The sequence below is a fragment of the Enoplosus armatus genome, chromosome 12, assembly GCF_043641665.1.
Source record: "Enoplosus armatus isolate fEnoArm2 chromosome 12, fEnoArm2.hap1, whole genome shotgun sequence".
NCBI classification, from domain to species: Eukaryota; Metazoa; Chordata; class Actinopteri; order Centrarchiformes; family Enoplosidae; genus Enoplosus; species Enoplosus armatus.
Genome location: NC_092191.1, coordinates 24,356,142 through 24,420,597, shown reverse-complemented (window position 1 = coordinate 24,420,597; position 64,456 = coordinate 24,356,142). Strand labels below are relative to the sequence as shown.

General features: G+C 40.9%; 1 protein-coding gene across 1 annotated transcript; it reads left to right on the top strand.

The window, feature by feature from the left end:
• The first annotated feature begins 5,345 nt into the window (after nucleotides 1-5,345).
• Nucleotides 5,346-31,925, top strand: slc2a15a (solute carrier family 2 member 15a). The gene is made up of 12 exons (XM_070915939.1): nucleotides 5,346-5,390; nucleotides 9,200-9,298; nucleotides 14,022-14,182; nucleotides 16,287-16,411; nucleotides 17,569-17,714; nucleotides 18,523-18,655; nucleotides 19,112-19,299; nucleotides 26,622-26,732; nucleotides 27,910-28,011; nucleotides 28,805-28,880; nucleotides 30,818-30,945; nucleotides 31,671-31,925. Exons 1-12 carry the CDS (start codon nucleotides 5,346-5,348, stop codon nucleotides 31,923-31,925), a joined length of 1,569 nt encoding a protein of 522 aa, XP_070772040.1.
• The last annotated feature ends 32,531 nt before the right edge of the window (nucleotides 31,926-64,456 follow it).

The following is a 64,456-nucleotide window of genomic DNA, read 5'->3' as shown; positions in this document are numbered from 1 at the left end:
TTGTGTGGTGTATGTGTGTGTGTGTGTGTGTGTGTGTGTGTGTGTTTGGTGAGTGTGGGCCCATTGAATTTGGTGAGAAAAAGAGGTAACCTTATTTTTCGTTGGATTGTGTTGTTACCACTTGAAGGGAATTATTGCTGTAACTCTCAAGTTATAGAGGGGAAAGGAAAAGTGAAATTTCAAAGAGGATAAATATTATTTCATTTTGTTTATTTTAAAATGTGCAAAGGGTCTGTCTATCTGTCTCTCCCCTTCCCTCTTTCTCCCTCTCTCTCTCTCTCTCTCTCTCTCTCTCTCTCTCTCTCCAACCCAACCGGTCAAAGCAGATGACCGCCCACTTAGAGTCTGGTTCTGCTCGAGGTTTCTGCCTAAAAGGAAATTTTTCCTTGCCACTGTCGCCAAAGTGCTTGCTCATGGTGGGAACTGTTGGGTCTCTGTAATAACATTAAAAAGAGTCGGTCTACACCTGCTCTATTTGTAAAGTGTCATGAGATGACTTTTTGTTGTGATTTGGCGCTATATGAATAAAATTGAATTGAATTAAACCGACTCAAGTGTGATGTTCGGTTATTCCTTTTGCTAGAGGTGTTTAGGCATAAGAGATAAATATTACTGATCGTTTGTTGAAGAAGCGATACAGTTATTTCATTGCATTATGCTAATTGCTGAAATGTAACTTACAGTGTATATATTTCGTAGGGTTAAGTAAAACATAATAGTAGTGGTGTTACAGTTCATTAGAGGTGAATGAAGAGACTCAAGACAATTGAAAGTGTATATAGGTAAAAGAAAAACAGGACAACATTACTGTAAGTGTGCCATATTGTAAATTAAGTTAACTGAATTAAAGAACTCAGGGCCCTTCCCTGACTAAACTAGGGATAGTTGGGCTACAAACATAAATGTAATGAATTAACACAGTTGGAAGTTAACCTGTGCCTGAAAAACACTTCATGAATGGTCAGGCTTTACAGTTGAGCTGGCGGTTCTGGGTTTCCACGGTTAACACCAGTTAACGCCTTGAATAACCAGTGGTGTGGCGTAGCTTTTCCACTAGGTGGGGCTAATATCTCTTGAGGCTGTCCATCATAATAAAGAGTAAACGTTTGTACCAAAATAGTCATATAATATAAAACTATGCTGAGAGAAAAAAGAGCTGAAAACCTATTCTGAGAAAGAATTTGAGAAAATTAATTGTAAATGTAAAAGCAAACAGAGGACAGGGAGTTCTGTTTTGTGATGTGATCAATTTGAATTGGATCTTGACATTTAAATAATTGTAAAATCACCACAAAATGCAGCTGCACTGTTTGTTTTTTAGTGTATCGACAGTGGAGACTAATCATATAAACACCATCTCCAGCCTCCACCTTCTCTGCTCAGAGTTGCGGGTAGAGGGGGGTATGAGGAATAGACGGGAGGATGGAGGAATTTTATTCCCCAAACGGGACATCCTTGCTCACTCCAGCATTGTTTTTGAGGAGATGGCAACTACTCATGAAGTGCAGCATCTCAACTGTCAAATGTGTAGAAATAATTCAGAGACATTGTTCAGGACAACAGTTTAAAAGAAAAAACACCTTATCACTGTTGTTCCAGAACTGATTCTAGATATAGGTGGCAGGGTGTCATAGAATGTAACAGATAGAAATAACACCGGCAGACAATTAAAATATGTTTATTACTATTACAAAACGTGAGACAGAGTAAGAAATACAGCTACAAATGTCCCAGCCTGAACAAAATCTTTACCCTAATTAGTTTGTGACAGACCACAGTACAGTAAATGTTTATCTGACAGTCAATGTCATTTATTTTTTAACAATGACCACGATTGTTCTGTAACCTTCACCATGTGGTTATTACTGTAACCATGATAACGAAGGCCCCCTAACGTTAACATGGTTTCCCTGTAGGTCTCATGGCCTTGTGTTCACAAAGATGAATCCACATGTCACATGACAAAATCAGAATGTGATCTAACTTCCTGCCTGAAAGTGCTTGTATTGGCTGGTGACATACACTATTTAAGGTCTCAGGCCCACTGGTGGATTTTACACATTTCTAGTTTCTGTAATAATAACTGAGTTTAGTGAATGAATTGTAGGCTAATACAGAGAATGCTGTTGCCAAAGGGCAGGAATTTCTGAACAAAAGCAGCCTTTCATGCAGCGGCAGTGGAGGTAAAGTCATAGGATTAAGAAATGTGTAATGCTGGGCGGGTGATTGTTACCCAATGATCAGTCACAGAAAACATTGCCCTGCTTCTGTCAAATACAACCACAATTAGTAGCACATGATAACTGTGTGATTGCTCGGGGACGGTTCGATTGTGAGAGTCTGCGTGCTAAACTGCATTTGACAATCAATAATCTCTGTGCAATGTGGAAGAAGTGTTGTGATCCTTTACTTCAGTACAAATAACAAGGGTACTTGTAAAGAAGTAGTAGTAGTAGTACAAAGTCTTGCAATCAAAACTTTACTGAATGTATTATTGCTATAATTTTTTTAGCATTATTAGGCTATTATTTCACTATTATGAATTATTTCACTATTGTGAAATAATAGCAAAGGATTATCTTAATTCATCTAAATGATTATCTTAACTTATCTAAATGCCATTGTGTGCAAGTTGCCACTCCGCACAAATGAGCTACACACAAAAAAACAATGTTACCATGCAGCAGACACAATAAGCATGAAAATAAAGCAGTCTACTCACCCTCTGTGCCGTTTCTTGACCATAATAGAGCTGGATGCAGTGTTTCCCTGTGGAATTGAATGTCCTCAGCAAATAGTCTTTCCACTCCCCATTTAATTTCTTAGACAGATCCTTTTCAAAACTTAGTTGAATCAGGTGAGCTTTGCGCCGGTAAAGCATACTCCTCCTGTGATCGCTGAAGATGCTTTTCAAAGCAGAAAAGGAGTTCTCACAAGTGGGAGTAGAAGCCCCAAATGTTAAAGCAGACTTAATTGCTGTTAAGACACTTGGCATTGCCTCCAGGATCGTGTGGCTGGTGGTGAGAATTGTCTTTAAAGTCCATTTCCCATCCTGCTAGGGCAGATAAGACCCTTCCATGTGTGAGCGAATGAACTATTGGGCAACATTGCATTCAGCATCTATGAGCTTGGTTCTAGTCAACTCCAAGAGAGGTTTCACTTTGTCACAGTCCAAAAACATAGAACTCCCTGGGTCAACTGAAGCAAATGATTCCAGTAGCGTGCTGTCTCTCTACAAAGCGTCTCACATACGAGGTGGTCTTTTGAAGTGGTATGTCTGTGCAATCCTTTATTTGTTTCTAAGGCGTGCTTCCACTCATGAAAACCTTTGACAGCAAATGCTGAATCTGATTAAGTATTACTTCCAAATTTCCAGCATGGAAAACAAAAGGGCCTGTTATGGTGCCATGCATTTGCAAAACACTCATCAGAAATCATGTGAGCTGGAAATGTGTCCAGTTTTACCTGGTTGGGCATGTTATCACCAAGGTCATCCACTTTGCGAGGGTGCTTGCCTAGAACAGCTAGCAGTCGGAACGAGTGTTGAAGCTGGGCCCGTGAGTTCTGGCGTTGAGCCTGTCAGAAAGGCTGACGTCTCTGGCTGTGCTGAGGGTGGCGTAGGGTCAAGGGAGGAGGGCTCACAGAATGATGCTGGCACGCAAAGCGACAACGCTTGTGTGCCCGTTGAGGAGGACGGCTTATTTTCGCTTAACCATTTTCTGATGTCCATTTTTTGTTGTTGGGGACGACTATCAAGTTTGCTAGTGGGCTAGCAACTGGTGAATTGGCGGACCAGACAACTGTCTTGTGTTTCTATAGGCTACTAACTCTCCACCTATCAACTTAAAGCTGGGGTAGGCAGTTTTCTGGAAAAGACAAAAAGACCACCAGAATTTGTAAATACAGCTCTCTCCTCTCTGTTGTACACCCCGCCCATCAGACGTGCACTGACACGTCCACGCGCTTCACACAAGCTTGATCTTGACTACAGGCAACCGCCAGCCAGCCAGCCCAGGAGTTTGTCGGGTCAACCGGTTGCCTTTTACATAGCTATAAAGTTACTTTCAATTGCCATGCCAACTTTTCCTGCTCTATTTTCTGCCATTGTATCAGACTCTCGTTCTGAACGGCCATGCACACGTATCTGCATTCGTAGAGGTAGGGTTAACAGCCAATTGGGACACTCTCTCTCTGAAACGACCTGTGATTGGCCAAAATCTCCCGTCACGTGCTAGATTTTCTGAAGCCTGAAAACAGAGCCATGAGGAGGATTAGAAGTCTAGTTTCCTCTCAGAGGGGGGACGGCAACATCAGTGGAAGCCCTGAGAGAGAACACTGACATCAATTCGATCAGATGGATCAACAAATTGGTGGAGGAAGTCTGTGCTGCCCTGCCACAACCCCTAAGAGCATTTGCAGAAAACCGTACTCTGTGTAACCAGTGGAGTGAAGAGTGCGAGTAGAGTTTCCCCTGTCTGTGTATTACCCCTGCTGTGGGAGAGTGGCAGGAAGGTGGAGGTCAGCTGCTGTCTTTCACAACCCTCCACTTTGACAAGTTTCAGGCTGCAGGAAAAAAAGCAGTCTACCAAGTCTACGTTGAGGTTCCGAACCTGCGCTCTCTGGCAGGGATGAAAGAGTCAAGGTGGACTGAATTTTTCTGTAACGAGTTTTCCCCAAAAGGCAGGCGGTGAACAGCGGGCTGCAGACCTTCAGTGGAGGGTCGTACTCAGGGCCATATCTATAAACAGATACAGGGCGCATCTGAATCCAGAGCTGGGGGGAGGAGTGTATTTTCTGTTCTCAGATTGAGACTCTGCTGATTGTACATTTTTGGTCACAGAAACACATTTCTGTGTTTGGTTGACAGGTTTTGTTGTGTTTTATGTTTGCTTTTCTTTTCTTTTTTTGCCCTCAAGTAATGACATAACAGCGATCTGGTATCTCCTTGCAATGTTTCAATAAAGGGACTTTGAAAACCTGAACAAGGAGAGGAGAGAAAGTTTCCTTCTCTTCTCTCCTCTCTTCTCCTCTCTTCTTGTTTCCTCCCCTCTTTCTTTGTAAATTCACTTAGAGTTAATTGCTTCCAGCAGGCTTTTCTCTCAGTCCGTCACGTTGCTCTCCGTCATGTGATGACATTGTGTGGGCTTGTTATCAGGGGCATGTGGACTGCTGCTCGGTGGAGGAGAGGCCTGGCACACGGCACATGAACTGGCCCGAACACTTTAACCTGCAGTTCCCTGGACCCTGTGTGACCACACCTGCAACCACAGCCATGAGATCCTCTTCAGCATAAAGAGAAACTCTTCTGTTGTTTTCTGTTTAGGACTGGGTGACGGATATCTTAAATGGCTGAGGAGGTTTTAATTCCATCGTCGGGGAAAATCACATCGGTAAGTTCAGACTGACTGCATGAATCAGGTCAGATCCAGAGCCAGGATCGTCAGCCGACTGATCCCTTATTGTTTAAGACATAGAGTCTCAGCAGCTAATAGCATTTACTACCAACTTTCAAACTTGTAGCCCTGTACTTTGGACAAAGTAGCTCAGTGGCTGCACTAAATAAGATTGTATGAGATATTTGAAGTATGCAGCGGGGGAAGAAGTATTGAGATCCTTTACTGACGCAAAAGTAGCAGTATTACACTGTGACAGTACAAGTAAATGTCCTGTAAGGTTTTGACCCTACTTAAGTAAAAGTAAAAGTACTCATTCTGCAGTAAAATGGTCCCTGTCAGTGTGTTCCTATTATATATGATGTTTCTGGATTAATATTACTGCTGCATTAATGTGTGTGTTGCATTTTACTGCTGTAGATGTTTAAGGTTGAGCTCATTCGAACTACCTTGTATACTGTTGGGTAGTTGAATCTACAGCAACAGGACAGGAAGGGCATGAAAAATTATAATCTGAAAAATAACTAGGAACTAAACCTGTCAGATAAATGTAGCGGAGTAAAAAGTACAATAATTTCCTCTGAGATGTAGTGGAGTAGAAGTAGAACGTTTAATAAAATGTAAATTATAAATCAAGTACCTTGGATTTGTACTGAAGTACTCGAGTAGAATGTACTTAGATACATTCTACCACTGGAGTTGGGTGAACTTATTGCTATTTTGAGTAGGGCAAAGTGAATAATATACAGTACACTGTCTTTGAGTACAGCCTATGTGAAAAACCACAACATATGAATTGACTTGATTCAATTTAGAAACTTGTTATGAAAGTGTCATCAACTGTAACAGTCAATTTTCAATATTTTTACCAACTCTGTGTATTTAATAATTATTTAGCATTGACACAATTCACATTTTAACAAATAAGATTAAATTTTTCTGCCCCCGTCATGTCGAAGTGTCCTTGAGCAAGACACTGAACCCAAAGCTGCTCCCGATGGAGACCAGCACCTTGCATGGCAGCTTGGTCGCCATTGGTGTGTGAATGTGTGAGTGAATGGGTGAATGAGACTTAGCTGTAAAGCGCTTTGGGAACCGTGAGGGTTGAAAAGCGCTATATAAGTGAGATCATTTACCATTTACCATTTAGGGGAAGGACCATAATGCAGACAGTCAAGAAAATAGTTTACAGGCAGACCGGCAGGCAAGTTCAGATCCAGGTTAAGGTTAGGGTTAGGGTGACAGAAGCTCGAAATGTCAATGGCACTGTCACTTCCTGCTGCCTCAATATAGCAATGTGCCAACAATGCTCCTGTCCACACCCCATTTTAAGACCGACAATGACTGAAAATGACAACTGTGTCGGTTGGAAACTAGGAATGACACTAGGAATAACACAGGTGTAAGTTAGGGCCCATTGTTTTGTATTTTTTACTGCCAAGCATAGAGAGTACCTTCATATAATGTATGCTAACATTATAGCAGAGCTGGCTTTTCCCTTACAGTTTATACCTTGACATTTCAAAGTTTAGCTGGATATTTCTTTCTTTACCAGATACTGGTCACACTGTGGGAAACATGTTTCTGTCTTTGCCTTTCAGCTCCTTCAGAATTGGCAGCCAGGCATGCCCTTTGGTTTGGTTGCAGTGAGGAATGTGAACAATGCAAACAAGATATTTTAGACAAGCAAATTAAGAGCTTCATTCCAAATTAAGACCTCCACTGAACAACTGATATTTTCTCTTAAAAGATATTTATAAGCACAGAGTTTAAACAAACATGATCTTATAATAGCTTATAATAGAAACGTAAGGGCCTCAGTGTGCTTCAAACGAAGTGCTTGTAGCATCTGAAACCCCCTTTCTGATTTTTGATCATGGGGTCTGTGTCTAACAATTTTTGTAGCTTTTAGAAACAGACAATCTGGGAACACCCACTCCATGCTGTGATTGGCCAGGTGTGAGGAGAAGTGAAAGTAGGCTGGGTTTGAACTTCAATTCTCTCAGTCTGTTTTTAAGTTTTTTACACAACTGCTTTTGTCACTTTTCATGTGAACACGATCGCAACACACTGAAGGTGTGTGCCTCTCTATGAAGACCTTCTGGTATGGTCAACACCTAGAAACACTTTAGTCTTAAGATGAGGTCGAACAGCACAACAATGACTATTTAAGTGCCACGTCTTGCATATATTGTGCAATACTGCACACTAAGCGGTGATGCAAACATGGCTGTGTCTTCATTGAAAATTTAATTTATCTTCTCTTCCACTGTCCAACTCACCTTTCAGCCACATCTGCTGCTAAATTATGTTGGCTAGCTTTAAGTGGGAAATTATTTATTTCTGTTCAGTCAAAGACGCTTATGCAATGTTCACACTGTACACCTACATGTATATGATTAGATGATTGATAGATGACAGCCGAGAATGAGCCAAGTGAAGCTTATCGCAAACAGCTGATGCCAATCAACCAATACAAGCACGGCTTCAGTGCTCTTCCTGAGCTAACACTATGCTTCATCAATGTCACCCACTGTTGAGAAGTGTGCAGTACCATTATGAACGTGTGTTATAAGTATTGCTCCACCAACAGTAAGTGTAGACAAATGAATGAATGAATGAATGATAAAATAAACCACCAAGCTGTGTGAATGTAACTTGTTTTCCATAACTTCACACAGAGTAGTGGGAAATGTATGGATCTGCACATTATTCAAGGAGCTGTATACAAGTAATCCAACTTTAAATGTATTACTGCTGAAATTATTGGTTGATTATTATTGAGACAAATCATCACTGTTTCAAAGCTATTTTCCCTGTCACTGTGTGGTTTTGAGGACCTTGGTTTATGTGGAAAGATCACTTTTTCATCCTGCACAATGTCTGACCAAAATGATTTAAACAAAACAGTGTCTTTTATTTTATTTAGTTTAGTTTAGTTTATTGTGCTCGATGAACTTTTCCCCCCACAGAATGTGCGTTTATGTCTCCACCTGAAAGCCATCTCCTGGAAAGTCCTAACTGGTTAGGACACCTCTGGAGCTCTCCTAAATATCAGCACAGATTGGATTGATTTCCAAATGTAGAAAAGCTGATAAAATGAATTTACTCCTAGTCCTAGTAGGATGAAATTTGCGTAATTGTGAGAAGATTTGACTAGTTACTACTATTCTGAGACACATGATAAATATGGGCTCAGATTGACACAAACCAGAGGGAGGGCACTCATTTATAGCATGTTATGGTGAAAGACATTAATGGCAATGCATATCACTTTCAGCAAGGTTATCATATTTATTTAAGAGGACAAGATTTTGCTTGTTTTGGAGAAACATTAACACTTACAATATCAGAATCAGAATTACTTTATTGATCCCCGTGGGGGAATTGTACAGTACTGGTGCTCCCATTCAAGAGTAGAAAGTTGCAAAAATTTAGAACTAAAAGTATGTACAAAATACAAAAATAAGAAATAAAAAATAAAAAATATACACATTTACAACATTTAAGTAAAATTTAAAGTAAAAAAATATATATAATAACAATGTATATGTATGTATATATATGTATTGCACTGGTGAATTATTGTACAGATTATTGTAATTTTTTACTTTTTTAAGTCAGTAACAGCCAGTAGTGCACAGTTACTGACTTAAAAATTACAATAATCTGTACAATACAACTGGTGTGAAGTGATCTCATTTGTTTTAGTTATAACAAGGAATCACTTCCCCACCATTCTCTGGATGAAGCCTACATTCATTATTCTGCTGTTCCTAATACATTGTTCTCTCCCTCTGCAACAGCAACTGACCGGCTCTTTGTTGGCGGTGGCATTCCTTACCTCCTTTGGGAGCTCCATGCTTTATGGCTACAATCTGGCTGTGGTCAACTCCCCTGCTGTGGTAAGGCACACACACTGCTGCATAGTCAAACGTCTGCAAAAGTCAAGTGATTTTTGGTAATTTAATTAATTGCATTTGAACTAATGCAGGCCCTGCAGTTTTTGCTAATTTTGTTGACCTGTGCTCACATGGTACATACTCCTAAACAAACTGGTGTTAAATCAAATCAATTATGGCATTCTATACCAACACACATTTTTCTGCCAAAGTTACAACAAAGGTGATGTCACATAATCCCAATTGCAACTTCTGAATCAAAATGAGAGTGGGAACAATTGTGGGAAATTTGTGTATGTTGCCAGATCCCTGTTTCACTGTATTGCATTTTTTTTTTTTTAAATGGTAAGACACATTTCTCTAGACTGAGATCATTTTACCTTTACCAACATGCAACTCAGCACAGCAGTTCATCTAATGTACAAATTGCAGTAATGCAACCAAAACACTTCATACACATCTCAGGATCAACTCTTTACCAGAACACTGACAACATTTGTCTCCCATCAGAACTCAGACCTCAGTGACCTAAAACATAAAAGAACTGCTGACATTACATTTTGTACTATTATTGTCTTTAATGCAGCTTTTTTTTTTTATTAATTAATAAGGTATAAACCAAGATTCCATTACAACAAAAAGAAGGTCACTTCTTTACATGCTGCCTCACAGTTTATGTCACAGAAATTAACCAGCCACGCTGCAATATGCTTCAATAGGTTTTATTTGTTTGCCATTTTTCCAGACAGTAATTCCAAGTGCATAACATAAAACTAAAGTTATTCTAATAATGCAACACTGAACTCTACATATTCACTGCAGAGACGTGTATAGGAGAGCTACAGATATAGAAATACGACAGTGTTGGTTGACCCTGTCTTCTGCATTTGACCACAAGTTCTCCTCCACATCACACCTTCTGTCCTCTGCTGTAATGTCTGATCCATCCTGACAGTCTGCTGCAGATTTGTCTAGGCATCCAACATTCATTATGTCACAGAGGGACATCTGATCATAAACTGTCCACCTCCATGAGGAGAAAATTTCCTCTATGGCGTACAGGACCCTCTATGGAGTCTCTCTGTCTCGCTGGGTCCATGTTCCATGTTGAGAAAAACTTGTTCCAGATTTGCTCTTTTACAGTCAGCTGGTTGTTCTCTATTTTTGATGTCTTTTTAGATGTACATGTAGCAAAATGGAGCAAACTTCAGTCTAATTTACAGTCTTTTTGTGCTCTTTGGTTTTGAACGTAAATATAACACTTTTTACAATAGTTTTTAAATATGTGCAAAATGGACCATAAATACACAGAGGTTTGGTGGTGGTTGAGTTTAAGTGAATACTTGAGGTTATGAATTTTGAAAGATGTGGTTATTTATTTATTTTTGTGTCAAAGCAATGAAAAGTGATCCACAGTCTGACTGTGTGAAGTGAACTCGGTATTGAGAAATTAGCAATTATAAAAAAAATTGGAAGAATTAAAATCTTAAAGATTATCATACCTATAATAAGGGTGTCAAAGCTTGATTGTTGCTTTTTTAGCCATGTAGTCATGAATATGGAATATCAAAGAAAAATACCTAAGATGTTAAATCAGGTTTTCAGGAGCTTTCTAGGCAGCATGCATGCAAACAAAGTCAATGGAATGACCCAAAGACAACAAGCAGAAGCAGCTAGCTGCTGTGACTGGAAAGAAAAGCAAGATTGAAATTCATATAAGTTAATTATTATAGTTCAGTTTATTATATTGTGCCATACAATTTTGCAAGACACCAATTAATGTCAATGGAGAAGAAAATCCTCTCCATGCATGTGATTGTTTGGTGATAGATGGAAGTTTCTGCTTATTGTGTGTCTGTTGTCTATTATGTATATACTTTATATCTGACAGTGTGGTTGTATGTGTTTTCTGGACACAGAAAGGGTAAATGGTAAATGCGCTCCTCAACCATAACGGTTCCCAAAACACTTTACAGATCTGGTCTCATTCACACACCGATGGTGCCATGCAAGGTGCTGGCCTCCATCAGGAGCAACTTAGGGTTCAGTGTCTTCCTCAAGGACACATCGACATGTGGTCACGGAGAGCCAGGGATCAAACCCCCAACCCACTTTACCCTGCTCTACCGCTCATGTGATAGTGCTAACCACTGCACCACCATGCCACCCATAGGGTTGTATGAGTAGTTGATAGAGAGAGTAAATGTGTGTATGTGTGTGTGTGTGTGTGTGTGAAGGGCTGCTTGTTGTAACAAATGTGAACTGCATGACATACAGGACTTTATTAGAAGGAATGCAGCTGCTTCTCAGGCAGTGAGGATGAGTGTACAGTGGAGGCCATTCCGTTCAACACCACATAGAGAGAGAACTGAAGTATCCACCTGAAGTTATAATACTGATACTGGAATTTTACTTAAGCAGACACTCAACTAAACTTTGCTTTTAACTTTGTTTAAAATATACAGAAATTCATTCCTGTTCAGCGTGAAAGAACAGGAGAACGGAATTCAAATCAGTATCACACATTTTATGTTACACAACTGTTCTATTTGATCCAGAACTAAAAGAATAAGAACATTTTGGTCTCCACTGTGAAAATGAAAGGTTTTGCAGGCGGTTTACTATCCATTTTCTAAGATACCACTTGCTATTAAAATTTGAACCCTTCATAATTTTATTATAAGTTAAACAATGATTAATTTATTAGCATAATAAAATATAGTTCCCCTGACGTTTTAGTAGCATACGTCATTGTAACTGTTGGTTTCTTCCTTATCCATATCAACCCACACGCTCATTTAATGCCATATTTCTGATATTTTAGGTGTAATCTCTGCTGCCTGAATACGTCTATAATGTAAAGCCCTCCCTGTCCTGCTATAGTTACAGTCATGTCTGAATTACTTACTCAACTGTCCTCCTGTGTCAAGCTGGTGAAGTTTAACCCACATGGGTCTTGGGCTTGTGGGAAATAGTGCTTGATGAAAGTGCTAAAGCAGACATATTAATCTAAGATATTAAATGTTTTTTAATTTTTTTTTTAAATCACAATAATCTGTCTATAATGATCATTGTCTCAGGATGGAGGTACAGGGTACCGCCTTTGCAGACTACCCATGCCCAGAGAACCTTCATACCTTCCAGTATAGCTCCATTGAACAAATCCTTGTGATAGGAGGGGTGTGTCACTCAAATTTTGTTGTACTTCATTCTTAATTATTGTTGATGCTGTTGTAGAGGACTCTGATGTTAAATGTCTGTCTTTAACTGTAATGTATATTGTTGTGGTTGTATTTGTCTGACAGTTGTCACAGACAAAAAGGGAACTTCTGAAAGGATAACAAACAAAACTAACGAACTAACTCCTGAGATCTTTGTCGTCGGCATCTGTCTGCCAGTCTTCCTCCTGCAGTTGGGGGAATTGATGCTGGTCCAACAACTCGTGCCATCACATGGTAGACTGATTAGGAGGCTGAGGTAAAAAAAAAAGACTCGGGCTTTGATTAGACAGAGAGCTGAAATGTCAGAGTGAAAAAAGAGAAGGAGAGAGTGTGTTGGTATTGGTCTCGTGAAACCAGGATATTTTGGCCACATGACCTAAAGACAGGGTGTCCTCTTATCAAGAAGGAATGCTCTCAGATTGGCTCGAGCAGGTGGGATTGACCAAATGCTCTCTATTGGTCCAATACAGTCTCTGATCTGTGAAGATTAAGGCCAAATTCACTTTAACAGTAGCAGGTGAGGAAATGAGCTAACCAGCATTACAGACATTTTCCAATTTAATCTTTGGATTGGAACAAGCAACCTTCAGTCTATTAAGCTGATTTCAACCAGGGTTAATATCCTCAATAAAAACTATGACGAAAAAGTATTCATTGACGACCTTTTTGCATAATGTAGATTTAGTAAAACTAAATAAAAAGTAACCACTGAAAAACTTTTGTACATTTTGTAACTGGTGTTGGGAGGCACTGACAAACGATCCTGCTGACAGGATCACCAGATATGAAAATGCTAACATGGTCATTTTTTAAAGTAATGAGAAAGGATGTATTTTGGAGTTTGGTCAACATGTTGATTCTTATTCGCTCACATTTCCTCCACATATTTCTCATATTTCCAGACCCTCTTGAAAACATAGCTCATTTTCAGCTCGAACACAGTCTTTTCTTTATTTCATGCCACCCACAGTGAATATGCATCTTTTCCCCTTCATTCACACATTTCCATTTAATCTCTGTGCATTCTTGCAGCCTCTAAATTTAGCTTTGCTTATATCTAATTCCGTTTTGCTGTATAATTGCTGCAGAGTCTTTTTCCTGAAAGAGAGACTTTTTGCCCCGAGCATACAGCATGTTGACATATGACAACTGTCGATCAATCCCAGTCCAGTCAAAACAAGCAGGCCCTGGTCCACCTCAAAATGGTGTTCTGGGGTTTGTCCCAAGCCAACTACTAACAAAATAACCTGGAACCATGTGGATTTTCACATCTGGCCACACCTGACTACACAAGATGGCTTTCACTATTTCAGAAAGTTACAAAAATAGTAGGACAGGACATCACCTTAACCCACAGACTGAAGTCAAAGCTTTCATATATCTGTAATTATTGAATTCTCTTTCATTCAGACATCATCATTGTTCAGTGTTTCTGCCACCTCCCATACCATCTTCCTCCTCTGATCTTTCCTACATCCTGTTTCTACTATCTCTTAACCTCTTAGTACATAAAGGACTTCTACAACAAGACAGTGGTGAGTCGTAATGGAACAGGACTCAGTGGGGAGACCTTGACCCTCATGTACTCTCTCACTGTGTCTGTCTTTGCTATCGGAGGTCTGCTGGGCTCCTTCATCGTGGGCATGCTGGTCACTCGCTTTGGCAGGTAAAACATTTGCTTTTGCTGATTGTTCAGGAGAGGAGTCTAGAATCTAGACCAGTTCTACATCAGTCAATGCTGATTTGTTTTAATCATGACCACTATCTTTCCCTAACTCTCAAGTAGGTTTAAGGCCCTGATATACTCAAAAACAAAGCAGACAGATGAGCCACACACAAACTACACTGGGTGGACATGTTCACACCTCCAGTTGGCATGTACAGTCTGTGCAGTCGTAGGTTACGGGCTGCTGAAGCCCACACACACCCTTGCGGTTATACTGTGTAACTGTAGTATAATTTGAGCTTGAGTTGCCTAAAACTTAACCAAACCATAATGGTTTCAGCCAGTACCCTGACTTCAAACAGAAAGGTTGGCGTCCCCAGTGAATTATTCTGTGGAAAAATTATGTCGAGCCCAAATTTTCATAATTTGTATATATGTAGTGCAGTGACATCTGGACTGGTATTTGTAAGCAGCAACACATAAAAACACAAAACACATAGAAATTAGACATGATGTCAGCAACGATAGCTTAACAATAGTAAATGTGGATCTTAATGCTAGTTTTGACACTGATGATGTTGAATATACGTATTCAGGTGCACGACGTGATGGACTGCAGCCTTTTAATTTTGAGCCTGCTCTGTGTCCAACAGACCACAGACAGGGATTAGGAGAAATCATGGCCATCAACAAACAAGCACTGAGTCACCTAAATGCTGTTTGTGTCACATTTATTACCTCATATTAGGCAGTACCAGAACTAGTACTGATTGATAACCATACTAGCAAGAGTATTGACACTTACAACAGAAACTAATGCGCAAGGATCCGTTTGCAAGGTCATATCCCACAGTGCCAGACATAACGTTTAAGATAAAATTGAGCGAGAGAGAGAGAGAGAGAGAGAGAGAGAGAGAGTGGGAGTTTCCTGAGCGCTGCACATGACCATGTTACAGATGCAGCAGTAAAGTCCCATGCCTTCACCTGTTCAAAACCATACACACACGAAAGCCATTTCAGTCTGTTGACTCGATGCTATGGAATTTGTGCACAAACACGACAATTCGCCATGAAGCCACATTGAATTGCAAACTAAAACTAGTTAAAATAAGTCAACTATACAACAACTACCCAGACTCACTACCACCTGCTAGCCCATGGTGCCCTTTCTTGTGACGCAAAGTTAAAAAACAAAAGAGGTTTTTCAGGGCTTGTAAACACTTTCTAATCGCTTTCTTGAAACCTAAACCTTGAAAGTCCTAAATCTAACCTACAGGTTGGTCCATAAGTGTCTGATTCAATCTCTGGAGAGAAAAAGTGGGATGGAAGATCACAATGATACTTTTATGGAACAAGTAGAGTTTGAAATCAAGGGACTATTTGTCCTCAGCAGCCCTCAGAGCTGTATTTGGACATTGGCCCGCTCTGTCCTGACACCTTAACCAATGACCCCCTCGACCAACCATGAGAATGGATTGAGGCCAGTTGGCAATGGCAGCCTGAGAGACACTCAGCAGCATCTGGTGCTGCCACCAACATGAACACCTGAACACACACCGCTAACACAGTCACACCAAGGATACACTTTCTGAAAGTCCTATCCTGTATATTCAGAGCTGCTGCTTCAACCCCCCCCGTGCCTTGTCAACCTTCAAAGTGCACCAGCATCCCCTCGTCCCCTCTGCCCTTCAAGTGTACTAGTCCTCAAAGGGCAGAGGAAACTTCTTTTGTATTCAGTGCCAAAGCTCCATTCATCTCCACCATTTCATAGAACTTCAGTGGACAATGAAATGCAAATGAAAAGCAGGCAATTTATAATACCATTTACAGGCAGATCACTTTCTTCACACAGCAGTGTTTTATGGCTAATACAGCCTATGACCAACCTTGTGAGCCGTGTTAGCGTTTTATGGCTAGTCAGGACTTATACAGGCATACATTTGTCTATTATTATGACTGTGTGTATATCAGGGGATGGGGTTACTACTTATTGACCATATACTGCTGCTGTCCTTACTGTTCCATAAACCTCTGGGTCATATGCTTTTATGCATATTCCTAGTGTCTGCCTGCTGCTTGTATGTCTGTGTGTGTGTACTTTCAGGAAAGGCACCGTGGTAAACACAACAGTGCTGGTGTTTATTGCTGGCTCATTTATGGGCTTTAGCAGGATTTGTGGTTCACCTGAGATGGTCATCTTCGGCCGCTTCATCACAGGAATTCACTCAGGTACACACACACATATACACACACCTCTGCATCCAATGCACACTGATTTGCATTTACAGCTGTATTCACTGGGACATGTACACTGTATGGCCAAATGTATGCGGACACCACTGTTCCCGTTTAGGGAAGACCCTGTCCTGTTTCAACATGGCAATGTCTCTGTTCGCAAAGCAGCTCCATAAAGAAATGTTTTTCCCAGTTTGGTGAAGTAGAACTTGCCCTGCACAGAACCCCATCAGACATTTTTGGGATGAACTGGAACGTTGACTGTGAGCCAGACCTGATCACCCAGCATCAGTGTTGGACCTCACTAATTCTCTGGGGACTGAATTGGAGCAAATCCCTGCAGCAGGTTCAACATCTGCTGGAGAGCTTGAAACCAGAAGACTGAAGTCTGTCACAGCAGCACATTAAGTTAAACAGTGACAATGAGCACTTGAAGTCTTGGCACAGGCAAACAGAAGGCCGCAACTAACAATCAATTAACATGTCTTCAAATGGCTTGCTTTGTTCAACCAATGGTCCAAAACCCAAACAGCAAATCCTTACATTTAAGAAGATGAAACCAGCAAATGTTCATTTTTGATGAATAGATGACTTAAACGAATCATTATTTGTCAATTAATTAACTAATCATTTCAGAACACAACATGTTGCACTAAAACCTATAGTGATGCCGTTGAACTGAATCAATCAATCTGTGACTGCTCAGTAGGTTGGATGGGCTGCTAGATCTTGTGCCACTGTTACATTCTTTTGACTTTTAACGAGGTACCCAGAGCAGCTTTAATTTATAAACTTAAATTTGAAAAAATACATCTTCTCCCTCTATTTTCATCTGAGAGTACACAAGAAATCACATGTTGAAGTTTCAACAGTTCACAAGTTCAGTGTCAGAATTGTAACCCTTTTTCATCCCACTTGTGTTTGCAGGCCTGCGTTCAACAATCACATGTTGGTAAAACATTTATGCATCCACAGGTTTTGTTCAAGTGTCCTCATACTTTTGTCCATATTGTGTATTTCTCTCTGATGGCTCTGTTTGCTCAGATACTTTTTACACTATAGTTGTTTATACTGTGAAATCTTTATACAACATTTTATCAAAGTAAATCAGTGCATTGTTACATAAATCTTTTCTGCTTTTGTTACTGCAGGCATCTCTCTAAGTGTAGTACCAATGTACCTGGGTGAGATAGCACCTAAGAACCTGCGAGGCTTCCTGGGTCTCGTGCCGAGTATCTTCATTGGCACCGGAGTCTTCGCCGCCCAAATCCTTGGCTTACATGAGCTTCTAGGAAAGGTAGTCAACACTGCTTTCTAACAACACCCAGTGTGAGGAGAGGATTGCAGCAGAATTTTTGTCACCGTGGGGTTTTGGTGTGGAGCAAAAGCTTGGCTCTACATCAGCTCATGAGTTCTTTGCTCCCACAAGTCATTAATAAACCTCAAAACTCTTTTGCAACTTGTACATTTTATGTGTATCATTTTTGACACCAACTACTAGTTGACCTCAGCCTGACCTGGGATGTCCTGATGATTTCCACAAATCAAATTAGAATTTATTTAGATGAAGTGCTTCCCATAGACAACCAATATAGTATTTAATGGTACAATAAAAATGTAATCAACCAAAATACATGATTTCCATCGTATAACTTTTGTATCAGTGACTGGCAGTTGCACTTTCGTAATTAAGTGTTTGTTTTGCAGCTGACGTTTCCTCAGAACTCTGACTGACTTGTGTTGATCATTAAGAAGCTCTGGTAGCTCTGAGTAACTGGATCACTTCGCATGACAGAACAGAGTATACAGCTCTTTATTTTCCTGCTTTCCTACAGAGCAGGATTAAATGTTCATACCATTTATTATTTTTTGAGACATAGGACAAGGTCTGAGTGACTGTAACTTCCTCGTCTTGTTTTCACTTTGATTTACCCATTTCATTTTGTATTTTTAACACTGGTCTGACACTCCAGGCCAATCAGCTGACCGAGCCCCAGGGAATTCTCCCTGTGCTACCGATGGCTGCTCCGGGCCTCACAATGACCCGAAGAGAGTAACATTCTCAGCATGTGTCTGCATGTATAACTGTGTTGTGACTGTTACAGGAGGAGCACTGGCCCCTCTTTCTTTCAGTGGTGGTGGTACCCACCTTCATCCAGTTGATGCTGTTGCCATGGTTCCCAGAGAGCCCCAGGTACCTGCTGATTGAGAAGCACAATGTCCACGCCACCATCACAGGTCAGTGTTGTGGCATTGTTGCACATCAAAAAGGAGAAACTTTAGAAGAAGAAGGAAATATTGGGATTAACATTTTGGGAAGGAAGACCAATTACATTAGAGTAATTGTGAGTGAATTGTGTAATTGTAATCACTAAAGCAATGATCAGAGATATCAAAGCTACAAATTATGTGGCAGAGGAGCAGCATGTTCACAGAGAACAAGATGGGACCAAGTATTAACCAATCAATTGGTGGACAGACTGACATCACCATACCATACCATTAACAGGGAGAAAAATCTATACCCACACTACTGTTACTGTGGTCATCTAGTCAGCATGGAAAGCTGTTTCCAAATGTTAAGCTATAAAAACCCACCTAAACTGGTGTAGCTGTAATGACTTGTGTTTCAGATGTGCTGTGTTTTTCCATGATGAGGTATAACCATGCTGCTTCCTGTCCCCTGTCTCTCAGCCCTGAAGTGGTACAGAGCCAAGTGTAACATCCAGGCTGAGATTGAAGAGATGCAGGAGGAGCAGCGCTCCCTGTCATCAGTGGAGACCCTGTCAGTATGGAAACTGTTGCTGGATGACACAGTCCGTTGGCAGGTGCTCAGTGTGGTGGTCATCAACATCGGCATGCAGCTGTCTGGCATCGATGCTGTAAGGAAACTGAGTAATGTATATATAGAAAGGGGGTCTGCATGTCTTTTTTGACACTAGGGCTCTACCCTACTCAGAATTTTGTCAGTTGAATGGAGTTGGCTGTTCAATATGAAGATTCGGCTATTCGTTCCTTTTCTTTTCAGTTAGACTATCTGGCAATAAGAAAATCCGTTGGCATGAGTTTCAGTGATGGTTTCAACCACATTAACACAGTCAAAAGCAACAGAGTCATGGGAACATATTGAGCATTTAAAAATCAATAAAAGACAGCTGCATATGATGCAAAAGATTTGAATTGGCGACATATATGTTGGGCTACCATATGTATTTGTCATAATAATGAGATAGGTAGCACACATGTATTTCTGTTTAAATCAGGCTCTTATTGTAAAATAATTTTTATTTTATTTAACTCGCAAATGAAACGGCATTGCCCGCCGTGAAGTAACTGACATCTCTTCTTCAGCAGCATAGGGCAACTTCTTTATTTCTCTTTAAACATAAAAACTAATAAATGAATCTAAACAAGAATAAATTAACAAATTCAACAATTTTAGATTGGAATTATTTTTAGATGAAAATAAAAACAGTACGGTGGATCTACTTCGGTCTAGTGAAATATGACAGCTACAGTAGCTTAGAAGTAGCAACATGGGGCACTGAATTTGATAAATGTACTGTTTATCAGACCACAAATGAGACATGAATTAGCTAGCTAGCGTGCTATTTCCTAAATGTATGTTCAGTAGGTGTCTGGTGTTGAATAACGGGAATCGTTCATCCTGATGGACTATGAGTTAACAGTCTGAGTCAAGCATAGAAGCTGTATTACGTGTAGCTCTGGTTCTGTCTTTTTTTTTTTATACCTACAATGGCCCTAATACACCATCGTACATTTCCCTAAAAAGGGCAATGCATTGTATTAGCCAAGTACTGCTTTTGTCCGGAGGGCATTCCAAGGTTTAGCAGGTGTTTGCTTTAGCAACAAACAAGTTTTGTCTCTATATGCCTGCTTCACTTACTTACCATCAGCTGTTGGCAGCCAAATGATGTCTGGTAAATGGAGTCTTTAGGCTACAGTGACGAGCAGCACAGACTGGCACAAACTCCTCTTGAAACATCAGAAAATTTTAGTCAGCTCTGGCTCTTTTCACTTACACTTTATCTCCCTCAGTTAACATTCATGCTCACACTTAACTGAATAGAAGCAGAATTTACATCAATAAGAATAGAAATGTATCTATACATGATTGTACATCATAACAGAATCAGAATCAGAAATACTTTATTGATCCCCGGGGGGAAATTTTACAATGATATAAAACTATACAGACGTGCACCCATACATTCATACTCATACATATAAATGTACAAGTACAGCCGTACACGTACAAGCCACACACTTACATACAACCATGCAACCATTTTAAAATACCATAAAAACAATAGAAATATACAAACACAAACAAAAAACAAACTGCCTTTTTGTTCTGCACTGGACAAGTGTTGTTGCAGCTCTGTTGCAGTCAGTTTGTGTTGTCTGCTCTTGTCTGTGAGAGCAGGTCATGGACTGGATCATGTCTTTGAGATGATCTTGAGGGCCCTTTTTTGCACCCCTTCCAGCAGTGCGGCCTGGCTTCCAGAAGGACGTAGGGGTACAATAAAAGCCAGACATGGCCTGACCACAGCAGTGTAGACAGAGACAAGGTCCTCGCAGGGTGGGAGGTGTCTGGATAGAACAGTCAGAAGCAGAGCCGTTTAGAGGTTTTCCTCACTACCTATTCAATGTGAGTGTCCCCGCTGAGGTGAGAGTCCAGGTGAAAGCCTAGGTACTTCGTGGGTTTCTGGAGAAGCATCAGTTCCACTGACTTTTCTCCATTGAGCATCATTTTGTTTGATACAGCCCATTTATCCAGCTGCTGGGATTCAGCGCCATTGAAGTGTCACGATGAACATTGGTTAAGGGAACGGCCCAAGACAGTACTATGTCATCATCATACCCAATGTCCAATGTGTTGTCAAAGACAGTCGTTCGAGTGGACAGTGTAGGAGGACGAGGTATGGTGAGACCACACCTCCTTGGGGAACCCCAGATGTAACCTCTGACCACAGACTGCAAGTGCCATTTGCCATCACCCTCGGCTTGTCATGTAGCTGTGTACCCAGGATAAAGGTCTCAGGTCCATCACTATGGTAAATGGTAAATGGTAAATGATCACACTTATATAGCGCCTTTCAACCTTCACGGTTCCCAAAGCGCTTTACAGCAAAGTCTCATTCGCCCATTCACTCACACATTCACACACACACCAATGGCGACCGAGCTTCCATGCAAGGTGCCGGTCTCCATCGGGAGCAACTTAGGGTTCAGTGTCTTGCTCAAGGACACTTCGACATGACGGGGGCAGCCGGGGATCAAACCCCCAACCCGCTCTAACCAGCTTTACCTCCCGTGCGACAGTGCTAACCACTGCGCCACCATGCCGCACTATGTTGGCCAGATGTTGCAACAGCTGGGCATGGCCCATCCTATCAAAAGCCTTGGACATGTCAGCCAGCAGCAACCTCACTATTTTAAGTCTAAGAAATGTTCACAATCTGAGTGAGGACAGGGGCCAGATCTTCAGCATGGTCCTTCATGATGGTATGCCATCAGACCTACAGGCCTTTCGTGGGTTAAGCCCTGTAAGGTCATGAGACCTATACTCCAGTAGGCAGTAGTAATGGGAAGATTGATGGGAGAGAGGGGGTGTTACTAGTCCAGGCCTCTGCAAAGTAGCTGCTGAGAATGTTGGCTACCTTGTCTTCTTCCACACCATTAAACTGTATTTTCCTTCCGTCCCAGACCTTTATTGATGAAGTCCCATCACTCCTTTGAGTTTCCCTTTATCAGATGCTGAATATTATTTTTAGAATAGTCTTTCTTTTTCTTTGCAGCGTTTGCACTTTATTTCTTTTGTTCCTCCATTTCAGTGTCTTACCCCATCTGTTGAAGGCTTTTTATCATTTTCTGATGGTGATCTTCGTTTGTTTTCTCATTGCTTGTTGAGTGAACTTGTCTTCCTCCTCTTAAAGGGCACACAGACATCTAGGGCAAATCTTCACCTTGGTGCCAATATTCTCTGCCTCATAGACAGATGTCCAGTCTGTCCTCGCCTCTTTTTTCATGCTCCTTCAGTCCCCCAACTTTCCATTTCAAGTGTTGGGGGCAGAGCAGTGGGGGGCTTATAAAAGCTGGAAGATAGTTGTGATCAAGGCCAGGATGGAATTTCTGGAATTTCTTGGACCCATTTGAGGGGTAACAGATCTGACCATATCCAGTGTGTTGATGAGACAGTCAACTGTCTTCTGCTGCAGTGCTTTCTCATTTGCCCAAGGAGGATGCCCAAGTGTCCTCACAACCAAAGTAGACATAAAGCTGGGAAGTGTGGTTGTACAGAGCTGTAGCCAGATACATTTAACTTCCAATCGTTCTCTGTTTGCTTTTTTACTCACTTTGTCTTCCTCTGCCACTCCCCCTATTTCTACAGCTCCCTCATCTGATTGATCTAGCTTATTAGACACTGAGATGAAAATAGGTCTTAAGGATCCCTCATTGTTTTATAAGCCTTGCGTGGTCATGAATAAAGCCAAAAGCTGGTGTCATCATTTTTTCTGCCGATACGATTAGCCAAATTCCCCCTCTGAATTATGCCTCGGAGATTCATTAATTATTCAAATGATTACCAGGGCGCCCGGGCCAGAAAGTGCACACTGTAAGCACTGGAGCTGAACTCATTAGCACTCCCTTCTCCGGGCTGTATTTTTAGCTGCTAATTAGCTCTGCCTAAACAAAGTGGAGCAGTGCTGAAACATGCACATACTGAGAGCAGCACTGACGATGAGGAGGATTATGGTGATCTTGCTGGTAGTGGTGGTGATGACGAAAACAGCAAAACTAGAATGAGAAGGATAATATATTATCATATATATAATGAAATCAATGAAATTAAAATGAATCAATCAATATAATCATCGATGATGATGATGACAGTGAAGAGGATGAAGGGGAGATGTTGGGTAATTATGATCACTAAGATGATTAATATACTTGACAACAACAATGATGATGATTTTATTGGTGATGATGGTGAGGAAAACAGCAATACTTGAGAGAACGTGATGATACTTGATAGAGAATGAGATGATAAAATATGTGTATATAGTTATAATAATTATAGTAATTTAATGATGATGACCAAAATGATGAAGATGGCCGTGATAACAGAGATGGTGGTTATATTTGATGATGATGCTGACAAACATGATCACAATCGTTCCTGATGATACCGATTATGGTGAAGATGACAATATTGGTCACAGTGATGACAATGATGAAAGTGATGATGACAAACAATAATCGTGATTGTGCTGATGATGTTCTTGAGTATACTGAATGAAGATGATAGTAATGCTTGAGTTCATGCGACAGCTGGCAAGCCTTGGTACAGTTCCTGGCACAGGACTGTGTATGTGTGTGTGTATGAGTTAATGCCAGCTGTGTGCGTTTGTCTACTTATCTGCCTAGTTCTCTAACTGCCACATGTCTGCTGTCTCCACTTAATACACCTCCTGTCCTGTCCTGGTCTCCCTAAAGCCAATTGAATTGAATGTGAGTAAATGTCTGCTGTCTCTCTGTGGCGATGCAATACCACCTGTGCAGCCAGCAAGTTCTAATTGTCTGCCTCCTCATTTAGATTTTTACACCTTTCTTTGTTCTCGAGGCATATGTCACATTCTGGGGAGAAATGTCTTGCCTTTGCTTCTCAGCCAAACTGTTCACAGATGACTTGTAACGTATTAGCTACTGTACAGCATTGCAGTGTGTCTCAATTCCATACATACTAGTCTTGAAAGTGTGCTATTTCAGTCAACAGAAAACGCTAATAGGGAAGCTAGTCATCAATCTACCTGTGGCTTTGTGACACAGCTGCCAAATTTCATTCCACATTCCACATTTCAAACTGTCAAGACTTTCTCTCACAGAACAGATACGCTTTCATTTTATTTCATGTAACAATCCACACTGACTTTCAGAGATGGTGTACAGTACACAATTGGAACACTGTGGACTTTGTTAGAAGGATGTGTGGGTTTGTCAATAGAAGTGGGTGCTCCCTCTGTTTTTACTTTGATTGGCTGGTTATAGGTAGATACGGGTTAATGGTAAAGGTATGGTTAAAGGTCCCATGAAATGGTATCATTGCTTACTTAATGTTATATCTTTCTCATTGAAACAGGTCAGTGAGGGGTCAATCTTTTTAAAGATGTGTTTTTTGGGCATTTTGCCTGTATTTGAAAGTGACAGCTTGGAGAGAGACAGGGGATAACATGCAGCAAAGGGCCCGGGCCGGAATCGAACCCAGACTGCTGCAGGAAGGCCTCAGCCTAATGCGGTATGCACTTTACCCAGTGAGCTATTGGTTAGGTAACTGCTGCTGCACGAGGTCATCACTCAAGGCAGTAGTAATAGTAGTTTGCAGGACCATTTGCAGGAAATGGTGTTTCCTTGGCTGGTGGACAGAGATTACACGGTGTGGGTGAGCAACAAGCTCGACTTTGTCTAATGTTTTATTAATTAAACTTGAGAATAACTTCATATGTTTCATTCATACTTATTCTGTTTTATTCTTAGATAATTCTTAGTTAGATGTGTAAGATGCAGAGCTCTATTCTGTTGTGGGCGCTGGATTGGTTTCTGGCCATACGCCCCAGTAGGAGGAGAGGCGTATTAAAGGGTGTGGCGATGCCTATGAAGTGGCGCACTGCAATGTTGATGCCAAGAATGAATGCGTCTCCTGTAGTCCCCTGCCCCGTTATTCATGTTTTGCTCATCTTTCCACTTTCCTTCCTCGTTTTTTTTTTCAAACTGCTGACATGTGATGACAAAGACAAAATACTGTGTTATTCCGATAACAGCATCAATGCCAAACAGACAGAATAAAGATTAAAGAGTGATTCTTACCATCTCATACCAGTCATCTACGGCTGTGTTTTTCACACACTCCCATGAAAAATCATAAGTCACCTGAAACTTCTCTCTCAGCTAATATCTCCCTCCATTCCTGCCAGTCCTCCCCCGGTGTCTCTGTCCAAATCACCAGGTAACCTCTTTCTTTTTAATCAGTCCGGCCAAAGTCTCACCAAGAGCGCTGCATTTTCAATCACAATACAGGTTTGTCAGGCTGTAGTCTTGCTCACCGGATGTAGGCTGTTGGTATGAGTCTTTCTTTCTCCTCCCCTTCCACTATCTGCGTGTTACCGTTTTGCAATGGCACCGTCGCTGCATCCTGGGCTTAGCGCTGCCCAAAACGATTGTGATTGGTTTAAAGAAATCAAAACAAGCCAGAGCGATTTTTTTCCCCCTATCTCAGAATAATAATGGGTTGAGCCAGACCTTTCTCCAGTGCTAAAAGCAAGTGTGGAGATAGGTCTGGCTATGCGAAACTAGTAAGGCTGTGATGACCAACACATGATGGTTTTGAACATTTTTTCAAAAAGGTTGTTCAGGTTAAATTCTATAGTGGTTCCCCAGAAACAGCGTTATTTTTAAAATCCTCATTTATTTGTGGATCATTACAAGGATCACGTTTATGTCACAATATAAATATAAATATGAAGATTAAACAGCTACTACTTCGTTCCCAGATTGTCAGCAATTTGTCAATCTGTCAAATCTAACTGAATTAAACTAATAGAATATTTGAAAAAATACAATGTGAAAAAATTAGACTGCATTTTTAATTCTACTTGCATTTTATAAATGGCAATACAGTGGTATTTAAGTGCAGATGGTTATTACATGGATAATTGTGATGACAAATAAACAATAATAACATGATTACCGTAGCATCTTCAGCATGTCCAGAAAGGTGAATTCCACTTAAAAAGAGATATCCTCTGCTCCTGGCTGTGTATTTGAGCTGCTGTATTAATATGTGACTGACACTCGGGACAACAGGATTCACAGACTGTCATGACGGGCAGAGCCCTGTATTAAAGGGGATGAGAGTAATGAATGTGATTGGCCATGATTGTCACAGCCTCTAACACGCCCTATAAGATATGATAATGCATTCTTTCTGATCCCACCCAGCATCCAAGTGCACCACAGGTGCTGAGTCTAGCCTTCAAAATAAAAGCCCCCAAACAACTGGGCAGAGCGCACTTGTTTCACGAAAATAGAGACCACAGTAGCTACAAAATGAGGTACTGGTCTTTAACATGTCAGACCAGATGGATTTCACCTCACTGATCTTGTGCTTATTTACCCACCACAGATCTGGTTCTATACCAATGACATCTTTGAGAATGCAGGTATCCCAGCACCAGAAATCCAGTACACCACAGCAGGAACAGGAATTATAGAGATCATCGCTGGACTTATTGGGGTAATCTTACAAATTATAATGTAGCTGTAACCGTTATCTTTTATATTGGTGTTGTGTCCAGAAGGCATTTTATCATTGATTGATTTGGGATAAAATAAGAAGATGGATGTCAATCCCAGGTCTGTGTGTTACAGAGCTGATGCTCAGCTAAATTTAGTGAAACTGCTTTTGGACATTTTCACTGCATTTTCAGATAAAGTGGCAGATAAATGAACTCAATTCCCACCCATATCAGAGAATGCACAGGCTTCAGTGTCTTTAAAACAACACTTAAAACATTGCTCAAGACAAACCGATCATGTGATCACTTGAGTAAAACTTTGTATGGAACCAACTGTTTGCATGTAATGTATATTTTGTATGATGTTGTTTTATATGCTATATATCGTTTGTAAATTTTGCTAATTGAATTGCTTTTAATTGTTAGTATGTACTATTGTAGCTATATTCCTAACTCTGGCTCAACAGTTGTGTTGTGCATGGCCCTTGTTAAATAAAATAAACAAAACAAAACAAAAAACAGAAAACCACACTGGTCTGAGGTATACATGAGGCACACATTGACATTCTGTTTCATGAATACAAGTTTATGTGTAGCAAGTGTCACAGTAAGATTGTCAGGTTTGGTACTGTCGTGCCAAAATCTAAACCTGTGCTGTCTGCACTATAGCCAGACACACTGCACAGAAGTGTTGGGTGGATGGATACAGTGACATTTCTTTTTGTTAAACAAACAAGACACAACATGTTAATTAGTGAGCTTTAGAGGTGTTGGTAGGTATACATTTGAACATTGGACAGAGCCAGGCTATTTGTTTCCCCCTACTTCCAGTCGTTATGCTAAGCTAGGCTAACCACATCCTGACTCCAGCTTTGTATTTAACACACAGGCAGAGATTGATGTCCATCTTCTTGAAAGAAAGAAAGCAAATAAGTGTGTTTCCCAATTGTTGAGTGATTCCTTTAGATACATTAAAGTTCACTGAAATATATTCAATTCAATTCAATTCAATTTTATTTATATAGCGCCAAATCACAACAAAAGTCATCTCATGACACTTTACAAAATAGAGCAGGTCTAGACCGACTCTTTATAATGTTATAATATATGTTCTTGCATCTGTTGTGTGCATTCATTTAACAGTGTCTGACATGAGCTCTGTGTCTCCTCCTATAGTGTTTCACCATAGAGAAGCTGGGCAGGAGACCTCTCATGATTGGGGGTTTTGCCATGATGGGCCTCTGCAGTGCTGGAATCACATTAGCCCTCATTTTACAGGTGTGTTTGTGGGTTTCTCTAAACGTCTTGTGACCCAAACCTTTCCATTACAGGGAGATGTGGGTGAAAGGCAAAAGAGAGTAGCTCTCATCTCAGCAACTGCTAATTTGCCCTTGAACCCTTGTCCTTGTTAGCCACAGTGGGCTTGTAGTTATTCTCCCTGTGGGTGTTTAAAGACAAAATGACACAAGGTTATTTCCAGCAATTACAATATTTAAAAGGCCTTCCTGCATTTTATTTCATCTTCTCATGGGCACCTGAAGCAACACATCCACACCAACACAGACTTTTACATCTGTTAATGTAGTTCTGTTTTTGGTCTAAACACTACAGAAGGACAAAAACACCTACATTCCATGGAGAGTGTCTAATCCTCCTAACCTGCATGTTTTTGCACTGTTGGAGGAAACCCAAGCTGACATGAGAACATGCCAACTCCACACAGAAAGGCTCCAGCTGAATTTGAGTTATTATCACTCTGTCTCTTCTTCTTTCACTTTCCTCCTTTCCCTTCCTCACTTACTCCTGGTAGGAGACAAGTGGAAGTGAGGGAAAGAGAGGAAACAAGCAGAAGGAAAGACAAATGAACACACCCCAGATGTTCAACAGGGGAATGAGTGTGGGGATGAACAGCTGTGCCCGTTTCACTTTCAGTTGGCAGAATGTACTGTGTTGCCCTGTGGAACAATGAATTACATGTAGCAGCAGCAGAGGTGTGATACAGTGTTGGAAAAGTTTCACTTTAGAGAATATGACTGACTTCTACATGTTGTGCTGTTTCACCTCCCTGCAGACTCACTTATCATTAATGCGCTACGTCAGTGTCTGCTGTGTGGTCGGCATCATCGCTGGCTTCTGTATCGGTCCAGGCAAGTACCTCTATACTGTGTGTTAAAGGACTGGTTCAGCCAAATTACAAAAAAAAACATATTTTCTCACTCACCTCTTTTGATGATGTAGACCTAATTCAAGCTGTGCAGCACTCGGACACATTTGATAATGGAACCTCCTGTATTGTTATGCACTACTAATATCCTTCCATGCTATAAACAGGACACCATGAAACTGACCATTGCATTAAACTGTTCAGGGTATAATTTTGCTCTGGTTATTTGTCATATAACATGGTGTCAGAGGAGCTTTGAACAGACACAGCATTTCTACAGAAACTGCAGACCTGCAAAGTTTGACAAAGAGTCAGGAGTCAATTCAGTCAGTTAATTATTTGAAAAAATGTTCAAAATTAGTAAAAACATGCAAACACAGCCTGTACTGACTAGCAATAAATGAAAGCACAAGCAGCAGAATCTTAGCTTAGACTCTGTCATATTGGCTAGTTGAAATCCGGTGAATCCTCCACTTCCCAAGTATAGTACTGCTGACTTGGTCAGTCTGCAGAGGTTAATTTTGCTTTGTGTTATTACATGGCTCCCTCTGGAGGTCATAACTTAAAAAAATATTTAGTCTCTAATTTGAATGAAGATTCAAAATGTATTGTTACTCCTAGAGCATCTCGAGCTATTTTGTCAAGTCGAATCTGTCTATTGATAATGAATTGACAATATTTATAACTGTTAATAGCACAGGAATCACAAACTGTGAATTTCAAAATGTAAGTGATGTTCCCATATATTTTAGCTAACACTGTTTTCCATAGCATAAATATGCCTATTTATTTTTCTCTTTGCAATTATGCATGTTGTGACAAACCTGTGTTGTAAGAGAGACAAATAATGATGTTTTAATGGTAGAATATAATGATGAAATATTAGTAATATGCTTTCTTTGATATATGACTCTCCTGTCCACATGCTGGCCTGGCCCTCACTAGATCTGCTGATTCTGTTTATCTCTAATTAGCCTTTCATAAGCCTTATTGTTGTAACAGATGATGAATGAACATTAATAATCAAATCATGAACATAAATAATATTTTACACACACAGCCACTCATCAGTAGATATGCTGTTTGCCTGCCTAGACATATCCTATTAGTAGATTCATCTGCACTTCCTTTTTATTAAAAAAAAATGTGTGAAAAGAAAATGTACAGCTTAAACTGAATGAAAACCCTTCTTCCACCTTCACATGGCTCAAGGAAATTCCCTCATGTGGCAGAATTATGTTCAGTCTTACAAAAAAATAGCAGTACTGAAGTGACTTTAGGTTTTATTAACATACCACAATTAGTACCATCAAATTCTATATGATGTGACAGCAGACACCAGGTCTGTTGCGGTGGAATATGAATGGAAGAGTTATATATAAATAATTTGAGACAAATCTGAAAAGTTTTGATTTGGTTACTGTGCATCATTGTGTATAAATGACAGGCCCTCACCAATTTTACACATTAATATCAGTTTACTTGTCATGGTTAATACTACTTAGCCTGTGAAAATAGTTGCAGTATAATCTCTCAACACTCCTAATGTTGTCATAGTGATGTCATCAGGGTTTTCTCAGTTTGGGAATGGACCACAAATTTATTACAGAAAGTCTGCCAACTGGAGGTGTTGAGTTTGAAAAATGTAAGCATAATGAAAAGGACTGTCAAGTTACATTGTGGGAAATGTAGAGTTTTTGGAGCTTCACCCATACAAGGCACTAATACATATCTCAGCCTCTGCTGAACAATTTTTGACCATTCTTCTTTTTAATCCATCTCTTATGAGCAGCCCAACCTAATGGAAATGTAGTACTAAGTCACTAGCATGCCCCTGTCAATGAACTCAGCAACAACATTCAACAGAATTGTGTGAGTTGTGTTGATGTTTTTATATCTTTTGCTTTGGTCTTGTTCCAGCGGGGGTTCCCTTCCTGATCACAGCAGAGCTGTTTAAACAGTCCCACCGCCCAGCGGCCTACATCGTAGGAGGATCACTCAACTGGCTGTCCAACTTCACTGTGGGTTTCGTCTTCCCCTTCTTACAGGTGAAAGCTATAAGCTGTGCTGCCCTGCTGTCCTGCCCTGTTGTTAACACCACTGCTCAGGCTTTTTAATGATCACAACTGGTTGATCTGATCTCTAACCCCCACGCTTGATTTGGTTCCAATCCCCATTCTTGTGATAATGCCGTGTTCACCTCATGTGGGATGGATGGTAGAGATAGGAAAGATCTCCATGTTCATGACTTGCAAGCATTCGCGTCACAGGACACAAGAGGGTTGTACGATTACAGAATTGGTCAAATAGGGGTTGAGGTACAGTGATGTTGACTTGTATCTATTAAATTGCGTTTAATCACCTTGAACAACAGAGTGTGGCTGACATGATGTGTGTTATGTGCTTGACTTTCAGGCACTTCTGTAGTATGACTTTCCAAGTTTGATATATCGAGCTTTCAGAAAAGTCAGAGTTTCCTGTAATAATTATAATCATAATTGATTGTGTCTAAATTTGTTCTTTATCATGTATGCTCTTAACCTTAACGTATGACAGCAACCCTTTCTTTCAACTATGGTCTCTGTTTGAGGTCCCTCTTTTATCAGAAATAACTCTTTCCTGTTTGGATTGACAATTCATAGATCACTTGTGTCATTTGTGACAAACATGGTGTTAGTCAATTGTTAGAACCTCGGTCTCAATTTCATTTTTCTATCCTCGTCCCTGAATCCTTCCAATGATCCTCCATCCATCTGCCACATCCTACCACCAGATGTCAGCGGGGTCCTACTGCTACTTGGTGTTTGCCACCATTTGTGTGTCCGTGGCCATCTATATCTACATTGTGATCCCAGAGACCAAAAACAAGACTTTCATGGAGATCAGCCAGATGTTCTCTAAGAAAGAGGCAGTTCTAGAGACCCAGGGCCTGATCCACGTGGATCAGCTGAAGCTGAAGAAGATGAACGGCTACGGTGGTGTGGAACATGCTTCATTGGAGTTTGACAGCTCTTCTTCTGTACCTTAACCATTCATTACTTCCTCTTCTCCATTCCACCTGGACTCAGTGAAACCAGACTTTTCACTTGCATCACACTTAGGTTAAAGAAATTGCTGAATATACAGAATAGTTCTGGTTTTTGCAACTCTTTATCAGTTTCATGTTTCAGTCTGTTTGAGCCATTAAAGGAAAATTGCACTTAAATTAAACTTGGGTCTTATTTTATCTAATAATTAATTTAGATTATTATTTTCATAGGTTCGGCTGTTTTTCCCTACAAATAACATTGTATTCACCAAGGAGATCTGGGAACACAGTGGCGTCACTAAAAAGAAGTCTGACTGAACAAGAAACACAAGCAGTCAGACCGTCAGACGTTACACAAACCTATTTGGAGAGAAAATCCATCACCGTTTACAGACCCACTCCCTGCTTCATCTTTGACCTACTGTACTTTCTGTAGTTTAGCACAGTTTTCCTGTGCAATGAGGGATTATTAGCAACATTTCAGGTGCTGTCACTGTCAGTTTCACATCCAAATAAAGTGGTTTAGATGATCTGGATAAACAGTTGGTTTGTTGGTGCAACTACATTGTATCAATGTCATGTTCCATCATAACTGTTATCATAACTGAAAGATGGCAAACTATAAGAAAATGCAAAAATAAGACTCTAGTTGTAATAAACCAGAATTAACAATTGAAGCTTTCCATGCAAAGAAAAAGTATTTTAAAGAAAAACTATGGTTTATTACAACTTGGCTTTTATTTTTGTAGTTCTGACCATCAGTTTTGTCACTAACAATAACATTCACTCACCAAAGTGAATGCAAAAGCATTGCAAGCTAGCTAGCTTGCTACATCCATGAAAAATAGCGACACAAAATGGCCCATTGGTGACTAGTGTGGATGAGATCGACGCAGGGTAGTAATTATACTACCCAAACAGGGTTGGTCATCTGAGTTAGCATCATTGAGGGTGGGGGTTGTGGCGTCTAACATGGCATGAATACCAGCTGAATGCTGTCTAAGTTGTTCGCGTGAGTGTCCCACATGTCAGCATGGTAACACAAAAACCAATAAACAATAAATACATGAGTATAGACTTTAGGGTAGCCTCAACCAAATGATCAGAGCTTGTGGTGATAGACACAGCAGTATGTGGGAAATAAGTGGGAGTGTATAGTATAGTATGCATGTGTGTCAGAAATTAACCTTTTAAAGAGATATTTTTAAATCTTTTGTATATCGCAGTTAAAAATAATCTATGATGTGAAATCTCAATATTTATGCATGTTTTGAATATGTCATCATTTATTGTAACGTTATATTTCTTGTTAATATTGTTTCACTGAAATCTCTCTACCAGCTCTTAATACACAGTCATTTCACAAACTATATCACAATACTGTGTACTATCTGAGCTGGACAAACAGCAAAATCCAGTTTGTTTGAATACACTGAAATATGTATAAGCCTTTTTGAATTGTTGAAAGATAACTACATAAATGAAATGATGTTGTATTACTGCGCCTTTGTGTGTTTAATGACTGTTTACCATCTCTCCAGTAGCAATATACGTCAGTATCATATCCAGCTCTGGCTAACGCTGAACAGTAATGAGAAATGGGTTTTTAGTTTACTTTTGCTTGATTCACGTCAGATCTATGACAGCCTGATTGTCCACAAAGTTTAGGAGTGAAAAATGTATTTTGAGTCCAAAGTAACTGTACATTCAGATAAAGTAGTCTGTTACTCATTTTCAGTGAATGGGAGGTGTGGAAATGACTCTGACAGTCAGGATGTAGACCCCAGCATGCACACATGGTTAACAGTAGGCTAGTAGTAGTAACATGTTCATAGTTCAGCTGTCATAGAAAAAAAAAGTAGCAATAGTAAGTAGTAGTGGCAGTAATAATCAAGGATCTTTTATTAACACTGACAAGACTGCACATTTTCACAAGCCTGATAAAAGCTCCACCTGCACCTCCAGAACTGCATTACATGCTTTGTCTCCTTTTCATATGTCATAGACTGCGTGTCGACAATATATGACAATATGTTGCATAAACTCTAGACTCACGCTAGATCTTTATCCCAGCAGACATTTTGACTTGTCCTAGTGAGGAAAAGCACAGGTGTTACTAATAACATTAACAACACCTCAAGTGTCCCAGTAAACCATGACAGTGTGACTGTGAGCCACACAAAGTTACACTTCTGTAATTCTCTCTCTCTCTCTCTCTCTCTCTCTCTCTCTCTCTTACACACACACGCACACATACACACACACACACACACACACACACACACACGCACCAAACACCTACACTGAACCTGAATCACTTCTGACCCTTAGTGGTCAAAAAGGGAAGTATCCTGCTAGTCCAGTCTAACCGAGACACATTTGGATAAAGAGGCAATCTTTTCATTCACTCTCTCTCTCTCACACACACGCTGGCTTGAGCTCAGATGCTTTGTTGTTTTGTTGTTGTTTTTTTCCCTGAAAAATTGCATTTACAATCAGATGACAGTGAAAAACAAACACAGTAAGGGGCTGAAGAGTAATGCAATCAATAAAGTCATTAGATTGAGTCATCCAGAAGCATGCAGGCCTACTGCACAGAATCTTTCATGTGTATGACATAATATGATGAGCTGATTTCATAGGTTCTTTCATTCACATCATTCATAAAAGAACATATGATATGATATTCATTCATATGTTAGATATGTGATAACATTCTTCTGACATTCTTAACTCATCAACAAGGATAGATTTCCCATTTGTTAAAGCAACATTATGCAGGAATGTGTATTTTTTGCAACTTGGCGCATGCAGGTTCACCCTCATGGACAGCCGTACTCCGTGCATTTGTTGCACAAATGCAGCCAAACATCAAGCAAGTGCAACAACCTAAGAAATAGCAAGCTAGCTAATATTGCTTACTAGTCCAACAGCAAGAAGGCCACTCGGCATCTGTCTGCAGCCTTTTATTTCATGAAGCTAACGACTTAAAGCCAGTCCCAGATTTACTCTTGTCCGGCCTCTTGCTCGGTCACTCTCTCTTTTTTTCTTTTCGGTCAACGTCTTCCTCTGTCTCTTCGCCTCTGCCGTAATGTCCGTACTGAGGATACCGAGCCAGACCCATGTGTGACGTAGTGCCGTAAAGCGTTACGCACTTCTCGGGGCAGATCGTACCCGCTCAACCAAGTTACATAGTGCAGGAGCAGGTGTTTGGGGCGCAGAGTGGGAATGAAAGAGGCACCATTCTCCCTTTACAAGTTAGTGTACCATAAATAATATTGAAGCTGTTATTTTAAGGTAAAATAGTTACATAATGTTGCTTTAAATGACAACCAACTGTGGAGGTTCAGTCACAACTGTGATTGGATGCAAATAATAATATTCAGGCTGAATCCAGCTTGTCATGAACTTCAGCTGCTTTATGTTATGTATGTTGATTATTGGCAGTACTAAAACCAGCTTGTAGGTGAAATGATACCCTGACGGTTAAATGTACTGTACTGTACTGTACTGTGTTTTTCTGATGTGGGACATGCCTATACGTGGTCACATGTGAACGCACCCTTCGGTGCTCAAGATGCTGATGTTTTCCTGATATGATTTGCCTAATGCCTAATAAAGTTATGATCTATCTATGCCACAGTGTCGCCTTTTCTCTCTGTCACACACACACACACACACACACACACACACACACATCACAGCATTGTAATTATTGGCAGTGCCTGTGTCCCTAATAAGCATTCTGATGATATTTATTGCAGTGTGTTCCCCTCTGGTCATACAAGCATCTGTGAGTGTGTGTGTGTGTGTGTGTGTGTGTGTGTGTATGTGTGTGTCAGTGTCCCTTGCCAAGCGGTGTCATTGGTGCTGATGGCAGTACAGCAGGTAGGCACAGGACAGTGACAAATGTCTGTTATCATGGAACAAGGCTGGTGACAGATAGAGTTGCGACAACGTCAATGAGTAATAAAACTAGATGGATGATCCAGCCGCAACAGCTCCACTACAGCCACTCACAGCTGCTGTAATTAAACCAGAGAGGAAGAATGAAGGGGGGGAAAGACAGGGTTACAATAAAGCAAATCAGATTGAAGATACAATAATATCACAAATAACAATTTTACACTGTAGAACGTGTTAAGCAGAAATGCATGTCTAAGAAGGTTTACAGAGACAAACACGTGAAGAAAATGATGTCGTTGTTGCAGCAGTGTTGCTCCATCCTGTGGGGGGAATTATTTAGGTTTGCAGCATCACCACCTGTTTGACAGCCGCAGACCATCACCATCTACTCCCTCCATATGGGTGGATGAGAATGATATATTAAATGTATATAAAGGAAACCCTCATTACTACTACAGTGTTTCCTGCAGAAAGTCTGTAACCTCGGACAAACACGATTTGTTAGAGAGGGAAAGCCCAGAGTGATGGTCTGTGGTCAATCACTCTCCAACCAGGTATGTTCTATGTTCAGATGATGTTTCGTACCCATGCAGGCTTGGGTGTGAAACAGTTAGATGTGACAGAAAGGGGGATATCTGCGATCACCTAGACTGTGTTTTAATGCAAATAAACTCACCATTCAGTGGCTCATATTCACATGTTTTTCTGTTTCTGTTGTCAGACAACTGTACAAGCATGAAATAGTAATAGTAAACCTGTTGCCTGTTGACCAGGCGAACAGTATTTCCTGTGCTGCTGCACTGAGATGTCAATCAAACAACTGTCAATTGTAAAGTTTCCTGACAGAATAAACGTAAGTAACAGTTTTCTGTAATGACAACAATGTTTTATTGACATAAAATGAGTGATTGCAGATAAAGTTGGAGTATACAGGAAGTTGTCGTCTTCACGACACTATTGCCATGTTTTTAAAGGTCTATTTTTGGATGTGGAAAATGCTGGCTTAATGTAGATAGTGCCCCAAAATGGATAGAAAATAATGTTCAATGTTTAATTGTCCTGAATGCTTCCTGTATGAAGATTCCAGTTGATGTATTTTAATGCAGTTTACACAGCCTCACATTTCTTTTATGGGAACACAAACTGCTTTTCCTTTGAAAAAATGAAATGTTTTCTAGATTTCCACCTTCAGTTTGGCTCATATACGGATGCAGTTCCTCATTACATGTCTCTTTTTCTCTGTCCTCTGTCCTCAGAGCTGTTGATGGCGGGTGTGTAAATGCTGTGGCAGGTAGCTGTTGAATGTGGCACTTCTCTGCTACAGGCTGTAAGTGTTTTGTGATAGTGTCTGACGACCAGGCTGGCCTTTTCTTTATGCTTTAACACTGTGCTGCCACACAGACACCTCTGTGGCCATGCATATGTTTTCCACCTCACATAAATACAGCAACGTACAGACTGGATCCTCTCATCCATCTTGCCATCATTCACTGAAGCTGCACTCAGCTCATAGGTGTCAGTTCGACTTCTACATGATCATTTTATGCCCAAAATGTTTTAAACGTCTAAGATTTTAGCCTATGTCCTTCTCATTTCATTAAATATGTGATTCATCTTAATGCAGCTGCCACTGTGCAGTGTTCCCCTCTGTTCTGTTCTCGCTCTCCACCTCTCCATCTGCAGGATTACCTTTCTTCTCTCTGTGAAGGCTGTGACTGGACATGCTGTCATAGAAAGATGAAAAATATTGTGTTTTCTAATGCTGTACAGTTTGGTAACCTGTGGCTGAGGGAGTGTCCACATCAAGCCAGTTACACTTGTGCATGCATCTTTTTCTCTCAGTTTTACTCCTCCAGCATTTTTCTCCCCCCAAAAATGGATATTTTTCCAAAACAGCCTGCAGAGTGTGTAAATCTTAAAACACCAGCTTGATGTTTCAGTGCTTTTACTAAACGATGGCGTAAGCTGCTCAGTGAGGGTCTGGGTTGTATGGTAGTAAAGTTATTTTAAATACCAATACAAGACAGAGCTGCTGTCATTAACCTGCATTCATGTTGATTTCTTTAGACAACATTGCGATTATAAAATGATTTGAAGAGATTTAGCCATTTCATGTCCTCCCTGTGTTTCACTGCGGGCAAAGGTCTCTACAAAAACAACACAAATGTGGATGCAAGTCATTTCTTTCGAGTGAAAATTCAGACTGCTTAATGCAGGCCTAGTCTTAGATAAATGCTTCCTAACCTTTTTTGAATGCTAGACCTGATGAGCTGACCTGCCTCAGGTCTATACTGATTCCACCTGTATACTGATTCCACCTGTACATGCAAGTACATGTCAAACTCAATATTCAGTCATTTAGCCTGTTGAATATAAACCAAGCAGGTAGCTGGTTGTAGATCTTAACTTTTACTGAAAGAGGCTATTCATTGATAAACTATTTTCAGGGAGGTCTCTCTTTCTCAGGTGCCAAATATTGTGCAGCATGTATCTCTTTGCATAAATATGCAGCCATGTCTGAATGAAGCCATGAGGAACATTCATGTAAAAGTCACCCATGTAAGAATGACACAAAGCCATCAATTTCACATGTCTGAAAGTGGCTTTAGTGACATCAGTAACATGGAGGGCCGCCGCTGCCGCTCGTGTTGCCTTCACTCCAGTACACAAGTAGTAAACTCAGCACCAGGTCTGTCCAATCATTGTCTGCCTGTGTCTCGAGGAATGAATGTTTGAGACACACAGTTAGTAATCTAATATTGATGATTTAATAAGGGGAAAAAAGTGAAAATGTGTCAAGAGCAAAAAAATGTATTACAGACAGATTATGTTTCTTTCATAAATCTTCCACAGACATCCCACCAGGGTCTGAAACACTTATGTGGAGATTCCGACTGAAAACAGGCCTGTGTTGTTTAACCAGTGAGATGATGAAATACAACCCAGGAAGTCCAGTTTCAGTGTGTTTAAAGGTTTATCAGACTAGAAAATACTGCACAACCGTTTGTAATCCTTGTAATGATCGCGAGGTTAACAGTAGAAATGCAGCGAGTCATCTGCCAGGAATTTGTGCTAGCACATGTTTGATTTGCTGGATGACGTCACGTTGCAACAAAAGTTGAGACTTTTTTTGAGATTTTTTTTGTTGGACAACCCTGCGTTTCTGTGTTAGAGGGTGGGGTGGTGGGGGGTGCTGGGCCTGTTTTAAATGTTAATCACCACTGCCTTGCCCCGAGGCTACAGACATGGCCACAGATTCTTGTATGCTAACGTGGCCAGCCAATAAGCATCTGAGCTGTTTCCAGAGCTGAGCTGGTTTCTGCTGGCCGCTCCACTACTTGCATGTTTATTCTCCCACATCATTAAAGGCAGTCACATGTTGATTGCAGCCTTTCATTTCTCATTGTGTATGTGTTAGGGCGTTTTTCCACCTGTTGGCTTTGATGTGGATGAGCAGTGTGTGTGTGGTGTAAGTGGAAATGTAAGGCTATTGTCAGGGTCAAAGGTTAATGATTAACCATTTAATAGTGTCCTAACTAAACTGATGTGCATCCAAGGACATTGTTTGTCAGCAAATGTGGAGTAGCACATTTATTTACATGGTAGCATTTCCAGATCCAAATTAGCAATGAAAAGTAATTTCCTATGTAATCCCTTTAACAAGTTTTGTCACCACAAGTGATAGTATATTCTAATGACAGACGAGAAGGAAAAATATGACCAAAATGCAGAACTGCACATAGGCATTTACAACATTACAGAAAAGATGAAATGATTTGAAAACACTTTATTCATCCCTGTGGGTAAAAAAAACTCAGCAGGTGAAAAAGGCCATAAACCAGTTTGTTCATTACACAGTTTAGACAGAATGTAATAATTAATACCTCGCAGAATATTTATCATGAGGGCTAGAGCCTCCCCAAAGTGCTCTTTCTGTTGATTTGATAGATCCTGTATACATATGACACAGTCTTGTCCTGTAGTCAACCCCTTATGGAAGGTACAGTTGTGGCAGTATTCAATAAGAACTAAAGGCTCACAATAGATCTTACTACTTGAAAGATTAGTCTGGTGATGTTCTGTGTCTTTGTTCTTGCTCTGTGCCATTAAAAAAAACTATTAAAAACACATCGATGAGGCACACTGCTGCACTGGGTGACATGTTCCTTCATTGCCATGAACACACACACACACACTGTAGTTTATTTGGACTAAATCCCACACACACTGTCCTGCTGCCCCAAATGTGGGTTCATTGGCTGCTGAAAATAGTCCCAACAAATGCACCTCCTGTTTGAGCAATGTTTCTTAAACCTACAGTGAGCAGCTGTTTTAGGAAATTACTTTAAAAAGAATTTAACTATATATTTATGAGGTGTATTTAAAGGTTCACATCTTCAGTAGGAACCAATGGGCGTGGAGGTGAAGGCAACAGATGGTATGGAAGTCAGAAGGTATTGAGAGGTATTGGTTTGGGTTGTTTTATATATATATTCATATATATACATAGAATAATGCCTCATTCTTTAATGATTTTTTGTAAACAGTTGTATTATTAATTATTGTGCTTTCCTGGGCCTGTACCCTCTTTGCCAGTGGTGACTTCTTGGTTCTCTTTTGCTTCTTCTGTGGTTTGCTTTTATGGGCCTCTGTAGACATCTTTGTTTGTCACTGCTTGTTATATTGAATTTAATGAGAGGATTACTCAAAGCTGCTTGTGCAATAGTCTTGACTGCTCACTGACCTGAGGGTAATGTATATGCTAAATGTCAAATGTTTACATGCTCACTCACATGTATTCATAATCACAAACCTTGAAATATACTGTATATATATATATATATATATATATATATATACATACTATTCTATATGTACATATACAGTGATATAATGATACTGATAAACAGTGACAGGAATTTTTAAGTTGATTTGTCTTGGGCTGCACTTAATAGAAACTGCCACTAGAGGACACTAGAGGACACTAGTGATGCATTCAAAGCTGCTTGTTGCCTCATGATACAGGCCTAGAACAAAAGAGCAGGTGGAAGTAGAACATGTGTTATAGTACCAGCTCATCTTTAAAGTTCACTCAAACTGTGAGCCTGTCCAGACCCTCAGACTGGGCCGGGTTCCTGTGCAGCTTCCCTCTGTTTGATCACAACATTATTGCTCTGTAGGGTCAGAACAACATCACCCCGGCCCTCCTCCATTCACTGTCCTTTCACTGGTAAACGTGGCACAGACATGTTATTACTCTTTTCATTTACGACTCTAAAAACCCCGAAAACAACAAATCACCAATACATGGCCCAATACGCAAGGTGGCCCTCAGTGTCTGTGACTTGACCGGCCCAAGCCCTTCTATTGTGCAGAGGCAGTCTACCTTGAAACCTATTTGAAGTCATTGTACCCTGCAGCATGTCTTTGTGTACTAGGCCCTCATCTCAACAAGTAGCGACAGTTCACAACTACCTGTAATGGTGGATCCCCCAACAGCGCTCAAAAGGGAAAGTGTCTGCCTCTACGAATAACAATACAACACTTTCCCAGTTGTGGCCCCTGTGTTTGGTCCCTGGGATCCCACAGTGGGTCTATTGGGCCTTATACAGGCTCTTTATGGTCACTAATACACGAAACACCACAATAGTAGCTTCTCCAGATGCTACTGTGATTGGCTGAGCTGTGACTTGTAAAAATTCAATCAGCTCTTTGGGTTTTAGAGAGCTGAATAGCAGTTTGATTAGATCTTAATAGTGGTTAGGTTACTAGAAGTGCGTGTTTGAGCTCATTTTAACTGTGCTTTGTTGATTAGATGGCTTGAGTTTCTGAGTAGTTAACGTGTGTGTTTGAAATGAATGAAAAGTTCATTCTACAAAACACCCTTAAAACCAGCTACTGCTCACGTACAGTTCCGGGACCACTTTGTTGTTTGGTGGTGAATTATTTTCATTCCTTTGGAAATCTCATTGTTTCGTTTAATATTTCTGTTTTTAGCGGCTAGAAATGGACAGTTTCCCAAAGACCGTTGAAGGTCAAAGGTCACCAGACAGACTGAGGCCAGTCAAGTGATGAGCTATGAGAATGGACAAGGAGGTTCGAACAACATAGATTTTTTTTTTTGGCAGTAGCAATTAAAGCTAAAAAGTTGGGAAGAGAACATTAGAAGATAGTGTGGGTGAATATCATGGATATGGAAGAAACAGGTACCATGACATAATATGTGCTCTGCCACACTGGTAAAACTTCATGGGAATTATATATTTTTTGAAAACCGACAAATTATTTGTTGTAAAAATAAAGGGTTCAAGTTCTGGGAAGCTTTGTTGTTGATACTCATTTGTCATGTAAATGAATAAATGTATAGAATAATAAACTCCAGAAACATATTTGCCTTTTTTAGAAAGACAGATGAAAGAAACCCTCAGTAACAGATTGAATTTAACTACACAAGCTAGTGGAACAGCAACTAGACAGGAAGTGACATCATTGTCTACTGACAATTGACTCAGTAAATAGACTGTATTACAGCCACAAAGATGTGTTGTGTTTTGAGGTCATACTGGAAAATTTGAAACCACTAACTGAGATAGCTGTAGACCCATCAAGTTGAGGGGAAGTGACTTTTCTGCAGCATTTCATAACAGCTTAACTCCTGAAACATGCTGACTGTCAAACAATCATTAGAGTATCCATTCAATTCAATAGACAACATTAAGAGGACAAGCTTCCAAAGAATATTTCAGGTTTACAGGAGTCAAATATGAGCTTTTGTGCAATAATTAATGTTTCACAGTAACATTTGGTCTGTATGGGAGCACAGCCAAGGTGATAACGCCTAGGTTTGACTGTGCTTGGCCAGAGGAGCTGTGGTCAGAGGTGTGTCCAACCTTGCTGGGTGGAGCTCGGTCCACGTAGAGCCTAGCACAAACTGACCATCTGTAACCTGTGATTTCAGCAGCGGCCACATTCTGGACCTGGCCCGGAAGATACAGCTCTGATCTGTGAGGCTGACCTAGGTCAACTTTTAGCCCTGGAGTCTGTCTTAAACCTTTTACTGAAGACTGTGTTGCACTTTGTATGAAGGTCCCATCCTATGTGGCCTGTGAAAATATGTAACGTCAGATGTGGAAAGCAAACGCCAGGCCAAGCTTTCAGGATACAGATTAGTGCAAACAGTGCTGAGGACATCAGACCTGCACATAGCTTTAGACACCCTTGTCGTGATAACTAGGATGTAACAAGGCCACAACATAACAGGGACATGTGTTACCAGTGCCAATCTTGGCTAATTAGTTTGTGAAGCAAATGATAACCGCATTGAAGATACAAATGATAGTCCAGTAAATTAAAGACAATAGGTATAGCCAATTGACAAAAAATACAAGGACTGCAAAATATAAGAGAAGAATTTCTTTCCAAACTTTTATTTATGTACCAACATTCTGATCCATTAACAGGGCATGATCATTCAGCAGACTGGTTGAGTCAGTATGCACCTGCAGACGTCTTGTGTATTCGCACAAGATATGAAGTCTCACTCAAAGACTTGCAAGTCTTGTCAGCAATAAACAAAACCATAGAGAATGCAGACATGCAGATATTTCATCAATACACCTATGGTTTGTTTTTTTTCATGCTAATGCAGGGAGAAACTATGCTCCTTCAAATCTGTTTTAGAACCTTTGGTTTCATTGTAAGATACAATGAGCAGATTGGATAATACATACATTTCTCAAAAGCAGCGCTCCTTTAAATCAACAATAAATCAACAATATTTATAATCAATCAACAATAATCAACAATTTCCTGTCTAAAATTAGCTGGAACACAGTGAAAATGACAAGTGGGCAAAAGGAGCTAGTTAATATTATGAAGACTAGTGCTTGTACCAAGTAGTGTCAAGTAGAAAAACTTATTCTCACTTGGGAACATTCATGCATTAGTCTGATAGCTCTTTTCCAGTATACTATATTTGGGGCAAATTGTTAACAAGTGAAACAAACAGCATAGCTCTTTTTTAACTTGCTGAATCACCTGTATTAAGTCATATCCACACATGCACTGCTACCCTGAACACCAGACATTACATGGACGAGGTGTATGTGTGAACACAAATGTCCCAATCAGTTAAACCGGACATTAACTGGACTATACCCTACCAGCGTACCAGTTCCTAATACAAAGTCTGTGTAATTGTTGATATTATTATATACGTCCAAATACATTTAGTATTGATATCAATGCAAAAACCTCCTCCTCCTGAACGCTCTACTCCTCGCCTAAACCAAACAGAGTATTTACAGTAAATCAGAATGCGTCTGACACGGACTATCTCATGTTGTGTGCTACATGTGTGAAAGGGTAACTCTGGATCTGATTCTCCAGACATTGTCTGGAGTTCTTATGAGAAAACGGTTTAGAGATCATATGGGATTTAGTTTAGCCGTAACTGCTAGCAATGATGGTTTTGCAGCCGTTTTACCACCGGTTTGTTCACACTTCTTGAAGATATCACAGCTGTCAGAAATTTCTGACTAGGAAGCTGTTGTGAAATGTATTTTCTCACACTGCCGCTCTTACTAACTAACTATGGTCTGTATGATAAAAACATAAAAGTGGAATAACACGGAAATAGCATGTTAGCCTAGCTGATCTTTTAAATTCAACCTAGCGACCCTAGTTTCCAGGTAAAATAGTTTGCTAGCCTACTGAAGGATCATAATTGTAGGCCTTCATACAGGACGGCACGGTGGCGCAGTGGTTAGCACCTTGCATGGCAGCTCGGTCGCCATGGGTGTGTGAATGTACGAGTGAATGGGTGAATGAGACCTTAACTGTAGCGCTTTGGGAACCGCCAAGGTTGGGAAGCGATATTAAAGAACATTTACATTTACATAATTTTTGACCAGACCTTATTCTTTACAGTTCAAGTCACAGCTAGCTACCTTGCATGTTAAAATTGTGATTGTTTGGCAGAGGTTTAGTGTGTTTAGCTCCAAGAAATGTCTGTCTAATCTGCATCTGAGGTGGCAGGACACACAGATGCACCTTTTAAAACATGTTTCAGAAGCTCATATTAAATGGCAGTTTGAATTTATTCAAAACTGCAGTGTTCTGTCAGATTATTCAGTAAGGCCTGTATGCATTTGCATGACTTATGTCTTCTCTACATCAACCACAAGATTTTAAGTTTAAAAAGACATCACATTCCCCATCTTTCACTGACAAAGAGAATATTTCCCGTCCATTTCTAGTCCACGTTCTTTTTTCCTGATCCAGCTCCATGTGTCCCAACCAGTGTTTTCACCATTGGAGAAGCAAAGACATCTCATCACAATTTGTCCAAATCACAGCACAGTCCTTGTGTAATGAGCGGGCCACCACAGCTATGATGATTACAGCGTCGACAGCGGCTAGCAGGCCACAATAATAACTGGTGGGAGCTGGAAGAATGGGCAGTAGGAGAATGAGAGCAGGAGAGAGTATGAATGGAAAGATAAAATATCCTGTAAAATGTGCTTTGCTTGTTGCTGTATTGTTTCATGTCTCTATTATTATAATAGTCTCCAAAGCCAACATAATCTGTGATATGTTTCCTTTCACTCCCAAATTATCATCATCAAGATTATTGCTGAAAACCAAGTGGTGTAAATTCATACTGTGTATGTTTGAGATGCCATATGTGGAAATTCCTCTGATGTAATCAGTTGTATTATATTCATAATGTAATAAAGGAGGACTTCACTGACTTCACATATAAAAGTCAGTTTACTAGTCATGAGTACTATTTGGCGTGTGGAATCAGTTGGATAATGTCGTCTGTGGCTCTGGAAGAGCCTTGTCAAGTCGGAGAAAATCGGCCTTTGATGTATTAATTTTGAAAATTCTTTTTCAAATCTGCCTCTTCTGAAGCCCCCAAATGTAAGTGCAGTTGTAAATCACTACAACTGAGAAGCTCTTCAGCAGGCAACCCAGTCTCCTATGAGCTTTATCCACATGCAGTTGTTCTATATTAGTGATGTACAGTCAACTGCAATGTTCAGCATCAATATAGTCAGGTATGATGTTCATACAGAGCAGTGTAAAGTATGGAGGTCATGGGTGTAGGCTTATTAAGTATTTGCCTTCAACAGTATCCTGTGTTCATGTACAGTCCCATACTCGTAGTCAATGTTGATATTTTTATTGTTCAATATGAAATTCTGATAGATACATCGAGGAACAAGATGAAAAAGACGGCTTTTAATTTTTCTCAAAAAAAGAAAATTCTGATGCACAATGGTTGCAATTCAAATACATAGAACCAAATACAGTGATATGGAGATGTGAAAAAATCTCTTTGAATGGCTCAAGAGACACTGTAGGTGAGAAGAAAGAAGCGGGGAGACTCAGGGAATGAGATGAGGATGAAGAGTGAGTGACAGAGGAGGAGCGGAGGAAGAGAGATGGATGTAGGGACAGAGTCAACCCCGACAGAGAAGAGGAAAAGTCCACAGAGACTGGCAGGGCTCCACAGACTGGAGACAAACAGCACAGAGCGGCTGTACCTCAACACAAACACATGACCACACACACACACACATACATACATCTATGCAGCGTTTCTGACTTGACACAAACAAGTCCACTTCAGCTATTTCAGCAATGTATGCTATGCTCTGTTTCATCCACACACACTCACTGTTTCATTCTCTCTCTCTTTGACTCTGGCATTAGCACTTACAGACACTCTTGCACCCATTCAGTAGTATGCTCAGTAGAGATATAAAAGTCACACAGGAACAGAACATTGTTGTTGAATACATCATGGCAGTTCCTCAGGAGTTCACAGGAGTATGTATGCCTAACTCATGGTCCACTCACTAGATGGAGCTTTCAGCCACATCTCACGGCTTTCCTCAGCTGGTGGAGTAGATGCGTGTTTGTGAGATTTGATCATTAACATAATCAATGCCCCTAAAATTGCCATATAAGGCTACCTGATCTGCTCTGTATGTGGGCAGGTTTCACTTCACAAAAAAGTAACCAAAGAGGAGCTACAAGTCCTGCCATCAGAAATCAGCAAACAAATTTAGCAGTGTTAGTATGATAGTAAGTATAATGGACCCAAAACAATTATAGTGTGGCTGTCAACAACGTAATATCAGAGCAGCTGTACTGTGACAGAAATAAAGAGAGAGAGAGAGACAAGTTGGCCTACATGCAAAGGGCAGAGTGCATTCACAAGTGCAGGAAAAGAAAGGATAAAGAAAGATCCAGCTTCTTCAAAAACCCCCTCAGATATGTCCTGCAGCTGATATAAGAAAAGCAGGAAATTGGAAGCCATCAAGGAGGAGATCAAGCATCACATTGGAGGCCAGTACAGCGACCCAGCAAGGAAGACCCCTTTAGGACCACCTGGGTATGTTTCACATCCTCCTCCCCAACCTCACAGTTTTATTCTCCCCCCTGTGGCTGAGATCAGCCAGGTCATAGCAGTTGTCAAAAAGGCAAGGTCTGCATCAGCTCCAGGGCTGGTATAACCTACAAGCATTACAAAAACTGCCCTCATGTCCTGAAAATCCCATGGAAACATGGAATCAGCGCTCCAAGCCCCTGGTCCAAGGTCAAGCAGGAGTGATACAAGATCAAAGCATTGTCACAGGGTTGACAGGGAAGCTGGACGACATGGAAGGCCACTCTCAAAAGAAGATGTTTGTCAGCTGTCTTCTTAAGGCAACCTATGACTCACCTCCGCCAGTGATTCTGAAATGAAGAGGGTTGCCCCATCTGCGATACGACAATTCCAAACATATCCTGTCAGGGTGCAAGACCGCATTGACCCAGGGGCACTACAGAAGGCAGCATGACCAGATCCTGAGGCTGAAATGTTGAAAGCCTGCAGGCAGGCCACGAACAACAAGCATCACACAGCTGATAAACACTTCATCCAGTTCATCAGGCCTGGAGAGAGCACCAGTTTGCAAGGCTCATCAAGAGTCTTTTCGGCAGGTAAGGATTGGAACATGAGGGTTGACCTTGGTACACAGCTACACTTCACTTAAGAGATCACCACAACATCACTTCGGCCTTTGTCTGCTGCTTTCCAAACCACTCTTCTCAACTAGTTCAGAATCCCTTGGGAGGAGGGAGTTCAGGCCGCCCAGGAGCAAGAGGTTTAAATATGGTGGCAACTGAGTGCAGGGAGGCAAGCTGGGCCACCATCATGTACCCTGTGGACGTAGGACGTTTCCCCTTGCCACTGTCACCAAAGTGCTTGCTCATGGTGGGAACTGTTGAATTGAATTGTAGGCTGTCAGGGCTTCATCAGCGCATCAGTACCACGGCTACTTCAGGACATAGGTGTAACTGGGGTGAAGCTCCAAAGAGTAACCAAAGACATCACTGAGGAAGTAGAGAGGGGCAGCCTTTGGCTATGGCTGAGGAGGAAAGACAGGAGTTTGGGTCTGCAGGGGGTGGTAGGGAGACGTCCTCATTACTGCTCCACCACCAAGAGATGTACTGGGGTTAAAGGAGTAAAACGTTCATGATCAGTGGTCCCTGGCTGATGATCCTGCAGTTGACCCCATGGTGCCGTTGGAAGGGAAACAGGGAGAAATGTCCAGCAGTGAGTAACACCCACTTGCCCAGTCGTGCCGAAATATGCCAATAAAATTTTAAAATCTAAAAAAATCTCTATGACTATTTTACCCCCATGAAGAAAGACAGACTATCTTTGCATGACTTGTATAACAGGTCTGGGCCACTTGTGAATTTTGTTCGTACCAAGGAAATTGCTGAATGCCACAAATTCTTGAATCAGTCATATGTGCCGCTTAAGAACAACTGTTTGTATGACTGGTTCTTGCATGAGGCCCATTGTGTTTACAAAAATGTTGGAGTGCTCTTTCAAACAACTGTGATACTATAAATCAGATATGACAAAGAAAGCTAGAATCAATTAGGATGAGATTTCTAATAAACAGCAGATATCAGTGTTAGAAATTGTTTTAAACCACTTCAGAAATCATGATGTATGTTCATTAGCTTAGTGACTGTTTTCCAGTTATGATCATTCGGCTGCCCATTTTTCTCACAAAAGCATGAGGAGCAGCAGATGAAGTGAGCGTTAGCAGTGATGTAGTGACTCCTCTCATTAGCATACAGCTTCAGCAATAGATGGATTGTTCTTCTGTTGGTCTCATCCTACAGGTGATTGATCTGTTACCAGCTATTTCCCTTACAGACCTTTGATTGAGTGCTGCTTGTCTTTGCCTGAAAGGACCAGTGCATGTGTGTGTCTGTGTGTGTGTGAGTGTGGCTGGGGGCTGGCCCAGAGCAGCCTCAGCTGGATGTCTTTCAGTTCTCTATTTATGAGCTCTTCTTTACATATTCATTCCGCTACTGTTAAACAAAGCCTGCAGGTTGCCTTTCTCCCTCTGTGACTGTAGTGCAGTGTGTCAGTGTGTATGAGTGTGTGTGTTGATGACAGAAAAGAATGAGAGAAAAGAGGAAAGAGAAACAGGAGACCATATTGCTCTAGGTTTTTGTCTTTTCTTCCATCTTTCCTTTGTTGGTTAACCAGATACTGTCAAGGTTTGATCTTGATATTTGTGGATTCATGTTGCAGATTATATTTAGGACTTTAGGATGGGTTATCAGCTTGTTAGGTGGGATTTACTTTAGGTTTTGTCATATGAAGCTGGTGCGACTTGACCACATTATGGGCAAGGCCAATAAAACCCCAATAACTTTACTTACTGGTGAACTGGTTTATGCACACATTTGTGTTTCATGTATAATTTGAGGAAGGTTACAGTCGCATCGCTCCACACAGATCAAATGTTTTCATCTGTAGCTATTTTTAGTCTCTTCAGTGGAGCAGAAGCTTCACTTCTTTAAAGTCACACACTTCATGTCGGTTTCCACTGCACTTTATCGATACACCAATGTTTCCACCTCAGCCAAGCGTAAAAACATTTTTGAGATATTTCTACTTTTTTGCTACCATTCAGGTTGTTTTGAAAGTTGAAAATGTGCATCAAAGCAGGTGGATTGAAACGCACACACACTGCAAACTGCAGCTCATGCTTGCGAGCTTCAGGTGACACATTTTTTGAATACAACAACATGTGAAATCGACTTTCTGTAGCATGAAGCTTCCACATTCATACACAAAGGGCAACTTGGCGCCGTTTCGATGTGCTATTCACTTTTACACAACTGTCGTAAATACAAATTGCGCCTTGACTCTGAAGCTTTTCTACCCATATTAGCATGATCCTACTCTGAATCATATTTGTTATTTGCATCATTCTCCGTGTTGGATTTTTTATCCCTTTCAGGTCCAAACTAAGGGAGAGAGACAGAGAGAGAGCTGACAGCTGTGTAGATAACAGGGCCCTGGTTTCCATGGTGAGGGGATTTGATTGGCGGCTGGGGGGGTTGATTGATAAGGACCCCCCTGCTATTCAAGTGACAGCTCCTGTCAGAGAGCCAGCTCGTCTCACACGAGATGTATCAACTGGTACAGCCTGCTCCCACCCCCAACACACACACACACACACACACACACACACACACACACACACACAAACATACTGAGAGAACAGCCAAAACATTTAGCTTACCACTAGCCAACCCACATCCCGCTTCAGTCTGTCTCACTTTTTCTAAAAGGGGGATGGTACCAATTTAAGAAATCTTATCTGTTACTGAACGGAATTTAATAGATTGAGGAATATTACTCATTTACTGTTTCAACAAACAACTGTACTCATGGACATCAATACTGCAATGCCTCACTGTGTACACTGGATATCCAGTCTATGTATTCATGTATTTATAATTGTGAAGATGTGAGTTTTAAGTGTTAATATATTATATCTCGTATTAAAGCTTAAAGCTCTTGATCTTTCATCTTCTTTCTTCTTCATCAGAATACAAAGACATCATTTAAACCATCGACACTAAAGCTGTCCATTAAACAAATACTATTGTAACTGTATTAGAGCTGTCAGCTTGTACGGTAGCAGAAAGGGAGGGAGAAAAAGTGCAGAATAGCCCTTTTCAACCTTGACAGGAAAGGAAGGTGGGGAGGGTGAGGAGATAAATCAGACACACCTGTGAGCCGGGGGGAAAAACAAACAAAAGCAGCATGGAGGAGAACAGGAAAGAGTTTGATTAATAACCATAACCATTTGAATTTATTGCAGTTTCAGTACAAAAAGATTTCATTGAGGATATCAGAATCAGAATCAGAAATACTTTATTGATCCCCGGGGGAAATTAGACTAAAGCTTAATTGATTGTTTGTGTTTCCTTTTGATCTTATTATGTACTTTCGTAGCGTGGGTAACAAGCTATTTCGGTTATCTCTGAAACTTGCTTATGTCAATATTAATAAATGAAATGCCATGTTTTCCAGATGATTGACCGGTTGATGATACTGACTGGCTAATATGTTCAATAAAAGTCTTTCAGCACCCACGAACTAGCCCTGAGGTCAGGTGTCAGACTGAGCTCCTTGTTAACTCTGGTAGCTATTTCAGTCTGCTGATAAGCACAAACCAATGCAGAGGGCCCTACAACATGTTCTGGGAAGGTGAAGAGAGCTCACTGTCCAAATTAGAACAAAAGGTCTGGGTGAAGACAGACGTTCATCCCACTTGTTCAACTATCACCATTTTAACTTACATTCCCAACTTCTTTGTTGGGCCACTATTTAATTATGATGATCATTATCAGTTCCATCTTTGTGCGCCCAGTATACAGTCTGCAGTCATTCATACTTCTGTCTCTATGAGGCTGGACTTTAGCACAGTGGTGCTCTGAACTAAATGCTAACATCGCCATGCTAACATGCTCAAAATGACTAAGCTAACATGATGATTTTTAGTAGGAATGACTTAATACAATTGTATTTAAGTGTCATGCCATTTCATAATATTCATTTCAAAAAATAAATGAAATACCTGGAAATAGATAAATCATCATTGTCATCATCATCATCTACTCATTACTGATACAAGGTTCTCTTCCTGAGCTCCCATGCATTACTTAAATATGATGCCAATTTAATTCAATTTTTAAAACAACCATTTTAGTCGTTATGGATCATTCATCATCTCAGTCATATCCTTTATATCATTAACCAAAGAATGGACAATAAAAAAACATATGATACTCATTTTTAGTTTCCCCTAAATAACACACTAGACAAATTTGACTTTCTTCTTCCAAAGCTTGAGGCGACTGGACCAATTACTAAACTTTGGTAACTATTATTCATTTAGACACCAAAATTTCTAAAAATGGGGCCCAGGTTTAAAAATAATTTCCCTTTAAGTTGCAGAAAATTTATATTGTATTTCTGAGGGAGAAGGTGTTTATTAAGTGTAAATATGACTGAGATTTGGAGTATCCCAAAGTTGCGTACTTATTGTGAAACACAGAATTATTTTACTGAAAATGGTGTACTTTTTACTTTATCAAAGAAAAAAAGCCCAAATAAGGGATGGTATACTGCGTCTTTTTATTGAAATAGGTTACTGTATGCTTTGGAAGAAGAAAGTCTAATTTGTTGCATATTTTTAGCTAGTAATCTACTCATGATGCAGTGGTTCATAGCTTGTTTATTCCAATGCTCCAAACTGGTAATCTCACTGTAAGGACAGTACTTTAGAGATGCTCCAAAGGTCTATGGAATGCAGTATAATTGGACCAAACCTTAGTTTATATTGTCTCAATGGGCTCTGGATGGAACAGCTTACAAGCATATCCATCTTTGATATGACAGAACATCCTCTCCACCACAGTAATTCAGACTGACACTATTTATTTTTTCTGGGAGATTATTTTAGGTGTGGAAGTCAAGGTGGTGGATTGGTGTGCAGCAAAGGACGGAGTGCTTGGAGTTTCAGTATGAAAGAGGTCACACCTTCAAAATATGAAATATGTTATGTGAATTAATAACCATGTAGTTTTGCACAGATTTCCATTCAGTTTGAGTGTTCATGCATTGAAGAGAAGAGAAAGATGAGAAGGTGTGTATGAAGGAGTGAATGTGCTGTCCGTCTAGCTGGACAGTGAGGGTCTCTGCTCTGTGGGTCCTCGGGGTTATCAACCTTTGTCAGATATGCGCGACCTTCTCTGTCGCCACCCAGGGGTGTTAGGCTCGCCAACAGGGCGGAGCGGAGATAACACATCCGATTGACAGCCTCGTCTTCCCCCACTAAACTGTAGCCCTACTGCCCCGCAAACCTCCCACACCCGTCAGGCATCCCAGTCCCACCACAGAGCATTCCACTTTGGCTCTTGTGCTGCCTAAATACGGGCTGGTGACCGAATCGGGCATCACCTGTGAGATGAAAATGATTGAAAATGTGCCTGTAGTATAAAGGAGGCAGAGAGGTCTTTGTGATGGACCAAAGTTACACCTCAGTTTCCTGTGGGTCACACCACCATGCAGGGGTCAGTAGTCAAGGTTGTGCAGGATACTGGATACATAGGGCATATGTATACCATTATCATCATCACCATTGTCTTTTATTTCATTGTCATCATTTCATAATTGAAATATTTAGATTACATTAAAGTGAAACTTGAACACATACAACACATTCTACCTCTTACAAATGAAAAGTTGAATTCAGGAACAATAAAACACATCCTTAATACACTCAATATATACACTCAGTGTCATTACACTCAGGTTTTGCTGTTGCAGCCATACTTGGTCTGGTATGAGTATCAGTAGTTTATGATGCCTAATATTCAGATAGATACTAAATACAGTACAGAATCAGTTCACTGACTTTGTGACTCTTCTCTACTTGTGCTACAGTAAACCTTGTGTGTTCAGCAGAAGTTACATAGGCTCACTTTAAAGTCCAAGTGATATTAAAATTCATTTTTGATAAGATAATGAAAGCTAGCTTCTGCTTTCTGACTTGAATATTATTGATAGCTAATGCTAGTATTATCATATGCTAGTATCACGGTCTTCACTAATAGTGCACCACAGAAGCTGGCAGTGTGTGTTCCAGAAATGCGGAATTGTCACTCAACTGTTGCCGTGGGAAACACCCACTCAGAGGCTTGAGGTTTTGAGGCTGTCACAAATATGTACAAAAAATGGTTTTATCCTCGGTCCTATGGAAAATACAATAATATAATAATATAATTAGTTTATATTTCCTCACACAAAAGTGAGGACAATCCAATGCATGCTGCATGTGCATATACATCCTGTCATGTTTACAGAGGAAAATAAAATGAGAAAGAAATGTTTTTTTTACCACTCAAAACAGTGTGTAAACTGTGCTGAGGGGGGTTTAAGCTCTGTTACATCCAATTCCTCCAGGGACAGTTAACCAGTCTGTGATGCGAATGTCAAGTCCCCACAAAGCTCCTAAGCTGCACCCATTGTGTCATACCTTGTCACCTCTTCACTCGACTCATTTTAAACACACACACTCCATCCAGTGCGGCGGCAGTCTTTCAGTCTCTCTGTCGTCAGCAGGCAGCCCATCAGCGTGCTGTAAATGTGCAGGTTCACCTGGAGTGCCAAGCTGGAGCTGCCTTTTAAGCCCCCTCCAGGCCTTCAAGAGCCCCACTCCCTGCAGCTCCAGTCCTGCAGGTACGGTGCAGTCCCGTGCTCCAGCTCTAACCCCCAGAGCAGCGTATGGTAAAGCCATCAGGGCCAGCGTCCCTTTGAAGAGTGGGACCGAAAGAAACACAGCAGCCCTGAACACGATGCTGCGTCTCCCTTTTCCACCAGCATTTTTTTTTCCTTTTCCTCCTCGAAAAGATTCCTGCTACACCCCGTATTACTCTGCTTTTTCAATTTATTTCCCCTCTTGCTCACTGCCTGATCTCTCCCTCCCTCTCAGTCTCTCACTCATTTCATTAACCCTAACCTGCCTCTCAGCACCTATCCACATTAACACTGATACTGAAAGTTTTTCACACAGATTTTCTGATCAATGTGAACAGCAAAAGACTGCACTTGATTGATGTTGATTTTATTTACTTCCCATTTGGGTTGCAAGGGTATGTGCTACAAAACAGCATCCCTACAGAAAACTTCACATTTGGCTTTCCTCCAGATGCACTGGAACAAAAGCTGGAACTGGACTAAAGAGGCCCATAGTCACTGTTTTTTGCCTAAATTAAAAATATTTCAAATACGAACTCATTTCAAGTTGTTACTGTTGTCATGAAACTTCCAAAGTTCCAAACCTTTATGGCTTGTGACCCCTTGAAATAATACATCACACGTTATGAACTAGAGCGAGTGATTTTTTTTCTCAGCTTGTTTAATTTTAAGGATTTTTAGAGACTCAAAGTGTTAAAAGTATGCAGTACTTGACAGGAAAAATGCAAGTCTTTCTTTTCCCTTTAACTATCTTGGGACCACTTTGTGTGTGTGTGTGTGTGTGTGTGTGTGTGTGTGTGTGTGTGTGTGTGTGTGTGTGTGTGTGTGTGTGGTGCGTCTGTCAGAGATGTCACACATGCTGCTCCACTCAGCATCAGGTCCATTTGGTGGTTGTCCTCTCAGGAATGTGAAGACTGCAGTCATCTGATGTTGTCTTGCGTGCTCACTAATGTCATTGTCATGGCATGCTGCCATATTAGGTTACACTTATATGTAGCTAATAATAAGAAGCGTTTTTTTGTGCTGATGTGTTCATTAAGAAATAAAACTGTTAAAAATGTTTTTCTCTTCATTCTGGCCTTCCATTTCCCACAAAAATGACCTAGTTGACCAATGACCTTATCCTGAGTACAAGGGACACTGATTCTGAAAACACAAAAGAAATGTTGCTTTTGATTTTTTTTGTAAATTATGTGAAAACCACAAGCTAAATTCCATTCACAGCCCTTGTACTGGGGTCGAGGCAGAAATCTCAGATATATCAGATATATCCAAGCCTGGACATACAAAACTAAAACTATCTGCATGATACTCAAAGCAAAACGAATGTTCTTTCAAAATGCAAGCCATATGAGACCCGGGTAACTAGCACATCTGACTTTCAACCAGGAAACACAGGTTTGTGTCCCCAAACATTTTATGTTTTGTAGCCAAAGGACATACTAAGTCCTTAACATAGCCATAGGCCTAAATCATGAGGTGCAAAAACGTCCAATATGGGTGTAATTTCTAGGTGCACTGGCCTGGTGCATAGGTGAAAGTGAGGCACTGTAAAACTCTTTGTCTTGTTGAAAAATGGAGCTTGGCAAGATTAAGCATCCCATGTCACATCGCAGGCAAAGGACGGATCTGTCATGTTATTAGGGCTGGTTAGAGCTCAAATGAAGATGCTGGTTTGTGTGAATGTCAAGCCCATAATACATCCGTCAGTGATGTCATACACACAAAGGTGTTGTGATGCTTGATGACCTCAGATGCCATATGAGGAGTACTCTCTCCTGGACACGCTGTTATCTGATTTCATAGGCAGAGGACAGGCAGTGAGGTGTTGAGCTACAGCTGGCAAAATTCATCTGTAATCCAATGATCAGTGTCCAACTCAAACAAAGACTCACTGAATCGATTCAACACACAGAGGTGTGTATTGATCAGAAACAACACATCTCCATCTCTTTCCCTCTCTACAACACACTACACACACATGCGTAGAGCTCCAACGGGGAAATTTAGGACCATTTGGGATTCAAATCAATTGGATAGACCCCACCTCACACACACACACACACACACACGCACACACAACACACACATAGTCCATCAGTGTGAACCTATTACCTTCCGCCTTAAACCCACGCTGCTCTACTCGCCAACTGTGGGAACAGTTTCCCACGCTGGTTTAGAGTAGTCTACCTCACCACCTTGCCCACGCCTGCACGTGTGTGTGTGGGTGTGCTTAGTACTGTATGTGTTTATGTTTTTTAGTTCTATATTTGAGTATTTGTGTGTATTTTAATTTGATATTTGCGTGCAGATGCAATGGTTGATTATTTCTTAATTGAGTGTTATTGTGTACCAATTGTGTGCAAATTGTGTATGTAGTTAATTATATAGTTTACGCACGAGTGTTGGGTCCATTTGAGTCTGTGTGTGACTGTGTATGTTTATGGTTTTGAGTGTCTTTCATTTGTTCCCACACATGTACTTGTATATGTGACATTATTTATGTACGTTTGTGTGTGTGTGTGTGTGTGTGTGTGTGTGTGTGTGTGTGTGTGTGTGTGTGTGCGAGCGAGCGTGCATGTGCCCACAGTCTGGCCACTGTGGTGCTTTGAGACGTTCACTCAGCTCAGCTAATTCTCGGCAGCGGCAGGTTGCCAGGTATTTTTACTGCCTCACCTCTGTGTGTGTGTGTGTGTGTGTGTCCGTGGAGGATGTGAAAAGCAGCCCAGTGACGTCCAGTGGACTGAAGTGAAGGCAGAGAACATGGCAATGCATTGAAGCAGATCCAGAGGCAGCAGTTGCGTGAGGGGTGCGAGGCCCTGATCACACATCACCATTCTAGGTCAAGTTCAATTGTGCAGCACAATTTCATAGAAATGCATTTCATAAGTGCTTTAAATGGTTTTTACTTGTTAACAAGGCAGCAGCATTATGCACAGCTAAAGCAGCAGTATGCTCACCCTGCAAGTCGACTGTTACAAAAAGGTAACATTAATGTAACGTTGATATTTTTTTGGCATTTTTGCCTTTTTGTGATAGTGACACCTGGAGAGAGACAGGAAATGCAGGCGCTCACTCTACCTGGTGAGCTGACGGGGCGCCCCTAACATTGTCAGGAAAGTTGAAAAGTTACTTTCAATTGGCTGTCTTCCATGTTTAAAGGCTATCAATGGGAATGAGGACAGGATGAATGTAGGCTGGTAACCATATCTCCTTTAGATATCTGCTAATATCTCAACCCAGACAGCGACCAGTATTTTAATGAACAAAGTGTAGCGTGGAGAGCACAGCTAGCTGCAGTAATAATAAGAGAACAGACTGACAGAGAGCGAGCAGCTCTTTTCAAACAGCCAGAGTTATGCTTAGCAGCTGTATGGTAAGGGAGTCAGTCTGCTGTGTTACAACCTGGTAAACAGGTGAACTGTACATGTGTTTGTGTGTTCTTGTCTATGTCTGTGAAGCAGAAACGCGGAGTACAGACACTGATGAACAATTCACAGATATAAATCGGAATCCAGCTCTAACATTAAAGATGCAACTACATCAAAATGCGGACCCCTGGATCAATCTATATGTACCATGAACCGGTCAATGGCCCGTTTCTAATTAAGTTACAAATCAGTTGTTTAGTTTTTCATCAAAACATACCTATTTGATTAGTCTTTGGAGTCTTGTTTGACGTCACGTAGGCTACTAACTCTCAGTCGCATTGCAAACATGGCTTGTTGTTACATAATTTGTTGTCAGTCTGTTTGAGCAACATAAATACTTGGGATTCCCTGGTGTTTTATGAACTATACAGTATCTATTTGAACGTAAGCAATGCCACTTTTATAGAATTGGCTTATTTTAATTTGTAATGGAAAAGGAATGCCTACATTAAACAAATGTTGCCAGATTGCATCGTATCGCACCAAATCGTTCTGTATCAAAATGTATCGTCCCTGAATCGTATCGTAGCCTACATGTATTATCTCATAAGGGAGAGATGCACACCCCTACACTGAGGTGATCAGCTTCACTGTGAGCTCTCAGAGTAACAGCTCAAGTCATGAAACACATGTGAGGCTCTCTGTAGAGACTCTTAGCTGACCTCTGCATCAACATGACCCTGTGCCACCAGGTCAGAGTCACAATCCAGCTCTGGTTCTGTTAAAACTGTGTGTGCGTGTGTGTGTGTGTGTGTGTGTTTGTCAAAGGACAGCTTCCATTTGAGGCCAGTGTGCAGGTCTGTGTGTGTAATTAGATGAGTGTATGTGTCAGAGAGTCACTGTGGTGGTCCTCAACCCTCCTGCCCGTAACTAGATGATAACTAGACAGTTATTATCTTATTAGCTGCTTTAGTGCTCCTCCGTATCATCGTCCTGTCAGATTGATCAAGGACTGAGAAATGGTACAAACCCTGACACTGCCTGAGGAGCAGTATATCCACCTCTTTGAGAAATGTATTTTACTATTGCACTCTGCAGCTTTCTAATCTTTCATCTCACATACTCATTTTTGAAATCATAAAATATTTGGTAACTCTTTATAATACAGCTCACAATTTACTGTACAACTTCCCGCAAAGTACGTTGTAATTGTGTTGTATGAATCAATACATATAAAATACTTACTGGTTCCTACTGGTACTTAAATGTAGGTACAGCGTTATAAAACCAGACCATGGGGAACAAGGAAGTAACAATAGGGAATTCTAGAGGAAAAGACAAATAGATTACATATACAAGTATTTTTGTAAATACTGGGTACAGTGCTGGTAAACAGAGCTGAAAGGTTGACAATAAACAATGACATCCTGCGGCATTAAGTAATTATGGTATAATGTATGCAAATATTTATCAGATCGTTCGTACGTGTTAACGATGAATCCTCCATGCATGCCAAAGTTAGTGACGGAGTTCTACAAGGTTCTGTGCATGGACCAATACTTTTTACCCTATATATGCTTCCTTTAGGCAATATCATTACAAAACACTCACCATACATTTTCAGTGCTATGCAGATGATACTCAATTATATCTATCGATCAAGCCATATGAAACCATCAGCAAAACTTACCTTTCAAGTGCAGCTGTGGAAGGCTTGTATTGTCATCGGAGGACGAAAAACTATACAGTAATGTAATAATACTGGAGGTACCCAGTATTTACAAAATACTAGTATTACTAGTAATAGAATAATACCGTATAATTTGTTTGTCTCCTCCGATTGAATCCCCTATTCATACTCCCTTGATCCCCATGGTCTGGTTTTCTTCCGCCATACCTATATTTAAGCACCAGAAGGAACCATTAAGTATTTTATACATATTGATTAATGCGATGAAGTTACACTGTAAGTTGCGGGAAGTCACGCAGTAAATTGCGGGCTGTATTATACTGTTACCAAATATTTTTAAAATGTCTTGTTTCCCCTTTGTACTGTATTCTCATCTTCTATATTTTCTCTGGCGTCAGCTGCTTTGTCTTCTACTCCCTCCTCTGATGATTAAAGGCTCAGTGCATTTATAATAGAAAGCCCCACAATCAGTAGATCTACTCATGAACTGGAAGATTTACATGTAGGTTGAAAAGTAACATTAGCCAGTAAAGACATTAGACAAAGCTTCCTTATAGTATGTCTTGTTGCATGTAAGTCAATCACATTTGATTAATCAAAATACATCCTGCATCCTTAATACCACTACATGGCTTCTCTTCAGACTCACTGTTGAACAGATCCAGGCGCCAGTGTAGAGGCAAACAGGGGCTGCTGCTGAAGCCTCTGTGCTGGGTTTAAGTGGTCATATGGAATGGGTATTACTACGTGTTCGTTGAAGGAGGGTATATTTGGTCAACCCAGCAGGGCAATCAAAGATGCCCTAGATTTGAGACTGGAAATGTCTGTAAGTTCATAGATGCCAGACTCTCTCTCTCTCTCTCTCTCTCTATCTCTCTCTCTCTCTGTCTGTCTCTCCATCCAGATGGATTAACAGTTGAAGGCGCACACACCTAATGAGTGGGGGCTGAGAAAATGAGTGGAGGGCCACAGACTTACTTCTGGCTTGGCCCTGTCTATTATTTGGATGGTTGTAATTGTTTTTCTGGCAAAGCAGAACAACAGAACACCAAGTGAAGTGATCGAGCAGTAACTGTGTACTATTAATGAGACATACTCATCCACAGTACACAAGTAAACAAATATAGTATCTCCCAGGTCATTCTTTTGACGGGGTTTGTGCCACTGTCAGCAATTTTTGACTTTTACAAGGTATGAATGCCTCCTAGGAGAGACTGTCTGAAAGGGTGTGTGCTGTTATCCCTCTTTATCGCATTAAGACTACAAAGACAGAGTTGTTGGAGAGAGATCGGGGGGGGGGGGGGTGCTGTGACAGCAGACTTTTCACCATGCCTACCAGTGTGGCCATTCAGACCAGGTAGAAACACTTTGACTTTAGACACACGCGAAAAGAAGTCATACGAGCTACTTAATTTGAAGCGCACTGAGATCTTGAAACTAAAGTCCTCCTCAGCTTAAAGAGATGAAGGGAGGAGAGAGAGAAAAGGGATGGAGGGAGAAGGAAGAGCAGAGGGAGGAGGGGAGGTGGCAGATGGCTGCACAAGCCATGAAATGCGGAGCAGAATGATGACGGAGGGAGAGAGGTGTTCCCAAGGTAGAAAGGGAAGTTAGAGGGGAAAAGGAGGATGATATTTAATGGAGGGAGAGCAATGTGAAACTGAACTGCGAACAAATTTCATTGGAACTACTTTCTACTGAAGAAATCTTTCCAATGACTTTTCAGTGTGTCCTGTGAGTCCAGTGTAAGAGAGACAGCATGAGATGGTGCTGTTGAATATTTAAATGTCATTTTTCAATACTGTGAGAACTAAATTCCAATTCACTTCAATTGTACTGTGGTGAAGGCAGAAATCTCAAAGTGTGCTGTAATGTTTAGATCTTTGCATGTGCTTTTTCATTTAATTTAACTATAGTGTGGAAGTCAATCTGCAGAGATGAAACTTCCATCACAGTCAACATTATATATGCTTTTATTGCTATCAGTCACGTTGTTGTTATGTACTGCAGTGCAGACCTTTCAAATCAGTCTCCACTTTGCACTGCTTTACCACACATCCATCATGTAACTTTGCTATAGAAAATCCCTTGCAGCAACTTGAAACTGGCTTGAGATAGGCCATCCTAACTATAAAGATCATGGTGGGAACAGATGGCTGCCAACAATCTAAAACTGCAAAATGTTAGGAAACGTAACGCAAGTAGTTGGCAGTAGTAATAACTGGCACAAAACACTGGTAGCTTAAAGGTATTAAGCTTCACTTTAAGTTTTTGTGTCCCATGATGGTCCAAATGCTTTTTAGAGACATTTGCCGCCTATTGAGAATATCATTCTGGACGAAACATCAAAATACTCAATGTTATTTAGCATACATGTTGTCAAACATGATTTTTTTCTTTTTTTAGTGTAGAATGTGTTTTTTATAACCCCACACTGGTGGAGCTCTGGTCATGAGTGGAGAGAACAGAGAAGAGAGAGAGGGTGAGTAAGAGCAGAGGGGGAAGGGTGTTTGCCCCCTGCAGGGCTGCTGATGGATGCAGGGCTCCTGGGGTTAAGGGGAGGGCAGCCAGGCCCTGAGCCAGGGTACAGAGTGGCAGCTACCTGCCGCTCATCACACTCACACATACATGCACACACACACTCATAGACTCACACACACTCCAATAGCTTTCATTATAGTTTTTAGGCAAACACCAACACTTCTATGCACATCATCTTACACACACTGACCCACTTAATTTCTCACATGGGGGTTACATGTTTAACTTGTATCCTCACACACTCTTTCTCTCTCACCCCCACACACACGTAGTCACACGCACACCCACAGCAGAGGATGCTAATGGGAGGGAGGGAAGAGAAACAGAAAAACAAACCATCTGACAATATGAAGCCTGTCAGTGGAGCAGACAGATACTTAAGGGGGGGGGGGGGCTTCGTCACAGCAGCGGTACACGTACAAATCAGACAAAGCATAGTGCAAAAAACATAGTATTAACATAAAAGTAAAAAATAAATATGCCCTTTTAAGTATGTGCATGCATAAAGTGTGCTAATTTCTGTAAGGTGTGTAAAATGGATGTAATTATAAGTAATAAAGTCCTGTGCCAATTACAGAGAATGTAACTGTTAGTCCAGTAGGACCTCAGCAGCCTTTCAGTCCACTGACATCCCGTGACAGAGTGGGGATGAGTGTAACAGTTTGATGGCCACCGGCAGGAGTGATCTCCTGTGCCACTCAGTGGAACATCTTGTGTGATTTTGAAGATTCTCTTCTCAACCTGTATGCATGTCATTGTGGGGGGGGGGGGGGGGGGGGGGGTGATGATGTTGATGCTACCCAACTTGGACAGCATCCTCTTCATTGCCTCCAGAGTCCAACTCAACTACTCCTCCAACCACGAAGCTTGTAGATAACAGATGAAGTGACACCAGCATGTGATACAGACAGAGCAGAGCTCCGTTCATATTGTCACATTACACCATCAAGGGCACTGGGGGGGCAACCGACGCAGGTTACACCTAATCATCTTCTCTGGAGCGCCCACTGGTGGCATAACCCTGTATGACAATCTGACAGTGAAACCATGTTCTCTGGTGGTAAGGCGGCTGTGGGATGCTTGAGACATCAGTGAGGCTCTAATGTTTCCTATCAAGATGTATCAAAGCCAAGGTTGAACATTATTATTATTCATAGTGCAGCCTTTCAAGATAATAAAGAAACTTGCTTCCAGGTCATTGAGTAGGCTAGCAATTTGCACTCTGCAGAATGATCCCTTTTACACTACAAACAGAGCCTATGTTCAATGGGCCATTTCAAGCCTTTCCAGCTAATTTAATGACACCTTAAATGATGTTTATTAATCAGACTGCGCTGAGTTTCTGTGTGCTTGCCGTGGCCGATACCGAGCAGTCTAATTAATGGTCAGATCAATCAATAAAGTCTAACTGATAATGGCCTCGTTCAATGGCCGCTCTATAATAAAAGGGCGCGGTTTGCAGATAATTAATGTGGCACATCTCCTATGTCTAAAACAAAATGGGCCTACTTAATGTCATTGTGAGGTGTGGATGTCCCTAGCGTCCATACTGCTTGGTCTCAATGACTTTTCACTCTGAAGTTCATGTACTACTTCGGATAAAACCATGAATAAGTCATTAAAAGCCTGTTTGTCTCTGCAGTTGAGTTAAACCTTTAAGACGAGAAGAAGCCGCTCTCTTTATCAAATGAAGGGTGGGGTGGGGGGGGGGGGGGTAAAAACTCTAATCGCCTGTAATCCTTTTAATATGTCTCACACTTTGCTCTGTCAATACACAAAGCTGAGCAGCTCCAGCTTCACTGAGTGCATCCCAAACCTGGAGGAACAGTATTAATGGCCATAAGAGGAGAGGAGGGTCTGCTGGGCCATCAGGTTACTGCTGCACATTAATCTCAAACAGCTGATGCACTCAGAACTGTGTATCATCATGATGAGAGGCGATCATTTTGTATTTTAGTGTTTCGTGTTCACAGACTTGTGGTGGCAGTGCGCGCAAGGGCAGCCCAGGCTCCTCCTCGCCCCTTTCTCCCCCTACCAAATGTGGACCGCTCCTCAGGTAAAGAGATGTTTTAAATCAAGGGGGAGGGAGGGGAGAGTAGGGCTGGGGCTGTCCGCTTTTGTTCTGCAGAAAAAGGGGGCTTGTTCTTAGCAGATCAGCCTGCCATTTTAACCGGGGGTGTGTGAGCGCCGAGCAAGAGGCTTGACACGGGAGCGGTGTGGGATGGGAGCAGAGAGAGGAGAGAAGGAGCGTCCTGTCTGCAGTCCTGCCACAACCGAGCGGAGCAGAAGCATCGAGCCACTGCGAGAACACTGAGGAGCCCGAGTCTCCTCTACAGCGGGATCACACACACACACCTGAAGGCCGCAGAGTACCACAGGGATTTAC

Bases quoted from the DNA above. Each gene is read 5' to 3' on its own strand.
- slc2a15a (XM_070915939.1), top strand. From the start codon at position 5,346: ATGGCTGAGGAGGTTTTAATTCCATCGTCGGGGAAAATCACATCG. The intron at 9,299-14,021 runs GTAAGGCACACA...TTAACCTCTTAG, and splicing joins TGGTCAACTCCCCTGCTGTG to TACATAAAGGACTTCTACAA. The intron at 16,412-17,568 runs GTACACACACAC...TTGTTACTGCAG, and splicing joins CATCACAGGAATTCACTCAG to GCATCTCTCTAAGTGTAGTA.